Source organism: Tasmannia lanceolata, unplaced genomic scaffold (genome assembly GCF_043159265.1).
Source record: "Tasmannia lanceolata isolate RefF3 unplaced genomic scaffold, GAP_Taslan_0.1 ptg000018l, whole genome shotgun sequence".
Classification (NCBI taxonomy): domain Eukaryota; kingdom Viridiplantae; phylum Streptophyta; class Magnoliopsida; order Canellales; family Winteraceae; genus Tasmannia; species Tasmannia lanceolata.
The window spans coordinates 55,999,067-56,071,155 of NW_027518695.1; the positions used below are offsets into that span (position 1 = coordinate 55,999,067).

Here is a 72,089-nt window from a genome sequence, read left to right on the forward strand (position 1 = left end):
TATATATATATATATATATATATATATATATATATATATATATATATATGTTGGTACTTAATTTAGTGAAAGCTTGAGATCTTCAAATTTTCTATATTTTAGTTTGAAACTAGAACTTTATTTTTAAACAAATATGCATGGCATACTGCCATTGTACCACATAATGGCTAAGCATCATACCCCGTACCTGTTTCCAAACTACATACCAGAATGAAACCGCATTCTAGGTATCATTGGATTTGACAATAAAGAGTGAAGATTGCCTCCTTAAGTGAGACTATTTTGGAACTTTCTTTCCCTGTGCAAAGTAATAAAATTCGGACCTTTATATACCTAAACCTTACATCGATTATGTGAGTTTTTTTAAGGGCATTAAGGACATTCATATACCTAAACCTTTCTACATGAGTTTGATTGCTAGATTTTTGAAAGGGCATTAAGGACATTCATATGTGACTCTAGATGTAAGGTATCTTTATGAACTAGATCTGATTTTGTCGTCAATTTAGGACTATTTGAGAAAATTCTTTGGGATTGGATTCGATAGCTTGTTGGAATTTTTCAATATGGTATGATTTGATCCGTGGTAATGTTTTATTAAAAAAAAATTGTTGTCTAGGGTTAGATAAAGTATCTAGAGTTAAGTCCCTTGTTCTCCCCCTTTCCCATACTCATTATGGCAACATCGAACGAAAAATAATACTATTTCTGTCATATTCAATGGCACAAATTATTCACACTAGGATTTTCATTTCCGAGAATTTGAAAGAAAAGGAGTAATACCCAATTTGAAAGAGTGCATTTTTCCCCAAAACCCTATGCTCTCTTCTCTTTCTCTTCTACTACCTCAACCTCTCATCCATTCATGATTCTCTTCTTTACGCCATTCGTCACATGAATTGTGACTTTGAAAATTTATATTATTCAAAGTCTTCACCGTAAGATTTTGTCCATGCCAAAAATTCACTTCAGAGTGTTCTTGTTATTTTATTTCCACATTATCTTTTAACCTAGTGAAGGATCTACGCTGAAGGAAGTATCTGTCATGTTGACCACTACTTTCTTATTGATCTAGCTACATGATCCTCTTAATATTTGACATCGAAGTTTTGGCTATGTTTGATCTAAATACATGATCCTCTTAGTTTCCAAATCCTTTAGTAAATTGAGAGTGATAAAGCTTCCTAAAGGATTTTGAAATGCAATTTATTTCTCATAATCTTATTGAAACTTTTCCTTTTGAAATTGTTCATTATATTGTGGGTAGCACTGCCCCAATTTCTTCTTTATCTGGCTCTAGATTTTATGTTATCATTGTGGATATTTTACCATTTTTTTAATGGATAAACATTATATTTTACCAAATTAACTATGATTTTCCTAATGAGACACAATCCAATGTTTTTTTAATAGCAACACAAATCCAATCTTCAATATATCTTTTCTCATTTTTCATACATTTAAAAAGCATGCCACTCAGATCAACCCCTTAAGAAGTGATGGTGGAGGTGATTACAGCTCCCAAGCCTTCCTAGACTTCTTCCTTTCTCATGACATACTTCAGAAGTTTCCCTATCACACGTTCTCAAAACATGTTTTTGCTTTTAATGACAAATTTTATTAAAGCAAAGGGACAAGAGCCAACTGATTATTTTTTAATAAAAGGTGACTTTATTAATTGTTAACAACCATACAGAAAGATATAGGGGACAAGAATAAAGAGAACAAGAGCCAAATGACCGATGCAAAGCAAGAAAGAATAAAAAGAAAAGTACTATCTAATAAATTAAGACAAAAGAAGAAAGAACAAAATATAGCAATCAAAAAGTCAAAAAATCCTCAAGGGGGAAGCGATAGAGCAATAAAATTGACTCTGTCTACCCCCGAACATGCGAATAAGTCTGCATCGGAATTTTGTGAACGTCAAATGCGTCAAAACTGTATAGAATGTCCTCCATCACGTCCAGAATCTCCTCTATTGTGTCTGTGAATCTCAATATACATTTCATAATAACACCCATGCAATCAATATGCTCCGGTCCATGACTTCTAAGCAACCAACCTCAACTTAGGATCTCACTCGACAACATCCAGATTATTCATTATTTCATTGCTAGGGATGTAGCTGCTATGATCACACACTGGCATTCCATTGCTCCAAGTTTTCTCCAAAGGTTGTAGCGTGTATATTTGTGGGGTATAGTGAGGAACGTCGTCCCTACCATTTCTATTTCCTCTAATCCAAAAAGTTCCCTGAAGAATTTGCAAATGTGTTCTTTAACATAATCTCAACAATCTTGAAAGAAGGTTAGACAAAAACCATCGGGACCAGGGGCTCGATCTCTACCAAGCACAAACACCCCCAATCTGATTTCTCCCACGTCAAAATGTTTTTATAGGGATTCGCTTTGCCAATCTTCTTGCACACTAAAAGGCACCCCTACCGGCTTACGTCGCACCCCTCCCTCCGAGGAATATAGAGCCCGATATAACCTCAATATCTCCCGCCGAATCTCTTCGTTTTCTACTAATATGGCCCCATTAATCTATAAAGCACTAATGTAGTTACCCCTCCTAGCGCTTGCTATGTGATGCAGTTGGAAACTGCCAAGAACATACGGCTTGGAAGACCTTCTATTTTTAATTATTATTTTCGTTATTTTATTTGTAGCCTCCATTATCGACATCAAATCGCATCCATTTGGCATCATTTTGGTATCTTTAGAAAGGGTTTTCAATTACCTATCTAACGAGCCCAAGATCACCCGATTTGGTTGTGATTTGAGCGAGTTATGGGCATTTTACGGATATGGTATATGCTTATTACGGGATTACTATTTTAGGTAAGTATTAGTCACGATTTTAAGTTCTATTTATGTTATTTTAGACGTAATGCTATGATTAGTTGCTTGGGTATTAAGTTAGCTTTAGGGTTTTCTTTTCTTATAAATAAATGTAGTGGAAGCATTGTAAGACAGACTTTCTTTGATGATTGATGAGATTTTACAAAAAGGGCATAACAGTAAAATCCTTTATTAAAAAAGAAGATAAAAGAGAAAAGAGTGCTAACACGTTACGTTATGTTATTCCTAAAATAAAGAGATATACACAAAAAAAATAAAAACACTTTAGTGAAAAGGAGAAAATGCCTAAATCCACTAAAGTTTAAACTTTCGCAAGAATCACTCACTTTAAAAAAAGTTTACGTAACTTCCCATAAAAGAGGGAAGTTGAAATCGTGGAATCCAAAGATATGGGTGAGGTGGCACTCACAGAGACTCCGAAAAAGAGAAAGTGGAAATCGTGAAATGAAAGATAAATGATGAAGTGGCAGACTGACAGTTGCCAATCACTCCAAAGAACCTCTATAAATAGGAGGAAAGATCCCTTGAAAAGGATCCTGATCCAATCCTGGTGAGAAAAGCTACGCAAAGGGGATAAGATCTTCGGGGGCGAAAAAGCTACGCGAAAGGAGAAACAAAAGAAGAAAAAAGAGAGAAAGGTGAGAAAAGATTTGGGCTAACAGTATCTTTTTTTCTTCTTTTTTTCTTTTGCAGATTTCATTCGGGAAAGAAGACCTTTCTCTCTCTCTTTAAAGTCTCTTCCGGGGCTTTCTAAAAGGAGAAAGATCATAAAGACTCCCTTTAAAGTCTCTTCTACGGGCTTTCTAAAGGGAGAAGATGATGAAAACTCTCTTTAAAGTCTCTTCCAGGAACTTTCTAAAGGGAGAAAGATGATGAAGACTCCCTTTAAAGTCTCTTCCAAGGAGTTTCTAAAGGGAGAAAGATGATGAAAACTCCCTTTAAAGTCTCTTCCAGGAACTTTCTAAAGAAAGAAGATGATGAAGACTCCCTTTAAAGTCTCTTTCAGGGACTTTCTAAAGGGAGAAAGATGATAAAGACTTCCTTTAGAGTCTCTTCCAGGGGCTTCCTAAAGGGAGAACGGTGACAAAGACGATGGTTTTTCCCCAAAAGATAAAGATGGCGGTTTCCCCAAAAGAAAAAAGGCTTTTCTATTTCAAGAGAAAGGAAAAGACTCCCTTTAAAATCTCTTCCAGGGACCCTAAACGGAGAAAAATGATAAAGATGGTGTTTCTCCAAAGGAAAAATGAAGAAAGTTTGAGAAGATGAAATTTCCTCCGAGAAAATCTGTTAACAAAAATCAAATCTTTCTAGAGGATAAATTAAGGCAAAAAGAAATTTCTTCGAGAAATGTAATTAACCGCTAATAAAGCCGGAAGTGTACGATCCTTACCAAAATTAATAAAACATCTTCTCGCAAGAGGAAAATTTGATCTCAATACATTTTATGTGTGTGATGCTCTTTTTCATGCATGTGAAATTTGTTGCAAACAAATTTTTGGCACGCCCAGTGGGACACACTTCTCCTCTCATCTTTAGGTCAAAGAGGTTCCCGAATTAAAAGTTCTTGGTGCAGCCATAAATAATGGCTATATCACATTCCTTAAATCACAAGGCAAACTGTAAATCCAGAATGCCGCAAAAAAAAAAAAAACCTACAGCGTTGCAGATGATGGAGGCAAGTTTGAAAACACCGCAAATAATGGAGCAAACTTCCAAACCCACGAATGGTGGAGCAAACCTTACAAGCGGCACATTGCGGAACAAACTTCGCAAATGATGGAACAAATGCTGGAGAAAACTTCGCAACTTTGCAAATGACGGAGCAAACTTCACAACTTGGCAAATGGTGGAGCAAACTTCACAATGTTACAAATGCCGGAGAAAACTTTGCAACTTCTCAAATGGCAGAGCAAACTTCAGAACATTACAAGTGTTGGAGAAAACTTCACATCACAAATGATGGAAAACTTCACAACGCCACGTCACAAACGGTGGAAAAACTTCACAACGCCACAAGTAGTGGAAAAACTTCACAAGCCTCATGGTGAGGAAAACTTCATCGTGTCGCGTATGGTGGGGCAAACTTGCACAATGCCGAATATGATGGGGCCGTCAACTCTTGAAAATTTTGATGCGCCCAAAATACAGAGAGACTCCATCAACCATTTTTGCAATGGAATTCTCATCTTGCAGAAAACATTTGAAATAGTCGGATTGGACCCACCTATCTCAAATAGGTCACAATGAAAATACATCGTATTTCAACATGACTTCCTTCAAGATACCAAAGATGTCAAAAAAAGAGAGCAAAGTGCTAAAAAAGAATAAAAAAAGCCAAGGAAGAAATGGAGATGGAGATTTAAAGGAATAGGTAGTAGATGGACTCACTTACTTGTAACATGGCTAAGAAGGCTCTTCTAAATGACTCATTGAAAGATGATTGTGTTCACAAAGTTCGGAATGCTAGACCAGGAAATATTTCGTCATAGAGGACAATTTCCCAAAGCTAATAGGAGCCACAATTCCTTAAATTCCGACTCTGGTGAGATCAAAGGTGTTCCCACGAATTTATTGTGTCCGCAGAAATTGCAGAATTGCAAAAAGAAGCTAAAATGTAGTTTTGAGGGCATGCTAAAAATGGTGTGTTGCCATACTCCTTCACCATCATTGATATCTGCAGACACGATTATTGGGTTGGAAATGGTAAGCGACAAAAAAAAACACATCTCCATAAGAGCCTGTTTTCTGCAGGGGAGAAAGGGAAACAAAAAGTAAGTTTCTCGTTGCCCTAGATATCAAATAAGCACCAAGCACAAGTTTTAAATCCTTGGTGAAGTTACAAAACAACATGGAATTATAAAGACGAATTTGATTCATGAAGGATAAAAAGAACAAGGTTGTTCAATCGGCAAGGCAAAATGCAAAGGAAGAAATATTATGTATTCTATGGAGAGAAACAAGAGCAAGGTACTTGGCAAACTTTTCCCAAAAGAAAAAAGGAGGACAAAAAAAAGAAAATAAATAAATAAAGGAGCCCGCTAGGTTGAAAACTTGAAAAGCTAACCCCAGGCAAAAATCAGGGCCATTATCCGCTAAACAGTATAGTTTTCCTAAGAAGACTTATAAGCATCAAGTGAACGTTGCCTGAAAGCACATCAATGATTGGAGGCATATCAAATGACCATGCCATTCAACAGATGACATTCATTCAAGAACAATACTTTGGTTAAAGGCAACCTCATGGAAAGTGCAACAAGAAATAGAAATGATCATATGTAGTAAAAAAATGCAAACAAATGGTGCTCATCATTTAAATTCTGGGGGCATTTTATGAAATTATGCGATTCCTCGAGGAGCTTTATGAGTTAGCACGCTCAAATGGAGTTTTCAAGGGAACATAGTCTTCTACTGCGCCTTGGAGATATTTTAAAAGCGAAGAGACTAAAAAACGGATGTTCCTTGTGAAAATATACAAATGGAAAAAGAAAACAAGATTGGCCCTTTCTCTTAACTCAACATTAACAATGGACGCTCGTATATACGCTACATCAGCTCCAGTTCAGCTTCCTTCGCAGCGTTGTAAAAAAAAAGGCATCCAATTTGGTTGATGATGCATCCTTTGTCACACTTAGCAATAAACACGCGAGGCCTCTTCGACTTTCAAAGAACAGAAGCCCAAGGTTTCCTAAAACTTTGGCAAAGCACATCATGTGCTTTCTCCTACCTTCGTGTTTTCTTGGGGCTCTACCAAAATATCATGGGAAGATGCAATTTTGGATATCATAAGAACCAATGGGGACTGTCAAGCTTACAATGCTCTTCAACGTGATCTGGATGGCTTCTTTGGCAAATGAATCTAAGCGTGCTAAGTCATCCTAAAAACCACTTGAAGATGAAGAAATACCCTTAAAATCAAAAGTAGAAGCTCTTGCGCGGATGGTAATGTAATCGCCTTTCAAATACATCAAGCGAGTCTAGTGATTGTTCCTCTACAAACAAACAATCACAGGAAGGAGTTATCTCAACTGTTGCTTGAACAAAAATGTCACTAATGATGAAACTGGAATGAACCTTGTCTGACTTGGATTTCTCTAGTTCACGCAGAGAAGCTTAGAAGCCCAAGGAAAGATGTGGAAACAAAGCACTCCCATGACGACATGATGGAAAACCAGATAGGCTCACCTAGGAATGAATCAGCCCAAGGTATTACATATGTTGCAGCTGCTGATATGACAACCACTTGGTTTCAAAGGCAGCCCATGGTTGATAAGCTCATGATAATATACAGAAAAAGGGCCGTTCTTATACACGGTTTCTCAAAAAACCATATGATATAGAATCTCAAGTGAATTTTGCATCAGATTCAAAGAAATTGTATGCCCACATTGAAAAAGATGGCAATAGTGCATTTAGTCTCTGTTGATGAAAAAAACCAAGAATTTGGGGGAGGCTCAGCACAAGCTGCGACCTAAAAAAAGGGGGTTGGTATTTCAAGGTCTGCAACAAAAAGGCACACCAGCTACCCTGAGAAATGAACAGAATGACAAAAATCAAAACGCACCTGGTTTTCAAGTTTCTTTCACTAAATGACACCACCAGGCTCCCCAAAGAGTAACAATCCTAAACTACTAGTTTTGTGCATCTCGCTTGCAATAAACTCCATCATTACTTCAGCTGAGAAGCACAAAATTTCTCCACTGATTGCTAACTCGAGCTTGAAGATTTATGGAGATTTCATAGAGATTAGAATTAAATTGTGAGCCATCAAATTCCATGACCCGAAATGAAATGAAATCAGTAAGGCATTCTAAGGAAACCCTAAATGCAAGTTTTACATGCATGCTTAACCCAAGTACAATGAAAACACGAATTTGTCACACAGAGCATGTACAAACACAGCTTTGCTTCCATGTACAGATTTTACAGATTTTGCATTAGGAAGAAAAGGCTGCATTGATAGCACTTCAAGTATGTAAGCTGATGATTCCATCATTTGCAACACATTGTGAGGAAGTTATATTGGCTATCAGTCAGATGGCATGCTCGTAAATGGAGACAATATAAACATTCAACCATGAGGTTAGAAATGTTCAATTGTCCCCTACAACCAGCCCAAACTTTACCTCGGAACTTCTAAAGGACAAATGAAAACGTTGTGGTTTCAATAATCATTTTTTATAATTCTACCAAGAAAGAATACATTGCATCTTACGTTCTTCCCGTGTGCTCAAATGCGAAGCCTAGGGATATGACACCACCAAAAAGGAACAGTATGTGTGGAAACTGATGGTATGAATATGAGTTTTGTCGCATGATTTGATTCTCAAGCAGCACTAGATCATAAAACTAGATGCTCAAATTGGCCATTAAGCACTTCCTGATGCTAATGAAGCTGCTTCTGAAGAGATATTTTGGGTCGGCTCTATCCGTGATGATTCTGCTTCAGCGGAGCTTGGGGCCTTGCTGGGGCAAGTGTTCACCAAAGGAAGTTATATATGAAATCATAGGGCTCTAATGAAGAGCACAATGCACTCAAAAAGTATGCTTCAAAAGCTTGCTACATTCCAAATGAATCCTGCACTCCCGGGCACATATTTTGCCAATGGTTTTGAAGTTAGAAAACTGGTACAGTCCAAATAATGTTGTAAAGGGACTTGCAGTTCTTATGCTTCAGCCCTCGATGGTGTCATGGAGTCTATAAAAAAAAAAAAAAAAAAAATTTGCCAAGGATGGATGGTGAAGCTTAAGTAAATCTAAAGATTTTAAGTAATAATCCTGATGGTGGTCTATCCGGTACACTACATAAAGATTTCAATAGCTGTGTTGGATCCGCCAAGTGAGAAATCGACGACGAGCTCAATGTAACTAATGAAGCATCCTAAAACATCATTACTTACAGCATAATATCTTCAAGAGACTTCCTGATCTTGAAAGACGGGAAAGGCTTGGTGCCATCAAAGGCGGGATCAAAATCAAGAATGCATCCACATATCCATTGAAAAGCGAATTTCCCGAATCAAGTTGGTTTCCATGGTAACACCACTCTGGTATATATGCCTCCAGGATCGTCTCTTGATCTTTAAATTTTCTTTCATCATCCTAAAAGAAAACGAGCAAGAGAAAATATGAAATCAGTATAATAACCCACCATAATAACCCACTATATTGTAACAAAGATTTCAAAGTCCCGATGTATCGACCATCGGGAAATTTTGAAATATTCTCAAATAGATTGGACACAGTGATATAGAACTATGATGACATGATAGAAAGGTGCTAAGATAACTGTTTCTTGGACTATCGTTCAAAAAAAAAAAAAAAAAAAACTGTCTGTTGGACTTTTTTTTTATTAAAAACTGTCTATTGGACTCTTACTCTCTTTTCTTTTCTTTTTTTTATAAAAAACTGTCTATTGATTGGACTCTTCTATTTCCAACAACCACATTTTGAGCCCTACATGTGCCTCGTTGATGTGAAAAGATACATTCATCCGACCCGTGAATACATATCCACCCTATTGTTGTTCAGACCACCTTGATCGGATGATCTTAGCCCATTGACTTATTAGGCCTCCTTTTGGATTTCCCCAAGAGAAATTTAAAGATTGATTTTCACAAGGCTTAATCTTTCAATGATTGTAGGACTTAGGGCTTGAGACTGTGGCTTTGGGTTGCAACCACAAGGTTTGGGTTCAATCCATGCCTATATACCTCGAAGAAAGAAAAAGACTAAAAGATCAAACAATGTTCTAGCTTTTGTTCAAAGATATCAATGCTGCCCACTAGTAAGGAAAGAAAAACAATTCATATAGATGGAGCTTCAAAAAAAAATTGCGTAGTGCATCCAAAGGCATTCAAAATAGAATTGCTAATGGAAATTTCATTGTTGGCCCTTTGGATTTTTTTTGTTGCTATTAAGAATACTGTAATGCAACAGTCTAGACTTTTTCCTATGCTAAAAAACAAGAACAACATGCTCTTTCATTTCATAAATTCAATCACAGGCTAATCTATGAGTCTCATTTAAGTATAAAACCAATATGACAGTACAAAAAGAATAACAACATACATATTTATATTGCAATCATGAATTGCATACAAACCAATCATAGCTAAGTTTGTAGGGGGAAAACATAACCGTACATTATTATCTCCTGGACAGAGGGCTACAGATACACATAATCTCACATTTTGTACTTTTTCCAACGAGAGAAGGGTGCCGACTAAATTCGCTAACCTGAAATGGAAAAATTTACTAACCTGAAATGGAAAGATTAACATGTAAGTTGAATTTATATTACTTTAATTTTAGCTGAAATTGATACATCCCTGATTTGCTGCATAGCTATATTACATAAACATAGAATATCTAGAGAAATAACTCCATGGAATCTAAAGGTGGAGAAAAAACTACAGTACGACAAGTTCTTTACATAGTCATGTTCAACTGAAGCAAAATCTAAACAAGTGACAAATTCAAACAGTAATGAGTATTGAATGGAAAGCTAACTGAATATTTCAGAAAGTACCCAATAGAGAAATAACATTAAAATGAATTTAATCACCACCAATCTCTATTCAAAATAAGTTTTACACTAGAACACTTGCAAAGGCAGTTAGGCAGCTGATAAGAAAATTATTTGGCCCCACTATTATTTAGTGAAGATTAAAACAATATATGGCCTTCTGTACTTTTTCTTGACGTCCCCAACAAAGGCTGAGCAAATCTATCCAACCAGATCTTAGACTATGAGTGGTATATGAGCAAGATGACGTATTCTCTTGGAATGTTGAGAATTATAATAAGATGACATAATATTTTGAATATGATGCACGTACTGTTTAGTCGCTATGCCCATTTCTGAGAGATTCAATCTCTCAAGGATAGATACAAATTTTGCAAGCTTGTTAATTTTTTTTCAGTCCCTGACGACGAAAGAACTAAATCTTAATGCTCTATTCGGTTGCTGGAAGTTCGGTGGGGGATTAGGAGAAGAAGAAATCAAAGGGAAGAAGACAAGAAGATTAGATTGGGAGAAGAATAGTGGAAGATTGACCGGTGGTGTTCGGTTATGCGGCAATCCGCGAGAAGTTTAGCGGAAGATGTAGGGTTCCATTACCAAAATGAAGGGTGGAAAAGAGAGAAAGGGAGAAAAGAGAATAAGACAAGAACTTCTTGAGATCTTCTCCTCAAATTCCACCAAAATGGTGAAATTTGGGGAGAAGATTATGGTGGGAGCATCTTTGCCACGTAGGCTCCACCTAGGATAAAAAGCAAGAATGATGTCTAGAAGTTGTCTAGTGGTCAAAGGTCTAAATGACAACCGAACATGCTTTGGGGAGATCTTTGGAAAATATCAAGCATTTGAAAGTCCTACAATCCCCCCAAAATGAGCAACCGAACAGGGCATAAGGGATGCTTTTTCTATGGAAGACAAACGCCTAGAAAATCTTCAGTTTTCTTAGTATTGATAGACATTTCTGAGAAATCATCTTTAATAAGTTTGATCAGAGCGTCAGACCATTGTCATAACTTGCAACATTCTTTGAACCTTCTCGTATATCTCTCCTTCCATAACTCCAAAAGGATGAGGAGCAGCAAATCCTTCCATAATATAACTTTGCATCCAAAGAAGGAATACGTGTCACCAAGCCATCAGATTGTATCTTGAGGAACTCAACGAAGGCTGAAAGACAGAAAAAATTGAACAGAAATCCTTCAAAATGAAATTGAGCAGCTAAAAGTATATGCCTTGAAGATTCAGTATTTCCAGCTATGGATCCTACAATTCCTTATAAAGATCCCTGACAACTTCTTCATCCATCTTGACCCTGGCTATTAGCCCAGATTGAGCCCGGGGACTGATCTTCCTGTTGGCTTTGCTACAACAGTACTCACAGTGTAAGGTCGGCGGGTGGCATAGCTAAATTCCTCATTGAGATGACTGGACAAACTCTCGACCTGATTGTTCCAGCGCAACGATTAATAACATCTTTGGAACTCATTTCATTGAAGTAGTTAGGGCTCTAATTGAGTGAGCCGTGGATCATAAATGATGAGCGTAGCTTAATTTACCTAATCTCACAACTCAAGAATTTGGATAGAGTTAAGAGAAATGCCTAACTTATAAGAGGTAGAGAGCAAGTATTGTCATTTCAAATCATAAATCAAGCAATTTTCAGGGTACAACAAAATAGTCATTTCTCTTATATTATTACCTAAGAAGCCACTTCAAATCGTAAATCAAGCAATTTTCATGGTACAACAACCCAATAGGGTCCTCTTCAAGTCCAAACTTATGCTCTAACAGAACACACCAGTTGAGAGGTGCCTAAAGCAGCAATGCTTAACCTATTGGGTACTGAAAGTACCATCATTAGGAGAAAGATATTTAATAAGTTATGCAAACATTTATTTTGCAACTCTCTGGATTGTTGATTACATGTTTGGCATCTAGATTTCTTTAGTTTAGTTTTTCTACTTGTCAGTAGGAGGTATGGGCCAATATGTAGAGGTTTTAACTTTTTGAACTTCCAATTCTGTTTACTGATGCAACCAAATAAAATAAGTAATCAATGACAACATTTTAATATATTTCTCTGCTCTCATATACAAGAATACAGGATTGTCAATACATTTCAGTGTTACATTACAGGCTACATAATCAAATTGTTTCACTACTTACGCTGTTATTTAGTAAATTATTTTTGTATTTGCTAAAATTTGCAGTCTCTCACTATTATGCGTTTTTTTAGCATATTCATACAGATTCTCAATTAGTACAATAATGTTTCCTTGAATGTAAAGCCAATATCGAAGAATTATTAGAAGTTACAAAGTGAATGCCAGCTCGATGCACTCATAGTGCCACACACCCATATGGCTGAGTATTGGAACAATTGGGATACATATTGTTTGATAGGGTTGTGAAGAGTGGTCCCAACACTTTCGCCAGTTGCTCCGAACCATGTCTTTGTTTGAGGCTTGGATAACATGGGGTTATCGGCCCCCCAAGTTTCCACAATTAAAAATCAAAAAATAATTTATTGGGTATTTGAATTTATTGTCCTATTTTACTCCAAGTAAAATACGTTTTATCCAATATTTTAGAATGTCGTGCACCATTTTATTCAGTAGGGTGACTAGCCATGCCAACTCAACTTAAGGTCATGACTAAAACCTGGTAATCTTTCTGAATACAACCACATGCCTAGGCTACATTATTTTGTTTAAAGATAAAAATATATCATTTGAAAATAAATCCATGTGGTACAGCAAAATAGAACGAGATGTCCCAACAAAGAAGGTACCAAGCAGGTGACTAAAAAGTACTAACAACTCTATAACCCAACCACTATGCCTAAGAAAAAACTAAATCTCAAAGAACCTGCCATCATGAAAATAGTGCTTGAAACAAAACAGCAGCACAAAATGGATGAAACATTCGCTGCTTGGATAGATGTAGCAGGACGCGGACTGGAACAACAACCCCTCTGACGTGTACCACGAACTACTGCAAGGGGAGGGTGTTCTCAATGCTTTGCGAAGAGCGCTCCACGCTCTCTCCTTTGGTTCCTATTTGCAGTATCTTTAGCAGATGTCGAAATGTAGTTGAAGAATGTTGGACTAAATTTTTATAGATAGAATTCTAACAGCCATTTTGCTAATCTCCAAGGTCCATAGGACATTCTTCTACTACATCAATCGGCATGGATCACCTTTGACTGTAAGATTTTCGAATAGTTCTTCCTTGAAGATACAAAGAGCTGCCAAGAGTTCTACTTCATTAATCTATTGTAATCATTGTTCATCTGTTTTTCATATAATACAAGATTGTCGTCTCTCCCATGGATGTAGGCACCATTTTCAAACCGCATAAAACACTCTTGTTATCATTATATTAGTTTTTGGTTTCCTTTTGTACATGAGATTGAATTAGGCCTGTCAGATTTCTACAACTCCTATTCATCTAGGGTGATTGCGCGTATCTGTAGGGAATAGTCCCACCCTAAAAATTGGGGTGGGGATATCCTATGTCTTAAAAAAAAAGATTTCTACAACTACAACTCCTATTCATTTAGGGGGGGCAAAGCTTCCAATCAAATGATGGAAACATTAAATTCATCTGTGGTAGGATCAACAGATGATGAATCCAAAAGGGCTCAACTAGTAAGATTTCTAGGGCCGGACAAAACATGGTTTTGGTGTTGAAAAGCATACTACAGTTGCTCGGTTGCATCTGAACCATCAGTTTTTCAATGATTGTACAAGATTTAGGGATTGAGCCAGTGGCTTTGCATTGCAATCCCTGCCCACTTATGCTTTAGTAGAAAGTTACACACAATACACACCAGCAAAGCAAAGAAAAATTGTTAAAAAAGACGGAGCTTCAAGAAACAATTTTGGCTGTGCATCTAGAGGCATTTTACATAGAATTGGTAATGGAGATTTCATTATTGGCGATTTGAATTTGTGGTAGCTATTAAGAATATTGCAATTCAACTCTCTGAACTTGTTTCTTCTTCCTTTTTTGTTCTATTCTAAAAAACGAACACATATTGGGTCAAAAGACAGTTCATGAGGCTCATTTAGGAAGTCCTGAAGCATCAGACCAATATAACAATACAAAAGGAAAGGAAAATATCAAAATGTATGCAGATTTATCTTTGTGGTTGGTAAGAAGGAAATCATGAATTGCATAGTAAGCAAGCATAACTTTTTTTGTACGGAGGTACCTATTGGTTATTAAATTCTATACTTACATGACGTTCAAGATCCGTTCCAGACTGCATATTTAGATAATATGCCATCTGTATTGTTCCATAAGAGAATGGTGCCCGCTGAATTCGCTTAACCTGAATGAAAAGATTAGCATGTAAGTTGACATATATATTACTTGAACTCTGCGTCAATTTGGTACGTCTTTGATTTATTGCTTAGATGGAATACAAAAACATAACAATTTTGAGATAAATAAAGTCATGGAATGTAAAGTTGTAGAAAAACTACAGGATGAAAATTATTTTCGCTGCATGTTCAACTAAAGCAACATCTAAACAAGTAGATAATTCAAACGATAATGGGTATTCAGAAAACGTAACTGAAAAATAAAGAATTGAATGACCTTGTACTCGTAGAAATAATTTGTTGGAAGAGTCTACAGTGAGACAATCATGTTTCATATTGGGCTCTGAAGGCTTGGCATGAATCAACTGGGATTAATTTTTATACATTAAGACTGAGATCAATAGACAAATATGGAAAAAGGAACGATCCGTACCTTCCAATGAAGCTTAATTTTTATATTTTGTCATGTAAGGTGAACTCTGTTTATGAATATGAATGGATCATGCAATAATCCTCCTTTGGAGAAGATAGTATAGGCATTTGGAGGTTTGAATAAAGGAATATTTCCTTCTTTATGAAAATTTTCTGGTCTCTGCTTTAAGGAAATTTAATCTAGACTGGATATGGAGGTACTATGATGGAAGAAAGACAATTTTCTCCAGATGTAGCAAGATGAGTTGACATTATTGCATAGGGTGGTTGATAGTTTGGGATAAAGAAAAATCCAAAACAACCTTGCATGTAATTTTACAAAAGCAAATTGGTCATTGGACTGAAATCCATATATACAAACTTAATATGGATGACAATGAAATGAACTCTTCCCAACCAAATTGGCTTGAGAACATGTTCAGTCTATAGAAACTATCTAATGTAGGATTGAGTTTATATGAAAGGAAATAATAAGCTTATTCTAACATAATATATTTCATAAATAGACCCCCAAAAGGAAATTCTTTACAAAGAAGTAAAAGGTCAACTTTTTGTTGTCTACTATATTGTATTAATTCTGAATCCAGAAACCACAGTTCCCCATTTATCTTTTCTTGTACAAGAAATCATGGATACAGTCTTTAGAATCACATTTAGCCCCAACTGAGACTTTTGACTAACCTCGGTGAATGGATAAAGGCATCCAAAAATGACGGAGAAGGGGAAACATATGGAAACAAGGAGGGATCATTCATTTTTTTTGGGTAGGTGAGCTAGGATATAACCTCCAACTTCTTTAGTAGGCCTAAGCTAAAAGAGTAGATGAGAATTTGAAAGAAATTGGAGAAAGTTTAGAGCAATAAAAAGTTGCAACTAAGAAAGGTCCAATGAAGCAATTTAAGTTAACATGTGTGTGTGTGTGTGTGTGTGTGTGTGTGTGTTTAACTCTTTCTTATTTAACAAAAAAGAAGTCAATATGCCAGTGTGTTTGCGTCTGTGTTTTTAATTTTTCTTATTTAGCAAAAAAATTCAATGTGTGTGCACACGTGTGAGAAACAGGGAGAGATAGAGACAGAGGTACAGGCAAGTTGGAAAATTAATTCAATGTTGATGCTAAGTTCTAATAGAAGTTTCTGTAATAAATGCAAAAGATAAACCTTTAGACACCACTCCATCTTCTTATAAGCATATGGAATGTAACTGTTTGCAAATCAAATCACCAATAAAAAAGATACAAAGAATAATAACAAGGAACGACCAATGAATAGAAAGCTCAATAAAAATCCATGGTGGCTTGTTTGACATTAATAAAGTTAACTATGCATAGATCTTAGTTACACATATTGATCACATTCTTAATGAAGACAGTTTTTTTCTTCTGGAGAAACTGAAACTAATTGTAAAAGGAGAACAGAGAAAAATAAAACATATACTGCACCAAGGGAAAAAGCCAATAAAGGAAAAAGAAAAGGAAAACACATTAGAACCAAAGCAGCCTGAACAGTGCTTAAATTCAGCGATGGGTACTTGGTAAATTCATCCCAGTTGGATTCTTTTTGTTACAAAAAAGGTAACAACTTATTCTAGACTACTAGGTAAGTATATTCGAAAATAAATGAAGAAAAATGTAAGAACCACTCTAATAGCATCATATCAACTAATGTCAGATTTGATTTTGGAGAATAAAAATTCAACCTAGACATACAACAAAGAAAAACATTTAACCTACTTTGAACCATGTAAGACATAATTTTGTATGGGCATCTAGAATTTCTTTGAGTAGATGTTTTTTCCAGCATCATGTTGTTCCATTCTAATCTATAGAGCTAGAACAAAGAGTCCGGCAAATCTCTTACACAAGTATTCTACTAGCATCACATCAACTAATTTGGAATTTGATTTTAGATTAAAATATCTCAACCTAGACATACTAACAAAGAAAGCATTCTACTAGCATCACATCTTGCATGTACCTCTCAACCTAAAAATTAACAGAGTTTTGATGCTCAGTTCTAACAGAAGTTGGCATAATAAATTCAAGAGGGAAACCTTTAGAGTGTAGACACAATTTCATCTTCTTATAAGTATAGGGAATGTAATCAATTGCAAATGAAATCACGAATCAAATAACATTTAAAGCAAACCAACAGTTAATAAAAAGGAAGAAGAGTTGATGAGTTGAATGCCTAAAATTTCAGCCACAAGATCAATTAATAGAATGATACCAAGAAATAATGACAAGGAACAACCAATGAGTAGGAAGGAAAATAAAAATCCATGGTGGCTGGTTTGACTTTGTTAATTTTAATTATGCACAAATCTCACATTCATACATTGATCAAATTCTCAAGTAATGTATACATATACAAAGATATTTTTTTTCTTTTTTCAAGGATTAGTTGAAACTTGTTGAAAAAGGAAAACAAAGAAAAGTACAACAAACACTCCACCCAAGGAACATAAATCAAAGGGTCCAAAACAGAGCATAAATTCAATGAAGCATAAAAGATAAATTCATCCCAGTTAGGGTTCCTTTTGTCTCAAACAAGTCATAATCTACTGTATATTAGGCAAAGACTAAGACAAAAAAAATTGAGATATAATGAAAAAATTAAAGAAATGATTGGATTGGGGAGAAGAAAGTGGGGTAATTTTCACTTGCCTTTTCTTTTAATTTTTCATGGATGAGTGTCCTTCTTTATGAACCTGAAATTCCAGTAAAATTAATTATTTCCTTTGTTTTGTAAGAAAGTGAAAGAGAGAAAATGAGGAAATGAAAAGAGATTGAGAGAAATTGAGGTGTACTATTCTTTAAAATAAATAATGGATTGAAATCTATTCATATGATTAATAAAATCCAAGAGCCCTAATTTGGGATTGAACCTCTAGCTCAATGGTTAAGGCTTTTTCATCAACCTGGAGGTCGGAGGTTCAATCCCATCTTACATACCAAAAATAAATGAAACAAAAGCCAAGAGGAGAGACAGTCGTGTACCTTCTCCTGAGTAGTCTTCAAACCCTCGAGCCATTTATCTCTATTTTGGGGATGTGTGAGATATTGAGCCAATATTGGCCTCCGTCCCTTTGACACTGTTTCCCTACTTCCGGACAGCCATAAATTCCTAATCCCAGAAGCGTGGTGGGCAGCCCTTCCTCCGGCAAGGAAAGGAGTTGAGGACACCAACTAATGGTCAATGTTTCGAGGGAGGTGAGGTTCTTCAACATCCCCTTGGGCAGGGATTTCAGATTATCACAAGAAAAGATACAGAGGGTTTTAAGCGTGGGAGGCAGTAGCATGCTTGGAGAGAATTCGAGTTGTGAACATTCAGAAATTTTCAAGGTTTGGAGGGATGTAAGGTTTTTAGAAAAGATCTCAACATTATCAACTGAGAGATATGTAAGCATGTCGAGCATTCCCTCTGGAAACTGCTGCATTAGAGGGCACTTTCTAACTCTCATCCTACGGAGGCCGATGATGTTTGGCAATGACTATAGTTGTGGACACTCATTAATATCTAATTCTTGAGCACGTGAATGGGATAGATGAATTATTGCATCTTTGACTATTAATGACACAATTAAAATTTGCTTTTCTTAACTATTGTTTGATGACATTAACTAGTGCTTAAATGGGCCTCATTTGATTAGTAAAAATCTCCCGACTGGTGCTATACTAACGATTTGAGATGGACCACTAGTATGATCTCATGAATTACATATTTTGGCAATATGATTGGCAATATGTGTCCCATCATTAACTAATCTAATCCATCCATTTGATGGGCCATGCTATGTGATGCCAAGATCTAAAGAGGGACTCAAATTGTGAAAAATTCTATAGATCGGATAGTTGGGATCATCCTATGGAAATGATTTTTGGGGCACAACCTATTTACGTGTGGCCCATCAAATGGACGGTTTGGATCATCCTATGGTATGGGCTGTACCTTCCATTTTGGAAAAATTGGGGTGAATTCATACATAGAAGGGGGTGAATTTATCACCGCCCGGAAAGAAAAGTAAGTTGATTGTGAGGCAAGACCCCATAGTAATTTAATCTCTTGTATGACTGAATCCATCAATTTGCCAACGATTGTATCAACAAGAGGAGACAGTAATAGATCGGCCATACCTTCTTCCTGTATTGGAGAGAAGAACCAGATAAAGAAGCAACGAACTAACAAATCGTGATTCAAAAAGAAAAAGCAAGTTTAGAGCACTATGAACTCAAAACGCCTCTGGTGTTTTTTAGCACAGAGAGCCTCTTGCAGTGGGGAAAAACAAGTAATGGATCATTCTTTTGACTTAAAATGGGTATAAAACAAATTTTTTTTTGATGAGTAAAACCAATTTTACACAGGAAGAAAAGTAAGGAGAAAAAGATGCAATAACTCATATTTGAGATTGATCTGAATCGTTGGAGAAAAGTAAGGAGAAAAGTAAGGATAAAACAAATTTTACACAGGAAGAAAAGTAAGGAGAAAAGTAAGGAGAAAAAGATGCAAGCAAGGAGCACCACACAAAGGAAAAAAAATCTAGCTACATCGCCTACACGTTCTTATCATGGTCAGAAGATTAGAAAACTAAGAAATAATGACCAACAATCGGATATAGATAGATCTGAATCGTTGGGCCTTGCTTTGGATCTCCTCTACATGCCCCAAAATTCATACAAATCTTTCCATCTTGACCTCACATAGACTTGTCAACAATAGCAAGATCCATCAAATTCATACTAGTCGGCCATCTCGAATCGATAGTAAAGCAAGAGTGGAGAGATTTTTACCAATCAAATGGGGCCCATTTGAGCACTAGTTAATGTCATTGTTCCGTGTGGCCGACAAGGAGAATCAAACAATAGCAGCCCACTTTACAAAAGCAAAGTTTGATTGTGGCCAACACTGCATTTAAAGTCAAAGATGCAATAATTCATCTACCCCACTCAAGTGCTCAAGCCAACGAGCACCACAGGTTAGAAAAACAGCCGAGGTGGCTTCAAGAGAGAAAAAATCTTCGTACGAGTTTCATCCCTGGTCACAAGAAATGACTGGGCAAAACTTAGATAATACTCGAATCAAATGGATAAGCCCCAAATAGGCAAAAACAAGATTAGAAGTTTAGAACTTGGATAATAGCTAGTCTACAACATGATAATGTTTACCCTCTGTTTCTTTCAGAAAATCAATTATATTTAGGTCTCTCCAAGAAAAGCTAAGTAGTCGATTTTTTAGGCCTTAATCTTAATGTTTGGCATGGGCATAGTTTTAACTTTTAACCGAAATTTTGGAAACTTCGAAAAAAAAAATTTATAAAAATAATATTATAATGAAATTTAGGTCGAATTTCCTAAACGATTAATTAATTTATTTTTTTTGCCGAAGTACGGCAGAAATTTCAGTTTCAACGAAGGCCAAAACTAGGACCTAAACCGAAATTTAAATCCATGGGCTTGAGACCATGACCATTGGCCTAGCCTCATGGCCCTTTAGATCGAAGGTCTAGATAGTAGATGCAAGTCCAAATATGTGACCTGATTTTGATGAGAAGATTGATCTTGATAGTTTATGTATCCAAAGTCTGCAAGGGCAGTTCGGACATACGGAAAAGCTCGTAAATATCATAAAAGAAAAACAATAAACCAATCCAAGGAAACTTTCCGTATTTTCCACTTGTGAAACTTCCACTTATGAATCTTCCTAAAATAGCCATCTACAAAATTTATTGCCAATTTTTGGATTGCATCACCTTCTTAGTTGATTTCCAAAAATACTTAGTTCACTATCCCCAACTATTGGGCTACCTCTCATCACATTTCCGTGGGTTTCATCATTAAGGCAATGCTTCTATTATATTGAACACATCATGACAATATCCTTTACATTTTTATGATGTTTTGATGCTTTTTTTCCTCATTTAGTTCTCTTTTTTTGTGATTTTTGTATGGAAATAGAATAACTTACATGTTCCGAGATTATCTAAAAGTTGTAAAACAGTTTTATTTGGGTCCTAATGCACAATCTCTGACCCTGTAAGCAAAAGTGTGAGCCTAGCATGTTTCTTAAATTGTAGGCAGCTTCATACGGACATCATATAATAACTCATAAATCAAGTATCGAGTGATATATCAATTTGATTTCCATATTTTATTTTAATTTGAACTATGGATCAAACAACCAATTTTGGATTTTGGGAAACAGTTCTGAGTCTAATAAGGCAAATTTAAGCACCCTTCCATATTAACCATTGCTAAATACAAAATCTCTGAAATGAAAGCATCTCATTTTATGATTTGAAAAAAGGAAATAATTGGAGTTCTGACATATTTGGGCATACCCATACTTCAATTGCATTAGAAAGATGCTCTTTTGAAGCGTTCACTGTGTAAAATTATCCATCCCGAAATGGAAATCTGGGTTTCTTTTTTCTTGAAATTATCTGCAAGATAATTATCACATGGAAAAACAATAATTCCGATTTTAAAGCTGTGCAAAGTCTAAGAATATACCAAGTTTACGGAAATCTAAACGCATGGAAGTAGCGTTCGTGGCGACACGAAATCTCTTTCTGCCCCATGAGGTGGTAGCCACGTTGGAGAGTTGGGATGGTCCATGCTGAAGATACACCCTAAGAATAGAGAATACCAAAAGTCAGGAAGAAAAGAGAATTGGATTAGTGAAGCCTGATGGTGCCGATTAGAGGACAAAGATAATACCTTCTTGCCAAGGTTCAGATAAGTAATCCAAAGATCATGTCGGATCAGCATCAGAGGAATCAGATGAAAGATTTTCAGCACTAACTGATAACATTCTCTGGCGACGGAGGACCAATCATCTTCGGAATAGCAGCAACATTACAATTTGTTGACAGAGGAGGGTCCTTGATTGATCTGATCTTTCACTGGCAAACCAGAGAACTGAAAATAAAAAATAAGGAGGAAAATGGAAAAATAAAAAGAAGAAGATTGGAACAAAATGATTCTATCTTATTAGTGGTACATGTACGTGATGATATCGATAATATGGAAGAGGATAAATCTGCAACCACTACTGTTGTTGATATAGAGAAGATGGCGAGATAAAAAAGGGAGTAAACTTACTTGGGCTCCTTGAAAGATAGAGAAATAATATGGTGGCCGACAATAAAATCACAAGGGCAGAGAGAGATAAAACGTGCCATCTTGATTTTAGATCCAAAGAAAAGTCAAAATGGAGGGCTTTTGATGGATTTAAAATCAAGGGAGGGAGTATTTTCTCTCTCCGACCTTAACATGTAAAAGATCGGCCACCATATAAAATCTGGAAGATAAATGGTTGTTCATTTTAAAGAAGAAGGCTAGGGCGTTATAAAGACACAGGGTCATGCCAGTTAAATGGTTGTTCATTTTAAAGAAGAAGGCTAGGGCGTTATAAAGACCCAGGGTCATGCCAGACAAAGGCCCACGGAAGGAAAGGTGGCCTTTAAAATAACCTATGGGACTGCCATCGCCATTAATTGTTTTTCATCAACATAAATGGTATGGAAGTATCGGGTGGTGGATAGGAACGGGAATATGAAACGATTTTGAGGTAAGCAACAGTTGTTCGCTCGTATTTAAGCAGCAGATATACCATTTACCAAAAGAGAAAACAACTGAAAAAGTCTTTAGTGGATGATTTGGCGGACGGAGAGATTGATGAGGTGACTTGGAATAAGAAACGATTTTCTTTATTCTTAGGCTTTGGAAACGGTACAATTCATAATAAAAGAGAGAGATATATGAGCTTTAAATATGTATTAAAGAGGAGGTGCTTTTTTTATTAAAGACTTTTGGAATTTAGACTTTTTAAAATTGCGGGATAGAGGAGGGATTAGCACCACAGCACGCGTGAAATCCAATATATTTTTTTCGGAAGTACAGGAAGGTCCACTACATAGGATGATCTAAACAGTTCTTTTGTTGGGTCACATTGTAACTACGCAGCAACTCGTAGATAATTTCCATAGGATGATCTATGGGGTACAACCTATTTATGTTGTGGCCCAACAAATGAACAGTTTGGATCATTACTTTTTGAATAATACTGGACTTCATGCACACTCACCACATAAAATCTCCTATTTTCTAACTAGCTATTAAAGGCAGTTCCAATTAACAACCAATAAAAAAATGTGCTTAATAAAGGAGTGCCATATAAAAAAAAAACGGGGGTATATAAGGGAAGTGATATATCCGCCCCTTTTGATTACTTGGGACACTTAGCAGCACTGTAGGTGGCAATCTAGGCCCACCGAATCCTTCTGAGGTGAAGCACATCAACCCCTCTCCAGCCATTGATACACTGCTGTTGGGTGTCCCAAGTAATCAAAAGGGGCGGATATATCACTTCCCTTATATAAATTTTACTTCCCTTATATAAATTTGCACAAGTATTCCTCAATCCTAGTAGAGCTTACTAAGATTAATAAAAGCATTGCCATATCAAAACAAGGGAATGGTTGTCCATTTTTAATTTGCACTAGTATTTCTTATCCTATTACTACTCTCACTTCTTAATAGTTTGCATAGAACTGCTACTCTTGCCTCTCAATTTCTCATCAACCTCTGTGTTTTGGTCCCTCCAACATTTGTTTACATTCTTTAGACGATGAGAACTTCTAAATAAAGGGAGTAATTGGACAGTTGCAAAAACAAGGGGTGGAGATATCAAATCCTTCTAGCTAGACTATACCAAAATCTTAGGAACCCTATCTCCCTGGATTCTTAAATTCTCAAACACTAATAAGCAAAAGCATTGTAGAAAAAAGAGTGGAAAGACAGTGGATGAACTAAACTACATACGCAGTTCAAATCCAACTAACCTCACCATGTTTCTGCTTCAGTTAGAAGTCAAAACAACTGAATCTGATCATGTAATCCCAAGCACCCATCCAAAAGTACTGAATTTCAATTTAAATATCCCTAGTTAGGGTTAGGGTTTAGCTCTTCCAAACTTTTTTGGAGGAAGAACGAGGAGTAGTTGGGAAATGCCCAAATTCATATTCCATTAGAAGCCTTAACAAGAGAACATGAGAAGCATAATATATTTGTACCAACCCACATGGCATTAGACGATCCTAGCCATTCTTTTTATCAACCTAGAGATGTCGTCAAACCATTCATTCATTTTATCAGCCTAGTGATGTAATCTAAACAATTCATTTTATCAGCCGGCACCATGAACAGAAAATTTTATTTATTTGATAAAGGATATAGATAGAGACATAATGTGAGTGCAAGTCAAGCTTCTTTTTTCAAGACATGCCCAATAGAGCAGAGCATGAACCACCTTGGATTGATCTGAACCATTCATTTTATAGGAATTGATTTGGATAAAAATTACACCAATTACGCAATCCCATCTTACAGTAACAATTACTCCCCGCTAGGCTTGGATATATGGCATGATTTTCACAATACGAGAGCCAAAACAAGGATTATCAAGTGGGTGGTTCAGATCATTGGATCAACTACTTTGTCTTGCGCATTTTGTCTTAAGACCACGGGTGGAACTTACTATCACAAGTTGACTACGGTTGCCAAAAGACCCACTTTGGATCGGATCCACATATGTCCTAATCACGATCTATTCAAATTCCCTTGGAACCACATATGTCCTAATCACGATCCATTCTAATTCCCCCTTGGAACCACATATGTCCTAATCACAATCCAATCAAATCCCTTATCGATCGGATTGGATCCAATGTGTTTTTCAGATCCAGTGTGTTTGTCATATCCTACTTCCAGTATCTTGGTCACGACCAATTTCACATTAGACCATCCATCAGAAACTCCTGGTGGGTCCTACTACAAGCCCTTCCATTTATGGTGCTAGTGCTTAGCAATGAAATGCATGCATTTATACACAAGTGTCTTTGGTAGACTAAACATTTCGTACATACATGTATGAATATATCGAGTGTCCTGCCTGGGTGAATATTGGCCTCCATATGCATTGGTGGCTCTCTTCCAGACCCTAACATACCATAGCCAGCCACAAATCAACAAAGAAACACCATAAGCAAATAAATTAGCATATGTGAAGCAATAGCAAGGGATATCCTAGAATTAAAAAAAAAAAAAAACAGAATAAACACATAAATGGAACTAAGAAAGGTTGCAAATCAATCTTTCCGCAATAGTTATACTTAGTGTTGCCGGCTTTGGCAACCCATATTTTAAGCAAAACTATCAAGAAGATTTGCCCTCCCCAGAGGGCGAGCCTTGGCACAACGGTAAAGTTGCTCCATTGTGACCTGGTGGGCATAGAAACAGCCTCTTTGCAAAGCAAGGGTAAGGCTGCATACATCTAGCCCTCCCCAGATCCCGTAATGGTGGGAGCCTCGTGCACTGGGCCGCCCTTTTTTTATCAAGATTTGCCAAAATTTTATATGTAAACTGGGCTCATAAACTAATAATCAGCAAAGTGGGAACAATCCTAGAATTAAAATAACAGAATAAACACATAAATGAAACTAAGAAAGCTTGCAAATCAATCATTGCAAATAAACCTACATTGACAACCCACATTTTAAGTAAAACTATCAAGAAGATTTGAAAAAATTATATATGTAAACTGGGCTCATAAACTAATAATCAGCAAAGTAGGAACAATCCTAGTAGTCTTGGTAGTTAATACAAAGTCAAAATAGGCATACTACTAGTCTATAATCAATAATTCCAAATGCCCAGCAAATAAGACTGGACAGTTTGAACTTTGAACCATGCTAGAAATGGCAGCATAAAGTATATATCCAGGTCAGCGTAAATTGCACACCATGTGTCCACTGCTACACTAAAAAATTCAGCATATTTTTTTGGGAGATGATAAATCTGCACCCCCTGTAGGATAATCCACACCCTTGAAAATGAATTGAAGTAAAAAAAGCGTTAAAAGTCTGCCACATAACCTCCTTTTTTGGTGCCTTTTGACGTCAATTCATGGTAAAAGGGTGTGAATTATCCTACAGGGGGTGCGGATTTATCATCTCCCATTTTTTTTGTTCGTACTTGTATGTTTTAGCAGTTAGCATAGAGTTATTCAGATATTCAATAGACAAGGATATCATTTCATTTTAATGCCCAATAAATCAGTTGTTTTCTGTTCTGCTAAAATTTAGCAATACATTTAGTTAATTGCGAAGTAGCATCTAAAAATATGTCAGTTTCGCAGGAAGCTTTTACATAATACCACCATAATCATAGAGAACATGTGGCTCTTTATAATTTGAGAGAAAAATGCATTAATAAGTTTTTTTTTTTTTTCGTTTCCAATGTAAAATAAGTTCTCCAAAATGACATAAGCCCGTTTACAATAAACATGACTAATGGCCCCCATAAAACGTTCTAAGGGCTGCAACAAAAAATATGAGGCCAATAAAAACTGACATTCCAGACTTAGTTACAATTACAATGGGGAAAAAGTAAAACTTAACACGGGGCAGAGATTGCCTCATGAACAGCAGCTCCATCGCTACACACCCCCGCTGGGAATCTGTTGCTAATCTCCAGAATCTCAATTATGGTTACAGGCTTACAGCCAATCTCCAGGAGCAAACAGACTTTTTTCCTTGTCTAGGAGATGGAGTTCATAGAAACCATTCCACCGCAAGGGTGACCTGGAAATCTCTGGCGAAAAGACTTAAACCAGTTACCAGTGCCAGTTAGCAGTGATAATGCTCCAGCTTCGTTCAAATCCTTCAAATCAATTGGACTTGATAACGCACAAATCATATCCCGAATTTATTTCTGAATGTGCCTCATAGTATGGACGGGCCCGGGAGGCACCATCAAAATTCAAATCGAGCAAGTTTGGATCTTGGGTTTCCATCTTGATTTATTCTGGTATCTTGACACATTCCAAAATAATTTCCTTCCATTTCAGGTGCATATTTTGAACCCCTAGCCCATGAACTATTTTCTAACAGCAGTCCAATAAATCAGGAGGCCTATGCCAACGCAAAAAACTTTGATATGAGAAGAGCATTTGTAGTCAATGGTCCCCAGTTACACTCAAATCGCCCAAATCACAACGTGAAACACCAGAGTGCAACCCTTATTCCCCAAGTGCCATGATCGCTAACTACCCAACAGCTTTGAATGACTGCGAAAGGCGATTGAAAGCCAAAGATTTTGAGAATACAATACCAAACTTATCTTGCAACCCGCAGCGAATAAATAAAATGATTTGAAGACTCATCAGCTTGCAAGCAAAGAATACACCAATTTTCAATATGGAAGCACTTTCTTTTCAGCAAATCAAGTGTATTAACCTTTTAGTGAGCCAGCATGATGTAGGACAACCAACTGATCACAATCCTTTCCTAAATTTAAGCTCCAAGTTGGTTGAATAGGGCAGGGAAATAAGCAAAGTAAAAGGGGCACAGGTTGAGGCACAGGAAATATAGAAAATCGGTAAAATGCAGTTTAATAATAGTTGCCGAATACGGCTTTAGAAGAATCGAAATGAGTTCTTAGCCAAGGGAAACCCATGAACATCCAATAAGCCAAACCTTCTTAATGCCCATCAACAATCCTTGCTAAGGGAAAGCCAGCTGAGCTAGCCATTCAAACTTGTAGCGTAATTATTAGCTGAAACAATGGCAAAAATATTCCCCTATCATATGTATATAGAAACCAATCCAAAGAGGAAACCTAAAGCGGCGAGCCCATTCCAACCAAAAAGGTTAAGATTTCAATCTAGAACATTTAATTTAAACATATCTCCTGGATTGTTTTCATATATTGTATTCAACAAACAATATTTTGTGTATCTGTATTATACTATTCTTTTGGAAGGAAACTAATTATAGAACCTTCCATTCAAAGTCTTGCATGCTTCACCTTAAATACAAATGAAACGGCTCTCTAGCATCTATCTGAAGAGAGATTTTAAATACCATCTCTCCTTAACATGTAGGCAAAGTCCCACTCCTAGTTAGTCCAACTTGTTTTGAAGGGCTAAGACACTTTGAAATGTCAAGACCCGATTCTGAAGAGCCAAGAGCCCGAACTTCACGACTAGGGCAACAACCACCTGTAAGAACCAATGATGTAAGGCTCGTGTACACGCCCTTTGGACGTATCATTACACCTGGCTTTGGAGATGGCACTGGCCAGACACCCAATGTGTCGTCTATCAAAAACTTCTTGTTGGGGATCCCTGACTAGGGACTGAAGACCAAAATCCTCAGAGAGAGGTCGGAGAGGGTTCGGATATGGGGCGCCCACCAGTGGAGAATGTTCCAAGGGAAATTAGCCAGAGGAGGATGTTGCCGAGGAAGGTGAGAGAGATGAGAACGTTGCCAGGGAATCAGCCAGGCGAAAATGTTGCTCACGAAGGTGAGCCAGACGAAAAGGGCATCGATCTGACCCTAAAGCTATGATGAAATGTGGCATTTCTTTTCTTCAACATTTTCCTGCTGTCTTGGTTTCTAATAACTGTGGTCATTAAATTTAGTTTGCATCCATTACTATTTCAGTGTATGCAATTTGGAACCTGAAGTCAGGTGGGATGCAGTGTCTTTAGGCTGCTTGATAGTGTGGAAGTGTTATTTGTGATAGGAATGATTCTGGATGGTCTTTGTGTTTAATTTCTGGAATTTTATGCTCAAGTTGAGTTAGCAAAATAGCAGGAACCGATGGTCCTTGCACCTATCAGGAAGGATCCAGCACAAGGACCTATAGCAACGACATTTTATCCATCACCAATTATCCTTCGCTATAACATAACACTAGTAACGGCAATGTAGCCTGTCGCCAATTAATATTAATCCAAGACAGTAAATTTTAAACTGGAGTGAATACAATTTTTATGGGGACGGATATCGTACGATAACTGACACTGTATCAAATATAAAAAATATATCTAATACTCCTTAATCACATCTATTGGCCATGGTTAAATGTTGCGGTACTTATTAATTTCTCGCTTGCCATATTTTTATATTCAAGGGAACGGCACTTCTACACCGTCGCGGTAAAATGACATTAACGATGGCTCGTGACAATTGCTAATAAATACTTCGACATTGGGGCCAAAAGTTACCACCAATAATTACTATATTAGCGACGGTTATTGTTAAAGGAATCTAGTGGGGTCAATCATGATCCGAAATTGATTGACGCCAGCTCCTCCTCCTAATTATCATTACCAATGCCCAGAATATTAGAAAATGTTATACCCATAGCAAGTTCGATAGGAAGTATCTTGGTTGAACTGGGATCATGTTCATGTAAGGTACCAAAGCTCTGTTCAGCAAGTGCTGGAAGTGCTAAGGAAGGTACCAATGCTCCATTCAGCCTTCACTACCATTACGCATCATGACAGTAAAATTGTGGGCATTTTTTGTTAATTAGCAAGTCTCATCTTCAGTAACAATTACTTCCTGTTTGGCTTGGATAAATGGCACGACTTTCGGACAATATGAGAGCTTAAACAACGATTATCAAGTGGGGGGTTCAGATCAATCAAAAGTGGTATCAATTACTTTGTCTTGCACATTTTGTTTTACAACAGGGATTAGTCGCACAGAATTCTTAAAACCACGGGTGGAACTTACTATCACAAGTTAAAACTATGGGTGCCAACAGATCTACTTTGGATCGGATCTACATATGTCCTAATCACGATCCATTCAAATCCCTTGGATCCACATATGTCCTAATCATGATCCATTCAAATCCCTTATCGATCGGATTGGATCCAATGTGTTTTTCAGATCCAGTGTGTTTATCATATCCTACTTCCCGTGTCTCGGTCACGATCAATTTCACATGGGACCGTCCATCAGAGTGTCCTAGTGGGTCTTACAATGTACATGGTTCAAATGGGCAAGGGCGAGCAACAACGACGAAGGCGAGCCAGTGGCGCAGTGGTATAGGGCCATAGGGTCAATGATTGGTAAAGGACGTAAAGAGAGTCTGAGACTTGAGAGGGGTGAATGACAAAATACTGAAAATAAGAATAATTCAACAAAATGCCTAAGGCTTGTTATTACTAAAAAGAAGGCGGCCCAGTGCACAAGGCTCCCACCATTGTAGGTCTGCAGAGGGCTAGATGTACGCAGCCTTACTCCTGCTTTGCAGCAGGGAGGCTGTTTCCGTGACTCGAAGCTGTGACCACCAGGTCACAATGGAGAAACCTTACCGTTGCGCCAAGGCTTGCCCTCTCTTGTTATTACAAAAATAGTCCTTAAATATAACTTAGTTTTAAAATTTTGGAAGGTATTTGTTCATAAAATAGTATAAAAAAATTGGATTTAAGACCATCCCATGTGTATTACTGTCTAGATCTTATCGGAAATCCTTTCAGATATTATGACAGGGATCCAAAATGTGACCATGGAGCCTAGTAATGTATCTAGATCCTAACCGTTCTGAGTTTGGATTCAAATGGAGGTCCATTGACACCCTTGGCTTTAATCAGTTGAGCAAGATTTCTTAGGACCACGGGCAGAACTTGATTAATAAAAGAATTGCCCTATCAAAAAACAAGGGAATGGGGATATTATTGCCCATTTTTAATTTGCACTAGTATTTCTTATCCTATTACTACTCTCACTTCTTAATAGTTTGCAGATAACTACTACTATTCCCTCTCAATTTCTCATCAACCTCTGGGTTTTGGTCCCTACAACATTTCTTTACATTCTTTAAATGATGAGAACTTCTAAATAAAGGGAGTAATTGGACAGTTGCAAAAGCAAGGGGTGGAGATATCAAATCCTTCTAGCTAGACTATCAAAATCTTATGACCCCTATCTCCCTGGATACTTAAATTCTCAAACACTAGTAAGCAAAAGTATTGCAGAAAAAGAGTGGAAAGACACTGGGTGAACTAAAGTAGATATGCAGTTCGAATCCAACCAACCTCACCATATTTTTGCTTCAGTTAGAACTTAGAAGTCAAAACAATTGAATCTGATTATGTAATTCCAAGCACCCATCCAAAAGTACTGAATTTCAATTAAAAAATCCTTAGTTAGGGTTAGGGTTTACATCTTCCAAATTTTTTTGGAGAAAGAATGAGTAGATGGAAAATGCCCTAATTCATATTCCATTAAAAGCCTTAATAAGAGAACATTAGAAGCATAATCTGTGCCCACCCACATGACATTAGATGATCCTAGCCATTCAGTTTATGACCCTGGAGATGTGGTCAAACCATTCATTTTATCAGCCTAGTGATGTAATCTAAACCAGTCATTTAATCAGCCGGCACAGCGAACAGAAAATTGTATTTATTTCCAAGACATGCCCAATAGAGCAGAGCGTGAACCACCTTAAATTGATCTGAACCATTCATTTTGTAGGAATTGCTTTGGATAAAAACCACACCAATCATGCAATCCCATCTTCAGTAACAATTACTTCCTGTTTGGCTTGGATAAATGGCATGATTTTCAGACAATATGAGAGCTTAAATAAGGATATCAAGTGGGTGACTCAGATCAATCAAAAGTGGTATCTACTACTTTGTCTTGCGCATTTTGTTTTACAACAGGGATTAGCCGCACAGAATTCTTAAAACCACGGGTGGAACTTACCATCAGAAGTTAACTACGGGTGCCAACAGATCCACTTTGGATCGGATCTACATATGTCCTAATCACGATCCATTCAAATCCCTTATCGATCGGATTGGATCCAATGTGTTTTTCAGATCCAGTGTGTTTGTCATATCCTACTTCTTCCCGTGTGTTTGTCATAATACTACTTCCCGTGTCTTGGTCACGATCAATTTCACATGGGACCGTCCATCAGAGTGTCCTAGTGGGTCTTACATTGTACATGGTTCAAATGGGCAAGGGCGAGCAACAACGACGAGGGCGAGCCAGTGGCGCAATGGTATAGGGACATAGGGTCAATGATTGAGAAAGGACGTAAAGAGAGTGAGACTTGAGAGGGGTGAATGACAAAATAAAAAAATGCCCAAGGCTTGTTATTACTAAAAAAAGGCGGCGGAGTGCACGAGGCTTCCACCATTGTAGGTCTACGAAGGGCTAGATGTACACAGCCTTACCCTTGCTTTGCAGGGAGGCTGTTTCCGTGACTCGAAGCCACAACCACCAGGTCATAATGGAGAAACCTTACCTTTGCGCCAAGGCTTGTCCTCTCTTGTTATTACTAAAATAGTCCTTAAATAAAACTTAGTTATAAGAAATTGGAACGTATTTGTTCATAAAATAGTATAAAAAAATTGGATTCCAGGTGTTCGTATTAGTGTGTAGATCTTACCGGAAATCCTTTCAGATATTATGTCAGGGATCCAAAATATGGCCATGGATCCTAGTAATGTGTCTAGATCCTAACCGTTCTGAGTGTGGATTCAAATGGAGGTCCATAATGTCCATTGCCACCCTTGGCATTAATCAGTTGAGCAAGATTTCTTAGGACCACGGGCAGAACTTGACTAATGTGCATTAAACGTGGAGATCTTCATGCTGTTCCTGCTAATATTGGATCTACTACAAGCCCTTCCATTTATGGTGCTGGTGCTTAAGTAGGATGTGCTGGTGAAAGAGGGCCATCAACCTACCTAAGTACTACAAGCCCTTCAATTTTTTACATAAAATTTATGTACAAAATTAGGACAACAAACAGTTCTATAAAATTCAAAATACCGTGTTATTTTGCTATTTTTGATAAAAAGACATAATAAAAAAATTTCCAGAGCTTGAAAACATATTCCAGATATCTTCATAGGGATTTGCTAGGGTCTATTGCAAAAGCCATTTCTCGGGAGGTCTATTGCGTCAGAGAGCAGCCACATAGAGAAAAACACGGCATGCAGATTTTTATTGCAACTATTACATGAGGAGGGCAGTCTTGCTTTAATCAGCAAAACACACACGGTTCTTCAAAAAGTGGAGGAAAAAGGATCCTATTGCCCTTCCTGACGCCATCAGAGTCGCATCCCCCATTATTATATGAAACACTGGCAGATTGAAGGAACGGCATGCATTTTAACATTTTTAGTTTTAAAGTAGAACTATTCAACGTGGTAGGAAGGAAACTTTCCCGAGACGCTGGCACATGTAAGGAAAAAAAATAGTAGAATGGCAACACTGGCCGATTGACAAAAAAAAGTGGAAAAGACGTTGGTGATATGCTAAATAACATTGCCGTTCTACTATTGTTTCACTCGGGAGCAAATGGGCAACGTTGTCATTATACATTGCCGTTATTTAAATGCATGACGTTCCTTAAAAAAAAAACGGCATGCATTTTAACATTGCCGTTCTATTATTCTTTCCTTCAAATTAGCCCACTAGTGGAAACCCTAGATCGAAAATAGCAACATTTTCTAATTACCCGATTATAACTCCTAATCAACCCTTCGTTGATTAAGGTAGTCTATCTGTTCCTTAAAATAAAATATGGGCAACGTCTTTTCCACTAGTTTCGGGTTAAAAACGGTAGTCCATCGGTCCCTACATACGGACCCACTAACAAGAATCCTAGATCCAATATCGGCACCATTTTTTTGTTTGACACTGTGTAACTCCTAATTGACCTGTTGTTTATTAAGGTGGTCGATCCCTTCTTGGTTGGACGACAACGTTATTTACTAGTCGACCAATCTCATTAGTCATTTGACCCCAACTATTAAATAACTTGAACCCAATCAAAGAGAATGACTGAGGCGTCCTATCTTTTACAAAATCTAAGGAGGTCTGATAGTGTCAGAAAGGGCAATAAGGTCTTTTTTCCTCCACTTGTTGAAGAACCAGGTGTGTTATAAGAGCAAAACTGCCCTCCTCATGTACATAGTTGCAACAAGTATCCGCATCCCGTGTTTTTATCCCACATAGGCTCACTTTCCAACAGATTTTGTCATTATTAATGAGGTGGCTGGTCTCTGATGCAATAGACCTTCCGAGAAATGCCTTTTGTGATGGACCCTAGCAAATCCCATCTTCATATTTAGTTTTTAAGAGCAAACATATTAGGAAAATGATAAATGCACCCTTTTCATCACATGCGACACCCAACTGCAGTGTATTGAATCCTTATGACGTGGAGTACATCAGCCCCTCCTCAGTCATTGATCAACTGCTGCTGGGTGTCCCAAGTGACGAAAAGGGGTGCATTATCATTTCCCAAATATTATCATTAAAAAAACAGCAAAAAAATTGCCATAATTTCATGATAATGTTTGTTATCCTAATTTTGTACATAAATTTGATATTTTTATATATTTTAGACATTTTTTCAATTCTTTTCCTGATCTAAACTCAAAATTAACAAAAAAAAAAAACTACAATATCCCCACATACACCCCAAGAAATTCTGGAGGCAAATATTTGTAACTATGATAAAAAGGCACTGATTACTTAAGCACCTCTTAGGTTACCTCCAAAACTTATGTTCATATATTCTTGAGGAATGATAGATGCAAGGGCCCTCTTTATGCAAGGGCTAAAGAAGGGCCCTTGGATAGATCCACATCATCAAGTGCAACCGAATTTAGTTTCTGATGTAGACCGGGTTCCCGGTCAAAGCCTTGGGGTTTTGTAGATAAATGGGTGGTATTTACTAGTAGCCTTTATATAATTTGTGGAGTGTGTGAGTGAATTTATGGCGAGGGCATTCGTGTAAATAGAGTGTGATATAGGGGTAATTGTAATAAGAGGGTGAAGGTTGTTGGAGGCAAGTGGAAACTTCTAGGCCCACCTTTCTCTCTTTAAATAGGAGATAGTGGGTGGCATGTAGGGGTTTTTTAGATGGATTCTTTTTGAAGTGGGTTTGGAGGGAGTTTAGAAGGAGGTTGTTGTGTGCTTCGGGGATTTCTTCATGGACTGGCAATAAACTTCTTGAATTTGTAAGAGTTCTCTTTCCTCTATCTCTCTACTTATAAATTCCAAGTAGAAATGAAGAAAATTCCTTTTTCTATTCCTTAGATCTGTAATTTTGTCATAAAAATAGCCATTTTCTACTTGTTTTCTTGTATTTTTTCTCATGAAAAATCATCTAGATCTGCTGTGATTTTCTTGTGTGAAAACTCATTCGCTGCCACTCCCTAGATCTACATCAAAATTGGTATCAAAGCTCTTGGTCTACGCAAGGATTTTGTTTTTCTTGCAGTCCTGGTGGTTGTTTACCTCAAATCAGATCCAGTGTAGAATCTTTTGGAAACCGAGAGTGCTCAGCCACAGATCTATGATACCTCTACCTCCCTGAGTTGATTTCCTCTCTAGAACTTCAAGCTCCTTAAAAAAAAAATGGAACCAGATCCAAAATGTTCTTTCTATTGATTAATATCACTGAGTTCAATATCATGAACCGTCAGATGAGTGGATCATAATTCTGTAATTTGAATGTTAGTTTTCTTTTAGGTTATTTTGTTTCTGTTCTTGCAGAAATCCATTTCTTGAGTTCGGTTGGCAGATTCAGTTGTTGCTCCCTAAGTTTACTTCCATTCAGATCCACTCTCTGTTGTCCCTTGGATTCAATTTCTTTCCCTGCTTGTGATGGAGTTTTAGCATCGTTGAAAATTCTAAATTTTCTTCATCGGACCCTCAAATCAGAGCTTGGCGAATTTGTTGAGGACTGAATGTTTTCCAGTTGGGTCTAAAAGATTCAAGCAACTTCCAAAAGGAATCAAGAGAGAAACAAATGTCTCAGGTCTATTACACGACAGAGTAATTTCGGATTTGAAAATTCAATTTGCAAATCCGTTATAAATCAGTTCATTAAATTCGAGTGCTAAATCTACAAGAATGCTTCGGATTTGGGGTTTTATGGGCTGGAGTCCTCCAGATCAGGTCACAATTACTATATTTTGAAAGGCATCTGCTGCTCATTTTCCCTTGGGTTCAGTTTGGATTTTGTTGCATGTGGTTACTGTTATGCTTGATTTCTATGGCTGATCTACAAGGCCATTCTTTGCTCATTGGAATGTTGATTGAGTGTAGTTCTTTGCTCATTGGAATGCTGACTGAGTGAATTCCTCAAGGAATTAATTCAAGGTCACGCTTTTGTTTGAGATTTTAGACTCTTACTATAATTGTTTGGGGATAAATCTTGCAAGCTCCTTGTTTATTAGAGTAGTACTTCACTCTTGAATTAAAGGAGCTGGGTAGCAACATGGTGCACTAGTTTGTTCAGCTGGGTAATAATAAAAAAACTAGCATAGATTGGAAACTTGCTGTTGAAACTGATCAGGTTGCAAAGAACTTTTTGTATACTTTCACTTCGGGTTATTAGTTGTGCTTCATTTTGAGAGGTTTCATTGGATTGGCTGCACCAAAGAATTGAAGGTGTTTTGATACAAGTGCCTTGGAGGTCTCGAGTTCTATTTGATTGGAGGCTAAGGACATGCTAAATTGGACTGAAACTCTTTATGTGTTAAGGCAACCTGAGAACTGACATGGAGAAGTAGAATTGTGGATAAAATTCATTAAAAAAAAATCAATGGATAAAATGTGGCACTATCAGGATCCATCTGGGAAAATCCAAGGGCCCTTTTCTATGAGACAATTACATAAATGGAGTACAACTGGGTACTTTCCAGCTGATCTGAGAATATGGAAGCATCTTCAAAGCAATATGACTCTATATGGTTGACTGATGCACTAATTGGCAAGTTGCAGAAAGAGCCACCACCATGGGAGCCTCAGTTGGTAAGCTTTTCACAATCTCAAATTGCTTTTACTGCATCTTATGGCAGAGATAATAACCGGGAGAGAGAGCTTCGATATGAGGCCTCCATGAGGGAGTTCCAACTTTCACTTCAGAGGCTAGTCACCGAGCAGAGACTTAGAGAGGCTTCCTCTCCATCTCATGAAGACGATGATGACGATGCAGCTGAGTTAGTGACAGAGCAAATAGAGGACATGATTCCCGGTGAGGAACCAATGACCAATAAGCATCTGGTTAAAGAGGATTCAGTGAGTATTGAGCCTTTTCTTGAGGGTTCAGCTACAAAGGCATCATGTCAGGGTGAGATCATGGATCCACGGGAGCCAGTTACAGAGTCTATAGTGCCAGCGGATGATTATGAGCATTTGGTGGATAGTTTGGAGTTCACCAGGACATTGGTGGATCCGTTTCTTGAGCAGGGTTTTCAGCAGAGCATTTATGTTTTCATGGAGTTATGGCGAGCAGAGATGAGCAGATTGTTTGTGGACATGGACAAACATGACCCACCACTGGTTTGTTTGTGGTGGTGGTGGATACACGCTCTGAGATACATCCCATGGCAGACTGACGGTCCGCGGATAACGGGCCTTGATTTGGCCACTTTTGTCTTCGACCCCGGCATTGACATCATATCGCCTTTGGCTGGTTAGCGAGGGATGACATCCCTGCATGCCTCGACTTGAGTCTACGCCTCCTTCACAACGGAGTCAAGCTTGAGGGCAAGCTCTTTTCTAAGGGGGGGGGGGGGGGGGGGGGAGAATGATGTGGACCGGGTTCCCGGTCAAAGCCTTGGGGTTTTGTAGATAAATGGGTGGTATTTACTAGTAGCCTTTATATAATTTGTGGAGTGTTTGAGTGGCTTTATGGTGAGGGCATTCTTGTAAATAGAGTGTGATATAGGGGTAATTGTAATAAGAGGGTGAAGGTTGTCGAAGGAAAGTGGAAACTTCTAGACCCCACCTTTCTCTCTATAAATAGGAGATAGTGGGTGGCATGTAGGGGTTTTTTAGATGGATTCTTTTTGAAGTGGGTTTGGAGGGAGTTTAGAAGGAGGTTGTTGTGTACTTTGGGGATTTCTTCATGGACTGGCAATAAACTTCTTGAATTTGTAAGAGTTCTCTTTCCTCTACCTCTCTACTTATGACTTCCAAGTAGAAATGAAGAAAATTCCTTTTTCTTTTCCTTAGATCTGTAATTTTGTCATACAAATAGCCATTTTCTGCTTGTTTTCTTGTATTTTTCCCCATGAAAAATCATCTAGTTCTGCTGTGATTTTCTTGTGTGAAAACTCATTTGCAGCCGCTCCCTAGATCTACATCAGTTTCTCAACCGACTGTAAAAATGACGTGGATCTATTCAAGGGCCCTTCTCCAGCCCTTGCATAAAGAGGGGCCTTGCATCTATCATTCCTCTATATTCTTATATGCAAATGATTTTGAAGTTATAAGTGACTATTTGCAAATAATGGATATTATAGTTTAGAAATGATATGGGTTAATGGCTTCCGAAGAAGCCTTAATGACCCATTTGCAGATAAGATCGATCTTATTTGCAATTTAAGGACGGCATCCGAAGAGGCCCTAAGATACCATGAGGTGATAGAGACACACAACACATACCTATACAATTGTCTATAGACAATGAAATTGCATGCATTTATACACAACTGTCTTTGGTGGACTAAACATTTCGTACATACATGTATGAATATAGCGGCTGTCCCATCTGGGTGAATACTGACCTCCATATGCATTGGTGGCTCTCTTCCGGACCCTATCATACCATAGCCGGCCACAAATCAATAGAGAAACACCATAAGCAAATAAATTAGCATATATGTGAAGCAATAGGAAGGAAAATCCTATAATTAAAAAACAACAGAATAAACACATAAATGGAACTAAGAAGGCTTGCAAATCAATCTTTACACAGCAGTTATACTAAGTGTTGCCTGCATTGACAACCCATATTAATATTTTAAGTAAAAAACTATCAAGAAGATTTGCCAAAATTATATATGTAAACTGGGCTTATAAACTACTAATTAGCAAAGTAGGAACAATTCTAGTAGTCTTGTTAGTTAATACAAAGTCAAAATGGGCATACAACTAGTCTACAATCAATAAGTCCAAGTGCTCAACAATAATACTTGAGAACTTTGAACCACGCCTAGAAAATGGCAGCATAAAATATATATCAAGTGCAGCATACATTGCACACCATTCGTCCACTGCTATACTATATACTTCAGTATGTTTTTTTTTGTTCTTGTAGGTTTTAGCAATTAGCATAAGTTATTCAGATGTTCAATAGAAAAGGATAAAATTTCATTTTAATACTCGCATAAATCAGCTGTTTTCTGTTGTTCTGCTAAAATTTAGCAACAATGATTTAGTTAATTGTGAAGTAGCATCTAGAAATATGTCAGTTTCACAGGAAGCTTTTACATAATATCACCACATTTATAGAGACCATATTCGTTTCCAATATATAATAAGTTCTCCAAAATGATACAAGCCCGTTTACAAAATATATGACTAATGACACCCAAACAAAATGTTGTAAGGGCTGCAACAAAAACAGCTAATTGCAGCTTCCTTTATGGGTTTGATTTTGGTAAAAGAAAATGAGAATCGTTTTTTTTTTTAACGAAAAAGAAAACAAGAGATATTATAAAAGACAAGTGGAAAAGAAACAACAGCAAGACAAAAAAAAAGAAAAGAAAACTTAACATGGGAAAGAGATTTTAATTGCACATTTATTTCCGAATGTGCCTCCTAGTATGGCCGGGCAAGGGAGGAGCCATCCAAATTCAGCTTGAAGAAGTTTGGATCTTGATCTTGAGGTTTCCACCTTCATTTCTTCTGGTTTTTTAACACGGTCCAAAATAATTTCCTTCCATTTCCTGTGCATATTTTGAACCCTGTAGCCCTTGAACTCTTTTCAAACAGCAGGCCGATAAAACAGGAGGCCTATGACAACCCAAAAGACTTTGATATAAGAAGAGCATTTGTACTCAAAGTTCCTCAGGTTACACTCCCTTCCAAATGTCCCAAATCACAACAAAAGGCATGAAAGACAAGGGAATATAACCATTTTACCCCAAGAGCCAGGATCCCTAACGACCCAACAGACCTTTGAATGGATATGGGAAAGTCAATTGAATGCCAAAGATTTTGAGAATACAGCACCAAACTTATCACGCAACTCGCAGTGGATAAATAAAATGATTTAAAGACGACTCAGCTCACAAGCAAAGGATACACCGATTTTCCAAATGGAAACATTTTCTTTTCAGCAAATCAAGAGTAATAACCTTTTCGTGCGCCACTAGCCCACCACAAAACAAAAACCTTGGACTTTAGTAGGGATGGGAACTTTCCAAACCTTCATCCAAAAAAGTGAAGGATGATCGCCTTTCACCAAACAATAAAAGAAAGGGCAAACTGAGAACAGAACATTAGGACAAGGGCTCCAAATCAGCACGCTAAATGTAGTAGAGGCAAGGTTTTAAATTTTGGTTTCGGTTTCGGACATAGCTGAAAGGAAAATTCGGGCCGAAATCTGGTAAAAAAAATCATATTTCCTTAATATGCTGAAATTTCGATAATTTCGGCCGAAATCTTGTAAAAAATTACAATTTCCCGAAATTTTGGTCGAAATTACAAAAATTTCCAAAATATCAGCCAAAATATGGGACTCTGGCCGAAATTTTGGTTTCAGGTGATCTCGGTTTCGATCTTGACCGAAATCTGAAATTTTGGTACTTCGGCTGAAATTTAGAACCATGAGTAGAGGAAACACAGACCCATTCAAGCAACCCGAAAGGGTGACAAAGGTTTGAGATCCACTTTCATAAAAAATCAGGATTTAATCAAATTTCCAAATCAGCATTCTGTACATAAAATAAATATATTACCATTGACAAAGGTTGTTCCCATTGTCAGAGGAGCACATTTCAGCCATAGTTATAGCTAATTCCAGCAAATTGTGGGTATTCTAATAACATTCATACATAAAACCTCTCCTTTCAAATTTCAAGAAACTAAGGACAAAAATATTATGTCACTGATGATGTTCTTACCTACAGCAAGGACATAATCCCAATAAAAGCAATTTAAAAATGAAATTCGATTAATTTCTGAATAAGGACAATGATCCGAGTCTAGTTAGAAACTATGATTTTTGGACACGGACACAAGTGTCGCGTCTCGACACATACACTGAATGTCGGACACGACAAACCCCCAAAATTTAGAAACATAAACATGGCTAAAACATAAAGTATATATAATCATGATTTGTGGACACAAGATTCGTGTGCTAAGTTTCGGCAAGGAATAGAAGGTGTTTGATATGGCAAGCCCTAAAAATCTAGAAATGGCGGCATTCCCATACACGTACATACATATAAAATTATTGATTACTATCATAATTTGCGACAAAATAAATACAATATTTATTTAACAAACTATAAATTTTAGGATTAATCACCTATAATCTAAAACAAACATGAAATAATCAAATAACAACGCAGTCATCAATTTACTCTACTTCTCTGTAGTCTCCAATATGTAGGGAGAAAAGGAAACCAATAGGATACAATGAATATAATATTGGAATAAGAGTTTGTTTAGTGTTTTAGGTTTAAGGGAGGGGATATGACAACAAATATTAGTTAAAGAAGAGCTACAAGAAGAGTTTATAATAAAAGAAAAGTTAATAATAAAAGAGGTAAACACAATATTCAATAATGAAAAAGGATGTTGCTCTTGACACACGGTACGAAAACGTGTCGAGACTTCTAGCGGTACATTTAAAAGTGTCGAAAGGAGTGTCGTGCGGCAATAAATTCAAAGTGCCGTCTAAATAATAGGTTAGAAAGGATATTAGATTGCATCCTAATAGCAATTGAATATGGTATAAAGATTCCTTCACAATTAATGGTTATGAACTAGAAGTACAAGATCATGCGTAAATTTTCTACTAGCAATGAAATTGAATAAATCCGCAGTTGTTGAAAAATACCATTTCATCATGCATGCTTCGCATTTTATGTGCTTAGAGAAACTAGAGTGTTTTTAAAGCATAAGAATTAAGTGAAAGAGCTGTTGTTATTCCATTTTATGAAGGTGTCTCTATTTAGGATATTGACAGAAAAGGCCAATTTGAGTATGTAAATGAGTCTATTAAGCATGAGGGACCATCCAGATAGATTGTGAAACCTTAAATTTGAACAAAAAATCATTTAAAATATGACTGGCCAAGTTTTCAAGGACCATCGCATGCTTTATAAGTTCACATTAACATTTTTAGAATATGCAGTGCAGAGCCATTAGAGGAGGTAAATGCCTGGAAGCAAAAACAAAAGCCCTGGCCGAGAGTCTCAGAAATTCAACCACTATGGGCAACCATCCTCTTTTGTAGATAAAAGTTAATTGTCTGAACGCTACAACTGAAACTCTCCACCTTGGTATCTAGAGCATAATTTTCCTAAGAACTTCTAACTTTTTGTTTGAGCCCAGTGTGATAGGGACCATCCTAGGGCCCATATTTTAAATTTTAAGTGTTTTTTTAGGTGTCTTTTAAGTCCATTAAGTTATATGAGGGGTACCATAGTCTTTAACAACTAGTATCACTAGGTTTCTTTGAATTATGAGGGTTCTACATAGACCCCACACAGGTAATGCAGGAATTTTAATTGGGGGAGAGTTTTTAAGTCATTACAGGGTATTTTAGTCTAAAAGTGTTGAGTTTTTATTTTAGGATTTTAGAGCCTTTTAGTTTTCTTCTTTTCCTATATATCGTAAGCCTCATGCACTTTTCCTTAATAACGAATGATGACCGAAAAAAGAAATTTGAAAGCTTCTTCTCTTGTGAGGATGTGATGTCTACTCCTTACCAATGTGTGATGCCTTGATCTTCCATAAGGTGTGATGCCTAGGAACCCCATGGTGTGATGCCTTGGGTTTTGCTTGGTGAGATTCCAACCTTGCTGTCTATCTCTTTCATGTTTCCTTTTTTTGTTTTCTCCCATAAACCACCTTCTCGGAAACCCCAAACCCCCATTAATCTCACACAAAACCTCTTTTGCATTATTTTTCACTTAACTTATATACAAAACCCCTAAAATAGTTACTATAAAAATTTCCCTATCTTAGAAATATCATTGAAACCCATCCGTGCATGCGCCATTTTTTTTGTCCCAAAACTAATTTTACACCTTCCAAGCATACGTCTATAGCTTCACGGCATACGTATGCACCCGTCCAAACCTAACATAAACCTAGTAGAAATCTTTTTCTAATTTAAATTATACATCAGATTTGGTATTAGAGCTTGGGTTGGAATCATATCGTCTAGATGCAGTGAAGATCGAATAGTTTTTTTATTTTTAATGGCAACGGAGATCGAATAGTTGAATTGTTAGAAGGCTTAAATTTCAAATTTGACCGATTGCAGTCCCACCTGGATTTTGTGACTCATATTTACCAAGATTTCTACGCATGTCCTTTAGCCATGGAGACTCCACCGATTAGACAAAAGTCAGGAGTTCGTGCTAGAACAATCATTGCTGATACCTTTTTTGGAAAGCATAAAATTTTAGCAATGGGCCAGAGCCGCTATTGTTATACAAAGCCGGTTCCGATTGATGTTAGTCTATGAACACTACCTGAGAATCAAAAGGGCAGCAATTGTTATCCAGCACACCTTGAATGAGAGAACCGTTCAGCATACTCAGTGCCATATATTAATTTTGAAGTGATTTTAGGTATCTTTTAAGTACATTAAGTTATAGGAGAGGAACCACAGTCTTTTCCCACTAATATCACTTAGTTTCTTTGAGTTATGAGTGTTTTAAATAGGCCCCACACATGTATTATGGGAATTTTAAGTAGGAGGATAGTTTTTAAGTCATTAGAGGGTCATTTAGTCCAGAAGTGTTGGGTTTTTATTTTAGGGTTTTAGAAATTTCTAGTTTTTCTTCTCTTCTTATATACTATAAGCCTCATGACACTATTCTTTAATAATGAATGATGACTGAACAAAGATTTTGAAAGCTTCTTCTCTTGTCTAGATATGATATCTACTCTTTGGCAAGGTGTGATGCTTTGATCTTCCCTAAGGAGTGATGCCTAGGAGCCCCTAGGTGCGATGCCTTGGGTTTTGATTACTAAGATTCCAACCTTGCTATCTATCCTTATCATGTTTCTTTTTTTCCATAAACCACCTTCCCGGGAACCCAAAACCTCCATTAATCTCACACAAAACCTCCCTTGCATTATTTTTTCAACTACCTTCTATACATTAACCCTAAAATACTCACTATAAAAAACTTCCCTCCCTTAGAAATATCATTCAAAACCATTCATACCCCGCGCCATTTGTATTGTCCCAAAACTAATTTTACACCTTCCCGGCATATGTCTACAATCCCACCTGGATCACATGAATCGTATTTACCAAGATTTCTGTGCACATGCTCTGGCGTTGGAGACTCCACAAGTTGGACACAGTCAGGACTTCGTGCCAGAACAATCATTGTCGATACTTTCTTTGAAGAGCACAAATTTTGAGCAATGAACCAGAGCCACTATTGTAATACAAAGCTGGTTCCGACATATGTTAGTCCGTGAACACTACTTGAGAATCAAAAAGGCAGCAATTGTTATCGTCTTGAATGGGAGAACCGTTCGGCATACTTAGTAAGAAGAGTTTACACAGCAACTACAACAAGAAAGATAAATCCAAGATGATACCTCTGTCGAATTTGATATGCATTTGTCGGAGTCACCAATCTTACTATTTGAACCTCTTGCAAAGGTTTACTATTTATTTGAAAATGCACGAGCAAAAGTCTACAGGCCTAATGAAGCAGAAAACCTGAGTTTCTCTCTACCTAAGCTGACACATTATACGGAATACTTCGAAAGCACACCTGGTGATCACAGTCCTTCAAACCAACGACATGACTGCCCAAAGCATCTTGTGCGTTGGAAATACCAATTCCATTGGAAGGGCCGATCGTTTGCAGATTATGCGAGGATCAGAGCCGGAAAAATTCTCACATCATGTCGATCATTATATTCGACGGGGTTGAATCATTTCGAGCAGGGGAGTCTGATGGCAACCACCTTAGGGCCCATATTTTAATTTTTAAGTGATTTTTGGGTGTTTTAAGTTCATTAAGTCATAGGAGGGTACCACAGTCTTTTCCTACTAATATCACTTGGTTTCTTTGAGTTACAAGTATTTTAAATATGCCCCATATTTGTATTACGGGAATTGTAAGTGGGGAGAGAGATTCTAAGTCATTAGAGGATCTTTTAATCCAAAAGTGTTGGGTTTTGATTTTTGAGTTTTAGATATCTCAAGTTTTTTTTTCCTATTCTTATATACTATAAGCCTCATAACACTTTTCTTTGATAATGAATGATGATTGAACAAAGATTTTGAAAGCTTCTTCTCTTGTGTGGATATGATATCTACTCATTGCCAAGGTGTGATGCCTTGATCTTCTCCAAGGAGTGATGCCTAGGAGCCCCTAGGTGCGATATGCGTTGGGTTTTGGTTACAAAGATTCCAACCTTGCTATCTATCTCTTTCATGTTTCTGTTTTCCCATAAACTAGCTTCCCGGGAACCCTCCATTAATCTCACACAAAACCTTTCTTGCATTATTTTCCACCTATCTTCTATACAAAAACCCTAAAATGCCCAATATAAAAAAATTTCCTACCTTCGAAACATCATTCAAATCCATTCATAACCTACGCCCTCGTTGTTTGTCCCAAAACTAATTTTACACCCTCCTGGCATACGTCTACAGGTTCTGAGTATACGCCTGCGCTGCGCTACTCGAAACCTACCATAAATCTAGTAGAAAGATTTTTCCAATTTAAATCCTACATCATATTTGGTATCAGAGCAAATGTTAGTCCTTCCTCCGATCATCCTTCATCATAATGTCTTCAAGATCTTGTCAAATTTTCCTTTGACGATTTGATTCAATAAATAACAAAAAAGATAATAATGAAGAACATAATAATGAAGAACACTAGAACACCCTCTATTTAAAAAGAAAAAAACACTAGAACAACCTAAGGCAAGCTACTCAACTCAACTCAACTCAACTCAATAAAGCCTTTGTCCCAAACTAGTTGGCGTCGGCTAAATGAATCCTTTGGCGTCGGCTAAATAAATCCTTTAGAAACATTTCATGAAGAAGGCAAAAGGAATCTACGCGGCTCTAATCCCGGCTCTAGTTGGGTTCTTCTACGTGGATCATTTTCTTCCATTCTATCCACCTATCCAAGGTCATGTTCTTTGTTATGTTCCTAGATATCAAGTCTTTCCTCACTGTTTCTACCCAAGTTGTTTTCGGTCTGCCCCTACCTCTTTCTACTCCATCAATTTGGCACAAGTCGCCTCTTCTCACCGGAGCATCCAAAGACCTATATTGGATATGTCCAAACCATCTTAAGCGGTGCTCTCTCATCTTCTCCTCAATTGGTGCCACCCTCACCTTTTTAAGGATGTCTTCATTTTTAATTCTATCTAACCTTGTGTGACTGCACAACCATCTAAGCATTCACATCTCCGCTACACTCATCTTATGCACATGCTGGTTCTTGGTGGCCCAACATTCTGAGCCGTACAGCATGGCTGGCCTCACAGCTGTCTTATAAAACTTTCCCTTCAACTTGGTAGGGATTTTACGGTCGCACAAAACTCCTGAGGCAAGCTTCCCCACCCTAAGGCAAGCCAAACAAAAAAATTTGAGGAAGGAGGAGTTGAAGTTAGGTCTCACGACTTGTCTCATATCCTTTATATCATTAACGTTAACCAGATTAGATAAACTGCCCCATATGGTTTACACAAAAATAAAGGACAAAAAAGTAATATCAAATGAACATAAAAGGCCGAAACAAAGTAAGCCTCTAACTCAGATGGTCAGCCAAAAGGAAGAAACAACAACTCGCTTAACTCAGAATTGCAAGAGAATAGTAGGGACTAACAACAAAAGTGTCCAAAGAGACACCACTTCTATCAAGAGAATTCACCCTCGAATTGGCAGTCCAATGCGTGTACGGAAAAGAACTTGCATCTCCCCCCCCCCCCCCCCAACACACACACATAGTGATCAGAATCCTCAACATAATCATAATGTAGCTAATCTCTAAGAAAGCCATTTCCATGCTTGATGCAACGAATAACATAAGGAGGTCACCTCAACCACTAGAGAGTCCAGGGCATTAGGATCAATGAGAAGGATGCTTTTCTTGAGTGCAAGCACTTCCGCCTCATTTGAATCCTTCATCCTGACATATTGATGCAATGTTAGACCCGAAATTATACAAAAAGGGCATAATAGTAAAATCCTTTATTAAAAAAGAAGATAAAAAAGAAAAGAGTGGTTACACGTTACGTTATGTTATTCCTAAAATAAAGGGATATACACAAAAAAAATAAAACACTTCAGTGAAAAGGAGAAAATGCATAAATCCACTAAAGTTTAAACTTTCGCGAGAATCACCCACTTTAAAAAAAGGTTACGTAACTTCCCATAAAAGAGGGAAGTTGAAATCGTGGAATCCAAAGATATAGGTGAGGTGGCACTCACAGCGACTCTGAAAAAGAGAAGGTGGAGATCGTGAAATGAAAGATAAAGGATGAGATGGGAAAGATAAAGGATGAGATGGCAGACTGACAGTTGCCAACCACTCCAAAGAACCTCTATAAATGTGAGGAAAGATCCTTTGAAAAGAATCCTGATTCAATCCCGGTGAAAAAAAGCTACGCAAAGGGGATTAGATCTTCGGGGAAGAAAAAGCTACGCGAAAGGAGAAACAGAAGAAGAAAAAAGAGAGAAAAGTGAGAAAAGATTTGGGCTAACAGTTTCTTTTTTTCTTCTTTCTTTCTTTTGCAGATTTTCTTCGGGAAAGAAGACATTTCTCTCTTTAAAGTCTCTTCTAGGGGCTTTCTAAACGGAGAATGATGATAAAGACTCCCTTTAAAGTCTCTTCTAGGGGCTTTCTAAAGGGAGAAGATGATGAAGACTCTCTTTAAAGTCTCTTCTAGGGACATTTTAAAGGGAGAAAGATGATGAAGATTTCCTTTAAAGTCTCTTCCAGAGACTTTCTAAAGGGAGAAAGATGATGAAAACTCCCTTTAAAGTCTCTTTCAGGAACTTTCAAAAGAGAGAAAGATGATGAAGACTTCCTTTAAAGTCTCTTCCAGGGACTTTTCAAAGGGAGAAAGATGATAAAGATCCCCTTTAAAGTCTATTCCAGGGACTTTCTAAAGGGAGAAAGATGATAAAGACTCCCTTTAGAGTCTCTTCCAGGGACTTCCTAAAGGGAGAAAGGTGACAAAGACGGTGGTTTTTCCCCAAAAGATAAAGACGGCGGTTTCCCCAAAAGAAAGAAGGCTTTTCTATTTCAAGAGAAAGGAAAAGACTCCCTTTAAAGTCTCTTAAAGGGGACTCTAAATAGAGAAAGAAGATAAAGATGGTGTTTCTCCAAAGGAAAAATGAAGAAAGTTTGAGAAGATAAAATTTCCTTTGAGAAGATCTGTTAACAAAAATCAAATCTTTCTAGAGGATAAATTAAGAAAAAAATTTCTTTCAAGAAACGTAATTAATGGCCAATAAAGCCGGAAGTGTACAATCCCTACGAAAACTAATAAAACCTCTTCTCGCAAGAGGGAAATTTGATCTCAATACATTTTATGTGTGTGATGCTCTTTTTCATGCATGTGAAATTTGTTGCGAACAAATTTTTGGCACGCCGGGTGGGACACACTTCTTCTCTCATCTTGAAGTCAAAGAGGTTCCCGAATTAAAAGTTCTTGGTGTAGCCATAAATAATGGCTATATCACATTCCTTAAATCACAAGGCAAACTGTAAATCCAGAATGCCGCAAAAATAAAAACCTTACAGCATTGCAGATGATGGAGGCAAGTTTCAAAACACTACAAATAATGGAGCAAACTTCGCAAACGAAGCAAACTTCCAAACACACGAATGGTGGAACAAACTTTACAAGCGGCACATTACGGAACAAACTTCACAAATGACAGAACAAATGCTGGAGAAAACTTCGCAACTTTGCAAATGACGGAGCAAACTTCACAACTTTGCAAATGGCGGAGCAAACTTCACAATGTTACAAATGCCGGAGAAAACTTCGCAACTTCGTAAATGGCAGAGCAAACTTCACAACATCACAAGTATTGGAGAAAACTTCACGTCACAAATGGTGGAAAATTTCACAACGCCACGTCACAAACGGTGGAAAAACTTCACAACGCCACAAGTAGTGGAAAAACTTCACAAGCCTCATATGGCGAGGAAAACTTCATCTTGTCGCGTATGATGGCGCAAACTTGCACAATGCCGAATATGATGGGACCGTCAACTCTTGAAAATTTTGACGCGCCCAAAATACACAGAGACTCCATCAACCATTTTTGCAATGGAATTCCCATCTTGTAGAAAACATTTGAAATAGTCGGATTGGACCCACCTATCTCAAATAGGTCACAATGAAAATAAATCGTATTTCAACATGACTTCTTTCAAGATACCAAAGATGTCAAAAAAAAAAACCAAGTGCTAAAAAAGAATTAAAAAAACCAAGGAAGAAATGGAGATGGAGATTTCAAGGAATAGCCAATAGATGGGCTCACTTACTTGTAACATAGCTAAGAAGGCTCTTTTAAATGACTCATTGAAAGATGATTGTGTTGACAAAGTTTGGAATGCTTGACCAGGAAATATTTCGTCATAGAGGACAATTTTCCAAAGCTAATAGGAGCCATAATTCCTTAAATTCCAACTCTGGTGAGATCAAAGGTGTTCCCACGAATTTATTGTGTCCGCAGAAATTGCAGAATTGCAAAAAGAATTTAAATTGTAGTTTTGAGAGCGGGGGGCATGCTAAAAAATGGTGTTGTTGCCATACTCCTTCACCATCATTGATCTGTGCAGACATGATTATTGGGTTGGAAATGGTAAGCGACAAAAAAAAACACATCTCCATAAGAGCCTATTTTTTGCACGAGAGAAAAGGAAACAAAAAGTAAGTTTCTCGTTGATATCAAATAAGCAACAAGCACAAGTTTTAAATCCTTGGTGAAGTTACAAAACAACATGGAATTGTAAAGACGAATTTGATTGATGCTGGATAAAAAGAACAAGGTTGTTCAATCGGCAAGACAAAATGCAAAGGAAGAAATATTATACATTGCGACACCTCGCTCCAGAAAGATGTCCTCTATGGAGAGAAACAAGAGCAGGGTACTTGGCAAACTTCTCCCAAAAAAAAAAAAAAAAGACAAAATTTTTAAAGTATAAAAAGATAAATAATGCCTTTCTCCAACAGCTTAAGCTTTTGGAGAAGTTGGTAAGTTAACATGGTATTAGAGCCAAAGGTCTCGAGTTCAAACATCCCGAATAGCAAAAATCAACATGCGATGGTCGGCCCAAAGTGGGACCACATGTGCCACATGTTTGCCAAGTGGGCCACACGTGCGGGGGAGTGTTAAAGTATAAAAAGATAAATAACGCCTTTCTCCAACAGCTTAAGCTTTTGGAGAAGTTGGTAAGTTAACAAAAACAAAGAAAATAAATAAAAAAGGAGCCCGCTAGGTTGAAAACCTGAAAAGCTAACCCAGGCAAAAATCAGGGCCATTGTCTGCTAAACAGACAGTTTTCCTAAGAAGAGTTATAAGCATCAAGTGAACGTTGCCTGAAAGCACATCAATGATCGGAGGCATATCAAATGACCATGCCATTCAACATGTGACATTCATTCAAGAACAATACTTTGGTTAAAGGCAACCTCATGGAAAGTTCAACAAGAAATAGAAATGATCATATGTAGTAAAAAAATCCGAACAAATGGTGCTCATCATTTAAATTCTGGGGGCATTTTATGAAATTGTGCGATTCCTCGAGGAGCTTTATGAGTTAGCACGCTCAAATGGAGTTTTCAAGGGAACATAGTCTTCTACTACGCCTTAGAGATATTTCAAAAGCGAAGAGACTAAAAAACGGATGTTCTTTGTGAAAAATATACAAATGGAAAAAGAGAACAAGATTGGCCATTTCTCTTAACTCGATTCAACAATGAACGCTCGTATATACGCTACATCAGCTCCAGTTCAGCTTCCTTCGCAGCGCTGTAAAAAAAGGCATCCATTTTGGTTGATGATGCATCCTTTGTCACACTTAGCCATAAACATGCGAGGCCTCTTCGACTTTCAAAGAACAGAAGCCCAAGGTTTCCAAAAACTTTGGCAAAGCACATCATGTGCATTCTCCTACCTTGGTGTTAGCTTGGGGCTCTACCAAAATATCATGGGAAGATGCAATTTTGGATATCATAAGAACCAATGGAGTCGTCAAGCTTACAATGCTGTTCAACGTGATCTGGATGGCTTCTTTGGAATATGAATCTCATCCTAAAAACCACTTGAAGATGAAGAAATACCCTTAAAATCCAAGGTAGAAGCTCTTGCACGGGTGGTAATGTAATCGCCTTTCAAATACATCAAGAGAGTCTAGTGATTGTTCCTCTACAAACAAACAATCACAGGAAGGAGTTACCTCAACTGTTGCTTGAACAAAAATGTCACTAATGATGAAACTGGAATGAACCTTGTCTGACTTGGATTTCTCTAGTTCACGCAGAGAAGCTTAGAAGCCCAAGGAAAGATGTGGAAACAAAGCAATCCCATAACGACATGATGGAAAACTAGATAGGTTCACCTAGGAATGAATCAGCCCAAGGTAATACTACGCAATTGTGGACACGGACATGAGTGTCGCGTGTCGACATGGACACGGAGTGTCGGACACGGCAAACCCCCAAACTTAAGAAACGGGGACACGGCTAAAATAGAAAGTATATGTGATCATGATTTGTGGATATGGATTCGTGTGTCCATTTTCGACATGGATACAAGTTGTCTAAATGAGGTAAACACAATATTCAATAAAAAAACATAATGTCGCACTTGACACGGTACAAAAACATGTCCACTACCCACATTAAGTCTAAAGCTTCCAGCAATACAAGTAAAAGTGTCCAAAGGAGTGTCGACACGTGTGGACACGGGTGTCGTGTCGGACACATGAGTCGGCAATAAATTCAAAGTGTCGGCCAAATCATAGGGTAATACATATGTTGCAGCTGCTGATATGACAAAAATCATAAGAAAAATGCATGTTACTAAGGATACTGGAAGAAAATCATACCATAGTTTCAAAGGTTCTTTAACCACCACTTAGTTTCAAAGGCAACCCATGGTTGATAAGCTCATGATAATATACAGAAAAAGGGCCATTCTTATACACGGTTTCTCAAAAAACCATATGATATAGAATCTCAAGTGAATTTTGCATCAGATTCAAAGAAACTGTATGCTCACATTGAAAAGGATGGGAATAGTGCATTTAGTCTCTTCATGAAAAGAACCAAGAATTTGGGGGAGTCTCAGCACAAGCTGCGACGTAAAAAAAGGGGTTGGGTATTTCAAGGTATGCAACAAAAAGGCACACCTGCTACCCTGAGAAAGGAAACGAATGATAAAAATCACAACGCACCTGGTTTTCAAGTTTCTTTCGCTAAATGACACCACGAGGCTCTCCAAAGAGTAACAATCCTAAACTTCTAGTTTTGTGCATCTCGCTTGCAATAAACTCCATCATTACTTCAGCTGAGAAGCACAAAATTTCTCCTCTGATATAGCTAACTCGAGCTTGAAGATTTCATGGAGATTTCATAGAGATTAGAATTAAATTGTGAGCCATCAAATTCCACGACCCGAAATGAAATAAAATCAGTAAGGCATTCTGAGGAAACCCTAAATGCAAGTTGCACATTTATGCCTAACCCAAGTACAATGAAAACACGAATTTGTCACACAAAGCATGTACAAACACAGCTTTGCTTCCATGCACAGATTTTACAGATTTTGCATTAGGAAGAAAAGGCTGCATTGATAGCACTTCAAGCATGTAAGCTGATGATTCCATCATTTGCAACACATTGTGAGGAAGTTATATTGGCTATCAGTCAGATGGCATGCTCGTAAATGGAGGCAATATAAACATTCAACCATGAGGTTAGAAATGTTAAATTGTCCCCTACAACCAGCCCAAACTTTACCTTGGAACTTCTAAAGGACAAATGAAAACCTTGCGGTTTCAATAATCATTTTTTATAATTCTAACAAGAAAGAATCCATTGCATCTTATGTTCTTCCCGTGAACTCAAATACGAAGCCTAGGGATATAACACCTCCAAAAACGAACAGTATGTGTGGAAACTGATGATATGAATATGAGTTTTGTCGCATGATTTGATTCTCAAGCAGAACTAGATCGTAAAACTAGATGCTGAAATTGTCCATTAAGCACTTCCTGATGCTAATGAAGCTGCTTTTGAAGAGAGATTTTGGGTCGGCTCAATCCGTGATGATTCTGCTTCTGCGGAGCTTGGGGCCTTGCTGGGGCAAGTGTTCACCAAAGGAAGTTATATATGAAATCATAGGGCTCTAATGAAGATCACAATGCACTCAAAAAATATGCTTCAGAAGCTTGCTACATTCCAAATGAATCCTACACTCCTGGGCACATATTTTGCCAATGCTTTTGAAGTTAGAAAACTGGTACAGCCAAAGAATGTTGGAAAGGGAAAGAGACTAGCAGTTCTTATGCTTCTGCCCTCGATGGTGTCATGGAGTCTATCAAAAAATAAAATAAAATAAAATTTGCCAAGGATGGATGGTCAAGCTTAAGTAAATCTAAAGATCTTAAGTAATAATCCTTATGGTGGTCTATCTGGTACACTACATAAAGATTTTGATAGGTGTGCTGGATCCACCGTGGGAGAAATCGACGACGAGCTCATTGTAACTAATAAAGCATCCTAAAACATCATTACTTACAGCAAAATATCTTCAAGAGACTTCCTGATCTTGAAGACGGGAAAGGCTTGGTGCCATCAAAGGCGGGATCAAAATCAAGAATGCATCCGCATATCCATTGAAAAGCAAATTTCCCGAATCAAGCTGGTTTCCGTGGTAACACCAATCCGGTATATATACCTCCAGGATTGTCTCTTGATCTTTAGATTTTCTGTAACGACCCGATTTCCGTCAAGTAGCTACGAGCAAAAGAACACAAAAATCATGGGAATATTTTATTTTTTTTTATAATCAGCAACCACGATAAAATCTTATTCCAAATTAAATATGTCTTACCATAACAATTTCAATACTCATACTTCAAAAGAAAAGTAAAGTTTTAAATTACTAAAGTCCAAACTAAATAAAGTCTTGATAGAAATAAAAATGGTAAATGACGCAAGACGTCAAAATGCAAAAACCCCAGAAACGAACTCTTTGATCACACAGTCCCTTATCCCAAGGTTCCTTCATTTGCAAACGCTCCACCATCTAACGCCTCAACCCCTGTGGTGGAGTAAACAACATCAGAGCAGGGTCCTCCAGAGACCGAGCAGAGTAAGAGAGACAATATAAAAAGTACAGGCAATATAATCCAGATCCTCAGCAATATATAACAACAATAATAAAAACTGGAAAGGAATTACGCTATTAATTGCAATATAAATAACAGGAGTCACAATAATCCAAATTTATACTATGTATGCAACGATTATATAAATTGAGACAGCACATTCCCCAGGTACATCCGGCTTTTCCCCAGTTTATTTTTCTGTCAGTTCTTTTCTGACTTTCCCATTTTTTTTCTTTTTGCCGGTGTCCTTGCCGCACGACTACCCACTACCCCTGTCTAAAGGTAGTGGCGTTATGGACTCGGATTTCGGTCTCGCATTTAATGCCGAGCCGTTTCGGGGATACTATCCCTTTGGATGGTTTGCCAACGAAAGGCTGTACACGCTTCTCGCGTTGGCCTTTGGACCTTAGGTCCCAGGATGATACCACCACACCCTTAAGTTCCCCTTCACTCTCCCCCATGTATGATATGTAATTAGGAAATTAAAGTACATTACCTTTGTCTCCCTTCCTGCATTACTTCGCATAAGATTTTAGAACAATTTATTTTTCATTTCAATTCATTTTATTCCAGGCAAGCAAGTAAAATCAAACTAAGCAGGTATTAATAAGACAAAAGAAAGAGCGGAATCTCCTCCGATTGCTGCTTGCGGGACTATTGTATATATTATATTAGTTATAACACTCTAATTAACTGACAAAGCGTCTGTTCACGGAGGTTGTTGTAGTTGCAATAATTTCTTATTTCTTTTTCGAGATTGGGTTGGTGTTCAGTGTACCTTACTGTATCGAAATCGAAAAGAATGCATAGCATTCTATTCTCCCATCATACTTTTGTTGGAAAAAGCCACGCCCCTATCACGCCCTTACGTTTATGGCGGGCAAAAAAAGTCTCTCTATTTTCTCTTTAGGGAGCAGCACAGTCTTTTCATGCACCAAACCACATGATTGTTCTAGAATGGCTATTCCTTTTATAAGTACGGCTATATTGCATAGACAATTATATTGGAAACCATTACAAGCAAGGTCTAGCTGTCACCTGCCTTTTCAAATTCTGAGTGAAGATAGAAACCGAAAAGTCCCAACAAGAGGGAGTGATCAACCTGGAAGTAAGGCCATACACATACCATTATTCTGAGTTCCTCATAAGCTTACCATTTTATCTTAAGATTGCTTTGTGAAGCCTTTCATTATTTTCCTTACTTCTATAAACTGGTCCTTTTAAGAGTGTTTAGTATACGAATAGACCTTTTGTGGAGAACATGCCTAAATGCATTTATTTCTCTAGTGAAGGTCTGTTCGTGAGGTGAAATATATCAAAACACAATTGTGACTACCTTGCTTGTGAAGGTTTTCGCATTAAAATAGGACAAGACGATCTTAATTTGTGCAGTTATCAAAACGCAACTGGGCTGAAAATCAGCAACTGTTCATCAATCAAGAAAGACAGATCGAGGCTGTGAATTTTTTTACAAAGTTTTGGAGTGTTAAAAATCAGCCTCTTACTACACTATCCTAAGAAAAGACAAGCTATATTTGTGTGGTTATCAAAACATTAAATTGATAAATCTGCTGCATAAAAATACACTGCTGCTAAACATGGGAACGCCCACATCAGCAGCCTCCCTATTCTTTTCTTTTTGGGAAATTAAAGTCCCTTATATAGGTTTCATTTGTGACCAAAAATACAAAACTGCTGGAACAGACGTATATCTTTTAAAAAAAAACGAATGAACAAAAAGGGGGTGTCTTAAGGGTAAAACAAGGGGTATAAGCATATGAAAAATTACGTTATTATTTTCCCTTTTCTGCCTTGCTTCATTTGTTTACAGCAACCTTATTTTCTTTCTTTCTTTTTTAACAGAGATGTGGGTTTTGCAGGTGATGAAATCGTGAGATTTAGCATGGAGAAATCGAAAATTGAATGGGTAAAGAATAGATCACTTTATTTATTTTCCTCTTTTTGCATCTTGTTTTCTTTGATTATAGAATCCATATATTTCTTTTAACACGGATTGGGTTTTTGCAGGTTGAAACATGAAATTGAGCATGAAGAAATCGTGGAAACGAATTTGGGCAATGTATAGATTTTTGTATTTATTCATTTATTTTTCCTTCTTGCATCTGCTTCTTTGGTTTGCAGAAACCCTATTTTTATTTTTAACGAGATGTGGTTTTGCAGGTTTTGGAGTGCGATAGAGGGCATGGAAGAAATCGTGAAAAAGAAATGGGTTTTACAGAATAAACAGAAAGGGTTCCATAGCATACACGATTTTGGGGATGAAATTCCATAGTTTCCAAAATTTTGATGAAGAAGATGCAAGGGATTTCAAGAAATTAAAAATCAACATACCTCTCGGTGACGGTGAATGGGGAAGACGAAGAATCAAGATGGGTTTCCCGTCCAAGAACCGTCTGAGCCTCTCTTTTCTTCCTCTCTCTCTCACTGTATTCTTTCCCCTCTTCTTCTCTTGATTTTTGATCTTAACAATGAGGTATGTAATTGATTTGGGTGGGATTTTTAAGCTTTTCTAAGCAAGGATGGAAGTTACCACAAAATAAATACGATCCATAAAGAAAATCTTTATTTTTGCCCATTCTCCTCTTGAAATTTTGAGATCGTGATTTCCTTCCTCATAATTTCCAACCGTTTTTCCTTTTAATTGTTACTAGCCTTTTTAATTTAGTCATCAAATGCCCCTAATTACTTCCCTTAATTATGAATATTGAACGGCTTTATGCAGTTTTTAGATTTAATTTTAGATTTAATGAGGGTAGTCTTTACATTTTCTTTAATCATCTTGAAAGAAAATGAGCAAGAGAAAATATGAAATCAGTATAATAACCCACCATATTATACTGAGGTGTAGGAGAACATTAAGGGCAAAGGTGTAGGAGAATATAGTTTTTTCTCTAACATTCCGAAGGGGTTAAAGATGTGTGAAGGAAAAGAGAAGGGGATGAAAGTAATTGATGACGTATCTTCTATCGGGGTATGGCAATTTATTACTGGTTTGGGTACACCTGACTTATTATCCATGCACTATAGGCTGGGAATTGATGTTTTATCTTTTGTAGGGGTACGCCAAATTAGAAATGGTTTTGGGTACACCCGTTTTGTTTTACTCTTATCCATGTATTGCAAGCTGGGATTGCTGGTCCCGAATGCTAATTTAATATTAATGAAACTTGTCATCTTTCAAAAAAAATAATAACCCACGATATTAAATTAATCCAAATTTATAAATCCAAATAGCACAGTCGCCAAAAAAGGGGCACCTCAAGAAAGAGCTCCCCTTCCCGAAAAATGACTTAGTTCCCCCGGAGGACTCTCCTGCTGAAAAAGCAGCTCAATTCGCCCCTGAGGACTCCCCTGCCGAAAAATCAGCGTAGTTCGCCCATGAGGACTCCCCTGCTGATTTGGTATGGAACCCATGGAAAAAAGGAAAAATCAGCACAATTCGGCTAGAGGACTCCCCTGCCGATGTGGTATGGCACTCATGGAAATAGGAAAAATCAGCACAGTTCGCCCAGAGGACTCCCCTGCCGATGTGATATGGCACCCATTAAAAAGGAAAAATCAGCAGTGTTCACCCAAAGGACTCCCCTGCCGATATGGTATGGCACCCATGGAAAAAGAAAAAAACAGCGCAGTTCACCCAGAGGACTCCCCTGCCGATGTGGTGTGGCACGCATAGAAAAAGGAAAAATCAGCGCAGTTCGCCCAAAGGTCTCCCCTGCCGATGTGATATGGCACCCATGGAAAAAGAAAAAATTAGTGTAGTTCGCCGATGTGATATCGCACCCATGGTAAAGAAAAAATCAGCACAATTCGCCCCAGAGGACTCCCTGCCGATGTGGTATGAAAAAAGGCAAAATCAGCGCAATTCGCCCAAAGGACTCCCCTGCCGGTGTGGTATGGCACCCATGGAAAAAGGAAAAATCAGCGAAGTTCGCCCAGTGGACTCCCCTGCCAATGTGGTATGGGCACTCATGAAAAAAGAAAAAATCAGCACAGTTCGCCTCATAGGACTCCCCTGCCGATGTGATATGGCACTCATGGAAAAGGAAAAGAAGACTCCCCAGCCGGTAAGGTATGGCACCTATGGAAAAGAAAAAATTAGCGCAGTTCGCCCCAGAGGACTCTCCTGCAGATGCGATATGACACCTGTGGAAAGAAAGCGCAGCTCACCCCAGAGGACTCCCCTGCCGATGCGATATGGCACCCTTTGAAAGGCCTCACAAAGTCTGTCTGTCATATATTATTAAAGACCACCTACAAATTTGCCTGCTTTGCAATTTAAAAATCTCCTGTAAAGTTGCTTAATTGGAAAAATGAGGTCTCAGCTCCTCCAAAAGATGAGGACGTGGGAGGAATGCTCTATTTGCCCTACACAAAAAAAGGGAGAGTGATAAAATGATATAATATATTATACATTCATTTTAGGGATTCATAACCAATCTCTATAGCCAGCAAGCAAGGTTTCTCAATATGGGTCTGGTTTCCCAACAGACACCGTTTTAGCCAAGGGTTAGTGAAGTTTCCTTCATACCCTAATCAAGGAAAGGGTGACTCGTTATATCCAAACAATCCAATCAATATCAAACTGAATAAACAAGGTTGGATGGGCACTGAAAAGCTTAAAACAAGCGGGAAGGCTGATGGGATTAGCAATTTTGATGAACAGAACATTGGCCTTAGAACCAACTATACCAAAAGTACTGTGGTATTGAAACTTTATGGGAGCTGAGGGAAACAATAATAGTACCTGCTCTGCTACCATAGTTGGGAGGAATCAATAGTTCAATACAACCTTCAAGACTTTCCCACCAAGTATGATGATGTTTTCACAAAAATATTAAGTATAGTGTGGGCAAGCACATCGAATGGGACTAAAAGGATTGACAGTGTTTACCAAGATGCTCAAATTGCCAGTGTTGAAGTTACTGATATGAAGGCAGTGTATTTGGTGTGTGGAAAAGGTGACGTGTTTGTTGCAACGGAAAGGAGTTGGGCCTTTAGTGAAAGAACCACATTACATCATTCTCTAGCACAGCATTTACAGACTGAAGGACAATGCCCCTATCACTGTTTCGATTATTGAAAACAAGAAGGTCAGTCTCCAAAGAAAAAAATTGTGCTACAGCACAACCATGCGAAATAAATGATGTTGAAGTCTTTGAAGACAGTACTGCATTCAAAATACTTGAAACAAATACTAAAAACACCTTTGGAAGTGGGAATCAATGGGCAGGTAAACTCCACCAAAACGGTTGATATGCTTCTACTTGCTGCACATCCTGTTATAATTGTAGCTCAGGAAGCCATTGAGGTTGAAAGTCATCTGCAGTGCCAATGAAAACTCAACGGATTCCAGGCAATTGAACCCAAAGAAGTCACATTCAGAGGCTTGTATTGCTGATAGTGAGGCAGAAGTGGGTGCTGAAAATAAGACTGAGAAAAGAAAATGCGGTGAGCTTCCTGTTCTCCAAGCAACTAAAGTTCAAAAGCCTGCGATGAAGATAATCATCAAAGAGTTAACCGGAGTAAAACATTCAAATAAAAAAGCAAACATGGATAATACCGCAGCAAAGAAGAAGTCGGAAAATCAGACGAGTCTAGCCCTAAAAATTAAAAAATCAGTCTCTCTTGTTGATAAATTATTTCAGTTCATAACTGTATCAATCAGAGCCTCGTTGATAATGGTGGTGGTGGTGATGATGAACCCGCGCTCTTCAAGAGAAATTAGCACTTTACAAAAGAAAGCATGGAAAGGAAAACTCTCACTCGCCGAATAAAGTAGTTGTTTCTTGCAAGAGGTTATTACCTTCAAAAAGAATGCTTGGAAAGGAGAATCCTTCTGTTGAACAAGGTGGCTTGATGTTGCAATCTAAGAATGTCAAAGATTTGCGCTCCTTCCTGAATAAATTGGTTGTCAGTAGCAAGGGGTTAGCGCCATCCTAAGTAGCACGGGTACTCTCTGGAGGCCCACGTACCCGTGTCGGGTGCATATCGGGTGCGGGTGCTCTTGGGTACTCTTTGGGTGCGTACCGGGTACGCAACCGGGTTTGTGTACGTATCGGGTGCGCACCCGGTTCAAAGTAAATCGAAAATTACAATTTACAATAGAAGGGTTGTTCCAATTAACAAAAGGGGAGATTAATATATCAAAACATCTATAATATATATGTATCCCATAATTAAAAACCTAACAACTTAAAAGTAATATTAGATTTTGGTGATGTTATTGTTATTTGATCGTTCTCCAATTAAATTGTTTGAATTCTTTAACAAAATATTTATCTTTTTTATTTTTATAAATATATAATAAAATATAAAAATATATTATATTCAGCGTACCCCAACGTACCCGTATCCTTTTTTTTTTTAAATCACGTATCCACGTACCCGTATCGTGTCGTACCCACACCCCGTAGCCGTACCCGTGCTTCATTGGCGCCATCAAAAGGAACACTTGGAAAGGAAAACTCTTTTGTTGAACAAGGCGATTTGAACTTGCTATGTAAGCCTTTACATGTATGTAATGATCTGAGGTTAGACTGTTGGAAGTCAGGAAAGAATCAGCAAAAAAATAATAATATTGGAATGTATATCGAGGGAGAACCGATGATGGTGGTCTCAATAAGAAGGATGCCTCTTCAGAGAAGGCCTCGAGAATCTATGACAAAGATTCCCATTCAAAGCTGGACATACATGGAGATTTTGATTATGATTTGGAAGACTAGGACTACATTGGTCCTCCGGCATGTCAAGAGCTTTAAGAGCATCCAAGTTGCATGCAGAGATGTGATCAAATACAATGGAACCATGGAACCGTTGATTTTTACTTTTTATTTTTATTTTTGGTAGGTAAGCTGGGGTTAGGCAAGATCCCTACCAGATTTCATTGAAGAAAATAAAGAGAGAACAGTTAAGGGGGCTTAAAAGCCAAGCAAAAGGGAACATGCTCCCATGGAAGAACATCATGATGAAAGATAGCATGAAAGTACCGTCTTTGGTAGCAGACTCCTTTTCTATCGGAATTGAAGATCAAAAGAAGAGCAGGAGAAGATAGAAGTACATTCAAAGGATTTCCTTTAAAAGGGTAATCTCTTTTTGAGAGAAAATCTGCAGCTGAATTCGCTTCTCTCCAGATATGGGAGATGTGCCAATGATGGAAATGATTTAGAGCATGCCTCGTCTGATTCAGTAAAGCCCTTTTTTCCATGGGATAGGGAGTTGCCTTGAATGATATCCACCCCAAATTTTGAGTCGGATTCTATCCATAGGCTCTGGATTCCTCAGGATAATGCTATGTGAATCTCTTGATCAATGGCATTCAGCTCTGGATTTCCTCTTGATTTACGTTATCAGAGAAAGTTGCTACAACCATTCTAGAAAGCGAGGCATCCGAGTTTAGTTTCATTTCTGTTTCACTAGGGGCAATCCAGGTGCAGGTTCTTTTTGGGGTTATTTCTGGGATGAGCTTGTATCTGAAATTCTGTGCTGACTTAACATTCCAGCTTGATATCTTGTCTTTTCTCTTCAAGCCATTCATCTTGAGACTAATTTCTGAAAGGATAGAGTTTAGCAGAAGCCTCTTGTGCCTAGACTTTGCTTCAAAAATTCTCTGGTTAAGTTCAAACCACAAATTGTGGATCAAAGAGGAGAAACAGAGTTAGAGTGTTGTCGCTGCCTGTCCTTTGCCTTTAGTAGTATGTCGAAGCCAATCTTCCTCTTCTTCTAATGTTTTAAGAGATCTTCTGTGGTGGCCCCCTCTCCAGAGAATGGATTTCCATATCCAAGAGGAGTAACTACATCGGAAGAAAAGATGATTTCTTGAATCAGGCTCGGATCTGCAGAGGATGCAAATTGGATCCACATTCATTCCAATGGCTTGGAGCTTGTCTTTAGTACTGAGTTTGTTTTTTTATAGCCTTCCAAGAAGTTAAAACATGACGGGGAGTATGGCCTGCAAACCAAATAGACGAAATCCAAGGAGGCTTTGCTGATTTTTCTCTAGAGGTGTTCCATCCACTTTTGGTAGTGTAGAGTCTGTAGACCCCATTAGTGATAGGCTACCAAATAGGACAAGTATGCTCTCCTGAGATAATAATGGCTTGGTTGAGCCTTTTCCTCTCTGAGGGAGGGCTTGTCCAAAATGGGATTCCATCTTCCATCTTTGTAAATATCGGAGAGAAGGTTTAAAGTTCTGAGAGAAGAGTCTGAGCGAGATCTCAAGAACGGGCTACTTAAGGGACCCGAAGGAAGCCATGGCTGATCTCACAAATCAATCTCATTCTCCTCATTGAGCCCAACCTGATAACAAATGAATGGTTTAGCCACCTCTCGAACTTTTAGGATGTTTCTAATGCCCCAAGATGGCTTCGAAGGCATTGGAAATGTCCCGATGTTCCTGCCTTTACAGTATTTCTTATACACCCATCTCGACCAAAGGGATGAAGAACGGTTTAGCAGGTTCCATAGTAGCTTTATATGGAGAGCTTTACTTATCTCATCCAACTTTCTGATCCCAACTCCCCCTTCATTTTTTGGCTTACATAACTCATTCCAGTTGACAGAATGGAATTTTTTTTCAGAGTCCAAACCACCCCAAATAAAATCCCGAAAAATTTGCTCAAGCTTATGGAGGATTCCCTTTGGGAGAGCAAATGCAGAGGCCCAGTATATGTGAAAGGTACTCAAGACAGATTTCACTAAGTCAATTCTGCAAGCTTGAGCGAGGTTTTTGCAATTCCATTGCTGCATTTTCTTCCTGATTTTGGAGATGAGAGGGGTACAATCATTTGTAGAAAGACGAGAAGAGAGTAGAGGTATCCCCAAATAACGGATGGGTAATTTTCCCTCTCTGATAAAAAGAGCATTTGAGGTTTGCCTTCTAGCTCCACGGCCAGTACCTGCAAAGAAAACTTCACTCTTTTCTTTGTTAATGTCAAGACTTGTAATTTGAGAGAAATGACTCAAACAGTTCAGAATTTCAAATGCACACTTCATGTTTCCCTTTGCGAACACCATCAAGTCGTCTGCATACAGGAGGTGAGTGATAGAGACATCACCTTTACTGTTAGGAGTTTCAATTTTTTTTTGAGAGAGGGATTCATCAAAAAGAATGGACAACATTTCCATTGCAATACAGAATAAGAGGGGGGATAAAAGATCTCCTTGTCTTAGACCGTTTGTGGAGGTGAAATATCCATGAGGTGTACCATTTATGAGGATGGAGAAAGTGGGTTTGTTTATACATTCAGTTATCCAGTTGATCCATCTGTCATCAAATCCTTGTTTCCACATGAAATTCGGTAAGGAAGTCCTATCAACGTTGTCAAAAGCTTTGGCAAGGTCCAGCTTTAAACACATGGATTTTGGGGATGAAGGGGAATGGAAATTATGCAACAAATCATGAGTAAGAAGAATATTGTCTTGGATTTGTCTCCCTCCCTCTAATGAAGGCTTATTGAGCCGGATGGATAAGGTTGCCCATAATGTCTTCAGTCTTTCAGAAAGGATTTTGGAGATGGTTTTATATACAAAATTGCACAATGAAATGGGGCGGAATCTATCCGGGGAGGTAGCATCTATGCACTTGGGAATGAGGGCAACAAAGGTGGAGTTGATATCAGATAGAAGGGTGCCTTTTTTGAAGAAGTTAATGATAGCTTTATTAAAATCATCTCCAATGACATACCAGAAAGCCTGAAAGAAAGCAGCATTGAATCCATCCGGCCTGGGGGCCTTATCTCTGCTGGCCAATTTTACCGCCTTGCTAATTTCTTCAATGGAAATGGGTCTTGATAGATGGGAGGCTTCTTCAGGCGTTAGCTTCCTGATTGGACATGGGGTGTTATGCAAATTGGACTTACCATTGTTTAGAATTCGACTGAAATACTGAACAAATGAGTCTGCTATCTCACTCTGATCCGTAGACTGGGAATTATCAGCTCTGTGAATGGCCATGATACTGTTTTGATGCTGACGAGCTTTGAGGGCCGAATGGAAGAATCTTGTGTTGGAATCCCCTAACTGCAACCATTGGACCTTGGATTTCTGCTTATATAGAGACTCTTCAAGATTTGATGCTTTTATGTAATCTGTTCTGAGTTTGTCTTCTTGAGCTATGAGAGATGGATCAAGGGGGCTAGATTGTAGAAGCCTCTGAGTTTCTTCAAGCTGGGATCGGGTCAGAGGACTACTGACGTCGATCCAGCCGAAGGTGTCTTTGTTCCATTCTTTCAGATGAGCTTTTACCTCCTTTAGTTTCTGGCAGAGTTGGTACGTGGGGTTTCCTTTAACTTTTATGCTCCAGGCTCTTTCCACAATTGGGTAAATGGACTGATCTTCCAGGCACATGTTCATGAATTTGAAGGGTTTTGGACCAAGGTTTTGATGGGGTTCAATGGAGATGGATATTGGGCAATGGTCCGAGATACCAGGGGGAAGGAATTCAGCAAAGGATAGCGGTAAGTGGTGAAGCCAGAGATCATTAACCAACGACCTATCTAGCTTTGTCAGTTTCCTGTTTTCCGAGGATCTGTTGTGCCAAGTCCAGCTTTGGTTATTTGATCTCAGATCTGAAAGATCACAGTTTGAAATGCATTCATTGAATTCCTCCATTTCATTTAAATAATGATTTGTATTTGCAATTCTCTCATTTGCAAATCTAACAACATTAAAATCTCCAGTCAGAAGCCAGGGGAGCTTTATCTGGGGTTCTAAAGTTTCGAGGTTGGACCAAAGAGCTCTACGAGAAATGTAGTAATTGTGAGCATAGATTGTAGTGAGGTTAAAACAATAATTTGTTTGGAGCATTCGTACCTCAGTATGAATGTGCTGACTTGATTCTTCAAGAATGGTGATATCCACAATCTTTGGATTCCATAGAATCCAGATACGGCCTTTTATCAAAGCAGAGTAATTACCGTGGGCTTGCCAACCTTCACAAATGAAAGAGGAATACTGATGTAATTTTTGAATTTTTGCTTTTGTTTCAGTGAGGCAGCAGATGGGAGCTCTGGATTTTCTGATTAACTCTCTTACTTCTTTCCTCTTTGAGTTAGAGCAAAAACCCCTGACATTCCAGACGTTAATTACTTTCATTTTGCACATAGGTTTGAGGGGAGTGGGCTCTCAAGGAGACATTTTGAGGAGAGGAAGGGCTAACTACAAGGTTGTAAATTAGGCTTGATCATAACTGGTTCAGGATCATCAGAAGAGACAAGTTCATTTTGGATGCTTTGGGAGGGGGAGGTGGTTGAAGGGGATTGGAAGGGGGTGGTCGTTTGAAGGTCAGGGGGTGATGGAGGGATGGTTGTAACTTGCTGTAATGGAGCTTTTTTACTCTTCTTCTTTTTATTTCTAGTAGCTTTGGGGGAGTTTGGGGAGGCAACAGGTTGCTTTTGGTTGACAAGGGGGGAGGAGGAGGCTTTTTTGGGTACAGATTCTGAATCTTTTGGGCTGTTCATTTTGTCCACCACATCTGTAGCCATTGAAGGGGAATGTGTGGGGTGGCTGGGCAATTTGGAGGTGAGGGCTGGATCTTCTTCAACCTCTGTCAGAATTTCAAAAGCATTATAGGTTGTGACTCTCTCAGCTGGGTTTTCTGTAGTAACCTGTGGTATGTCTGCCTCCTTTGATCCGGCATTCTCATCAGGAACTGCTTTTGGGATCCATTCTCTTCTTGATTTCTGTTTTTGGCTGACTTTGGGTTGGTTTAGGTTGCAGCGTTCAGTAGTGTGACTGAATTCTTTGAAGAAGCTACAGGCCCTTGGCCTCCAATCATACTCTACCTCTTGTGTTTTCATTTCCGGTTGGAGTTTGAATGTGGATAATGTCTGGTAGAGAATCTTCAACTGAAATCTCAATACACACCCTAGCAAAGGTGAGTCTGGTTCCATCAGCAGTTTGAGAGTCCATGTAGAGAGGCCGGCCAATTAAACTTGCAAGTTTGCCTAACCCCGTGAGGGTCTAGAATTTTAAATGTAGGCCTGAGAATTTTATCCAGAGAGGGATTGATGTTAATTTTTTCTTCTCAAGAGCACAATCTGGAGTCCATTTCTGAATAATGAGAGTGCGACCACCATAGGTTGTTGGAGTTTCTAATACCTTTGTGCTATCCTCCTCATTGCTAAATCTGAAGAGAAAATAGCTGTTAGGGAGAGCCATGAGGGAAAAGTCACCTTTAGGCTTCCATTTTCTCAGCAGTTGCTCCTTTAGGGTTAGATAATATGGTCTTCTCCCCAGGAAGTACCCTAGAAGACAGTGGTTCCACATGGTTTTTGCTTTTTTGAAGTCTTCTTCTTCAAAGTTTGCTCTTTTTGGCCCAGGATCGTCCTCAATCGGGGTATGAAATTCTATCTTTGTGTCCACCACATTTGGTTTTGGTTGGGTGACCAAGGAGTTCCACAAAGGGCTTGGCTTAGCAGGATCTTTCGGATTGCAAGGGTGGGCCAACTAGAATCTTGGGGGGAGGGGGGGGGGGGGGGGGGGGGGGGGGGACATGGGATGGGGGGAAGGTTTGGAAGTCTTCAGGTTTGAGTGCTTGTGCTTCCCTGATTTGGTGAGTTTGGGATGGGCGGGAGAATGGGGGCTTCAATTTTTGAAAATGTTCCATTTTTACTTTCAAACAAGTTTTGGCGCCCATTTTGAAGACTAGAGAGGATTTCAAATTTTCCTGCTCTAACTAGCTTTGGGTTTGGGGGTGGGCCCGATGAGATTGGTGAGTCTAGGTAGGATGGGATGGTTGGGAGAGTTGGCTCGGATTGTCAAAGATGAGTCATTTGTTAGGACAACTGAGTCATACACTGAGTCACCATGTTTATACTGAGTTCCCCCAGTAACTTCCTCCAGGAGGTTCAGAAGCTTTTCCCTCATGGGGATGAAATATGAAAGGTTTGCCGGAGGGGGAGGTTTCAGATAGGGTAATGAATCAGGGTCTAGAACCAGTTGGGGTCTATGGTATGGGTGAATTTGCCTTCGATTTTGGGTAGTTTTATGTGAGGGAGAAACAGGTTTCACTAGTTTTTCAAAGATTTTGTGGGTATGAGTTCCTTTCTTGTAGTGGGTGCAAGCATCCAGTTCTAGATCAGCTTGGGGGAATATAGGGGGGGATCGAACTTTCTGAGCAGGGTAACTTTCAATGGGTAATTTTTCATTTGGCCAATATTCTTTCATCGTGCTCCAAATTTCAGAATGAGGAGGGCTTTTTTCAGAAAATGTAGGAGAGACAGATGAGAGGAAGCTAGTCCCAGGGGTTGGGATCAATGGGGCAGTTGAAAAGGACTTTAAGAGGTTGAAAAAACTGGGCTGGGGTTGAGATTGGAAAGGCCAGAACCTTCCCTCATTGGAAAGGCCAGAACCTTCCCTCCTCTTCTTTTGAAGATTTTCCTCCTGGGTCCTGGAGGTTTGGGTTCTCCTGGATTGAGGAGCGATTGCAGTGGTGAAGCCATAATTTTAACTCCAACACAGACAACTGCTTGGGTCTAATCACAAGAAACGTTTCTAACAGAGAAGAAGGCTGTTATGTTCTAGTAATATGGTGAAAAAGCCTAAGAATTAAAATTACCTGGATGACGAAGCAACGCGTAAATGTGCCCGGATCGTCACAAACGAACCATTCACATGGCGATGTTGAAACAACAACAATAGAAAAAGAGTAAAGATGGGATCAGATCTCGGATACAATGAAGCCCTTAATGTTGTAACAGCAACATAAAAAGACCAAGATGCAGAGAAAGCTTAAGATCAAGCATTCCCTCAAACAATAAATTACACCCGCAGTGGTCAAACCAGTGGGGAGTTGTGTCAAACATATGGCGAGCAAAGATAGTTCCCAACGAAATCTTTGAAACTTCCATGTGCTGGTTTGTACTTCGAAAAGAGTTAAAAATAAATAAATAAATAAATAAAAGATCTGTGAAGACATGAACGCAGCAGAAAAGGCTCCAGAATTTACTCCTTCAAGTGGTAGAGTTCTTGCAGTACAATCATGAAGATGAGGGAAAACATCCCACAAATCCATACATATGTCATCTTTTCCAGAGGAGAGAACAGAAAAACTAAACATGGGAAAATGAGTGACTTGCGGGAGTCCATGAAGCCCATACTGATGAGGGGAAGGCAAAGCTTTTATTTCCTCTCTCTCACTCTGTGTCTCCTTGCCCTTGAGCTGTTTACATTAAAAAACAAAAAAAAAGAGCCCCAGTCTTTATATACAAGAACAGGGAGAAAATTATCAATCCTTATGGGAGTCTCACCCAATTATATGAGTCTCACCCAATTACATGACTCTTTCGTATTTATCTTCCCTTCCCTATGAAACAAGGATTATCATATGATCTGTGCATACTTATCTCCTGTCCCGGATGAATTCTTAAAGAGTATCACACGCCTCTTAGGATCCCTGATTTTCATCCAATTATATTTCATGATATAATCCTTCCATGCTTATCATATCTCCCTTACCCTAGTGAAACTAGGATTCTGCATGTATTCAGATGGCCCACTTCATAGGAACAAGTGTAAAATAATGCCCTCATCAAAGCATCCGGTGAAAAAAAAGAAAGTCAGCATTTGTTCTGGAATAGTGGCCCCACCTTAAGCATAGCCTTTGGTGATGGTAAGGCCTACTCGGTGCATAGTGGAGTGCATAGTAGGTGGGACCTATTCTATCAAAATAAGAGTATAGTGGCTGACCCTACCAAATCAAATCAGAAGACTCCCTTTAAAGTCTCTTCCAGGGACTTTCTAAACGGAGAAAGACGATAAAGATGACGTTTCTCTGAAGGAAAAAAATGAAGAAAGTTTGAGAAGATGAAATTTCCTCCGAGAAGATCTGTTAACAAAAATTAAATCTTTCTGGGGGATAAATTAATTAAAATTTTGTACTTAGATAGGGAACCTATTGATGGATAATCAGAGGTATTCTCTTTTTCTTCAAGAAATGTAATTAACGGCTAATAAAGCCGAATGTGTACGATCCCTACCAAAATTAATAAAACCTCTTCTAGCAAGAGGGAAATTTGATACCAATACATTTTGTGTGTGATGCTCTTTTTCATGCATGTGAAATTTGTTGCGGACAGATAGATTTATCCACGATTCAACTTAAAGATTTAGCCCGATTTTAAGCAAAATGGAGAAAGAGGGTCATTGTGTGATGCGGTTCATCCTACCAAAAGAGTTGAAAAAACAGGTGGAAGAAAAGAGGGAGCTAAGTCAGCATTCAAAAGGAGAGGGATTTGGCCCCACATTCCCCTGGGTGGTATTTAGTTATTTTTTAGGTAGAGGGCCCAAGGTATCGTGTCCATTTATTGTTCTATTTTAATTATTTCAAGTCTAAGTGATGTGATTTAGAGTAGTAATACACCTTTATCTTTTCTTTATTTAAATTTTATTTAATATTTTAATTCATATTTTATTAGTCCTAGACGTGGTAGGATGTCCACATCAACCTATGGCTCACTTTACTTGCCTATTAACCATGACCCACCACTATAAACCCATTCTCAAACTCACATAAAAGGTCTTATAACGACTTAAACCTCCAACCCCTTTCTTATATCCTATTGGCTAACCCCCCTATGGCCCACTACTAAACCCCATAAGCCCCTCTTCTTATTTTCTATAGGCCAGCCTCCTTATGGCCCAACAGTTATCCATACCGCTCTCTTTAAAAACCAACACCCTTCTATAAATCCTAATTTTGAATCGACGAGAAAGAAAACACACCCTTGCATAGAGTGCCTCCCTCTTTATTGCCCTTTTTTTTCTTTGTTTCCTCCTCTCCTCTTTCTGTCCCTATCGGCCTTGTGCAACTCTCTCTCTCTCTCTCTCTCTCTCTCTCTCTCTCTCTCTCTCTCTCTCTCTCTCTCTCTCTCTCTCTCTTTCTCCTCTTCCTCTTGGACATTACTTGCAGCAAACGATCAAGGCATGAAGACCGACATGTCACTCTAAGGTACAGATCACATTCACTTTATTTTCAATAAACTAAGCCCATATTCTCTACCCCTTGAACCTTTCTCATCTTTTTCTTGCATTCCCCTCCCAGATCCTATTACTTTTCCCATCACCTTGCCCTGAGTCATTGCCTATTACAGTATTACCACACCCTAGCCACCCTTAGGTATTATTTGAGCCATATATTGGCTTATTTCATATTCATTTAAAAAAATAGATTATTTCATATATCTGAATCTTATCATACATTATTTCCATATTTCCGGTCGCTAGTTGTTTTGTTTATGGATTTGATGTACAGAACCTACATGGGGTTGAATTATTTACTATTTGATGAAAGAATTTCAAAGGCTCTGCTTTCCTACAATACCTAGTTGGAATTAGATTTTTTATGATGTTTAATCTATTTTTGAATATATAATTTGCTGCCATATTAAATTAGAACACCTCATTCGTGCACCTAAATTCTCAGAAATCAACCTACGGACCCGGTCATAAATTCTCATGAACCACCAAATTCTAGTTCCAAACAGGCATCATGTTAATTTCCTCATCTTTGTCTTGATACCGGTCATAAATATGCCATATTTGATCCTCTTCGTCGTCATCACCTTTAGCAAAGTCAACACTCTTGTGGGTAAGAATAGGATGCATGTCCTAATTCCCCACAAGAGAAACATTGAATCATCGACCCGATGAGCGCTGGTTCCTTTCATTTAACAGTCCGGTCAACCCCTTCAACAGTCCTGGGACTCGTTGAATTTGATAAAAGAGATGCATGATCGCTTCTAGTAGCTGTTTAGTCAATCCTTGACACCCCAACGACACTATAACTCATTGTGTTTGCAGATGTAGGCTTATGGCCAATCATATTAAACTTAGGGCCATAATGGATCACTATTTCTCCTACCCAAAGACCATACTGATGTGCATCTTCAAGGTTAGTCAGCCACATAACTATCATCTGATCCTGAGTCAGCAGCTTGAGCCAGGATAAATAACTTGCATCGAGTTGTTCGTCACTTTCTTGATGACCTACCCTTATGGACAGGTTGTTGAACTCCGATGTCTATACTTCTACACTCATTTCACGTTGAATTAAACTATGAAAATGTTGATACATCATAGATTCATAATATGTAATCAGAAATCAGCAAGGAGAAATTGCTTCCTCATCTTGGCCCTCATCTGTTCCCAGGTGCGAATCTTAGGCCTCACTTGTGTGATACATCGCTCTTCAACCCTCTTCCAAAACTCAAGCACAACTCTTTCAATTTCAGTTTCACAAAGAGCACATTTCTTTCTTCTGTCATTGATTTCCATTAAAAATAACTCTATGATTGATTCCTAATCACGGTAAGGCTTTGGCATGAATCTTCCCGAAAAATCAGTAACCTCATCGTAATTCCTCCGACCTTTAGATCAAGTCCTCTTCACTAACCATCCTCTAATTCACCTCCCAATCCTCTAATTCACGCCATCCTTTTAGATCACAAACTTTTGGATCCGGGCAGGCATAAAGCACGATACCACTAGAAGGAAAAAGTGAATATTTGTGGCTCGAAGAGAAGTGTCTCTTGAGCAAAGCTAAGTCAGAACCGCTCTTTTGAGTAGGTTTGTCTGAGCGAATCAAGAGCTCTTTCCCTTCAGGGGGAAGTTCAAGCTTTTCAAGGGCAATAGTAAGAGAGAGAGATTGAAATCACCAAGAGTGGTGTTGCTACTGTTTGTGCAGCATCTTAGTGCAGACTGCAGAAAAAGCTCA

At 38.2% G+C, this 72,089-nt stretch overlaps 1 protein-coding gene and 1 long non-coding RNA gene across 9 annotated transcripts; one reads left to right on the plus strand and one right to left on the minus strand.

Annotated features, from left to right (window-relative positions):
• Positions 1-4,318: 4,318 nt before the first annotated feature.
• LOC143851226 (uncharacterized) lies at positions 4,319-19,566 on the minus strand. Of its 8 annotated transcripts, none has more exons than XR_013236262.1 (7): positions 18,139-19,267; positions 17,806-17,849; positions 14,627-14,719; positions 10,007-10,123; positions 8,762-8,963; positions 5,257-5,538; positions 4,319-5,050 (listed from the first exon to the last, which is right to left on the minus strand). XR_013236262.1 is itself a non-coding variant. In XM_077360575.1 (6 exons), the coding sequence occupies exons 3-6, from the start codon at positions 14,672-14,674 to the stop codon at positions 5,348-5,350; spliced, it is 558 nt and encodes a 185-aa protein (XP_077216690.1). In that variant the 5' UTR covers positions 14,675-14,719; positions 17,806-17,849; positions 19,276-19,566; the 3' UTR covers positions 4,319-5,347. The 8 variants fall into 8 exon arrangements, 4 of the variants coding, with proteins under 4 accessions (XP_077216690.1, XP_077216691.1, XP_077216689.1 ...); XR_013236260.1 differs by having other exon boundaries at positions 4,319-5,088; XR_013236261.1 differs by having other exon boundaries at positions 4,319-5,092.
• Positions 19,567-56,215: 36,649 nt separating this feature from the next.
• On the plus strand, positions 56,216-56,646 carry LOC143850811 (uncharacterized). The gene is made up of 3 exons (XR_013236062.1): positions 56,216-56,282; positions 56,384-56,435; positions 56,537-56,646. It is a non-coding gene; the product is annotated as an uncharacterized LOC143850811 (long non-coding RNA).
• Positions 56,647-72,089: the final 15,443 nt, after the last annotated feature.

Bases quoted from the DNA above. Each gene is read 5' to 3' on its own strand.
- LOC143851226 (XM_077360575.1), bottom strand. From the start codon at position 14,674: ATGGCATATTATCTAAATATGCAGTCTGGAACGGATCTTGAACGTCAT. The intron at 8,964-10,006 runs GTACGGTTATGT...GTTTTCTTTTAG, and splicing joins TCTGTCCAGGAGATAATAAT to GATGATGAAAGAAAATTTAA. The intron at 5,539-8,761 runs GTAAGTAATGAT...TCGTGTCTGCAG, and splicing joins TCTCTTGAAGATATTATGCT to ATATCAATGATGGTGAAGGA.